This window comes from Miniopterus natalensis, chromosome 11, assembly GCF_054644295.1.
Source record: "Miniopterus natalensis isolate mMinNat1 chromosome 11, mMinNat1.hap1, whole genome shotgun sequence".
Lineage (NCBI taxonomy): Eukaryota > Metazoa > Chordata > Mammalia > Chiroptera > Miniopteridae > Miniopterus > Miniopterus natalensis.
In genome coordinates this window covers 36,264,298-36,336,386 of record NC_142091.1, presented here as the reverse complement: position 1 = coordinate 36,336,386, position 72,089 = coordinate 36,264,298, and the positions used below count along the sequence as shown (strand labels likewise).

At 40.6% G+C, this 72,089-nt stretch overlaps 2 protein-coding genes across 3 annotated transcripts in view; one reads left to right on the top strand and one right to left on the bottom strand.

Annotated features, from left to right (window-relative positions):
- The first annotated feature begins 37,212 nt into the window (after positions 1-37,212).
- Positions 37,213-46,796, top strand: AQP11 (aquaporin 11). Its single transcript, XM_087821642.1, has 3 exons — positions 37,213-37,831; positions 41,726-41,842; positions 45,753-46,796. Exons 1-3 carry the CDS (start codon positions 37,213-37,215, stop codon positions 45,830-45,832), a joined length of 816 nt encoding a protein of 271 aa, XP_087677768.1. The 3' UTR covers positions 45,833-46,796.
- A 7,163-nt stretch (positions 46,797-53,959) lies between these two features.
- The window catches only part of CLNS1A (chloride nucleotide-sensitive channel 1A), a 19,981-nt gene continuing 1,851 nt past the window's right edge, over positions 53,960-72,089 (bottom strand). The window contains exons 2-7 of one of the 2 annotated variants that reach the window (XM_016196352.2): positions 68,188-68,324; positions 62,952-63,053; positions 62,204-62,311; positions 60,911-61,084; positions 57,008-57,098; positions 53,960-54,727 (exon numbers count right to left, since the gene is read on the bottom strand). In XM_016196352.2, the coding sequence (XP_016051838.1) occupies positions 57,031-57,098; positions 60,911-61,084; positions 62,204-62,311; positions 62,952-63,053; positions 68,188-68,324 (589 nt within the window). In that variant the 3' untranslated portion in view covers positions 53,960-54,727; positions 57,008-57,030. Of the gene's footprint in view, positions 54,728-57,007; positions 57,099-60,910; positions 61,085-62,203; positions 62,312-62,951; positions 63,054-68,187; positions 69,034-72,089 lie in introns of both variants that reach the window. The other variant, XM_016196353.2, reaches the window with a different exon arrangement.

Here is a 72,089-nt window from a genome sequence, read left to right as displayed (position 1 = left end):
CTTTCCCTGAAATCCATAAAGATATACTTTAAAAAAAAAACCACAAAGAACAATTACTGTGATAGAAGTAAGTGCAGTTTCTAAGAAAGAGAGGCAGAGTAGGAGCGACCGATCTGGCCTGGGGTGCTGCAGCCAGGAACTGATACCTGAGCAGACTTGATGGACTGGTGGGAGACCGCCAAGAAAAAGATAGGAAGGGAGGAGCCCCAGTACCAAAGCCTGAGGTGTAAGAGGGAGAACCACAGCCAGTCCCACGGGGCTGAGTCAGGTTTGTATAGAACAGGAGCAAGAAGTGAAGCTGGACAGGCCACTGTGTTGACGTTACAGAGCATCTGAGATGGGCTGGGTGCTGTGTGAAGCCCCTTAGGTATTTCAACCTATTTAAATATTACAGCTACCCTATGAGAGAAAACCAGAGCTTCTTGGGTATATACCGAGGGCGAGGTACTGTTCTTAGTACTTTGTGTGCAATAACGAATTTTATCCCCACAACAACGCTATGAAGTCAGGGCTCTATCATTCCCATTTGATAGGAAGGCGTGGAGGGATAAAAAAAACTTGCCCAAGGTCATGCTAGTAAACTGGGATTTTAACCCAGACTTTTCAGTAGCTAGGCTCATCACCTGATAGCCATGGGCATGAAGACATGGTAAATTTAGACTTTCATCTGGCAGGGTCATTGGACAGGTTTAGGCAGAAAGCAACCAGTTTTGATTTGCATTTTATCGCCATTCTAGCTGCTATATGCAGAATGATCAGCAGGAACAAGCCTGGAAGCAGAGACGCCAATTAACAAGCCAGAGGAGAAAGGCTGGGAATGGGGCAGGGCAGTGAAAATACGGACAGGGGAGGGTTTTGAGAGAGATTCGGGTCTCAAAATGGTCCGGCGATGGTGATTTATTAGGGAGCTGTCAGAGATGACTCCCAGGTGCCCGAGAGAATGACAGTGCTATCACAGAGAGGGGGATATGTGGGCAGAATAGGTTTAGGGATGGAGGGGATCAAGGGGGATAGATAATGGGACAATTTGGGACAGACTGAGTCTTAGGTACACTCAGGGAGAGAGATCTAGGCCTGTAAGCTCCATGAAGGCAAAGATCTTTGTTTCATTCACTGATGTGTCACAGTTCCCAAAAAATTACCTGGCGTGCCCTGGCCTGTGTGGCTCAGTTGGTTGACTGTCATCCCATGCACCAAAAGGTCATCAGTTCGATTTCAGGTCAGGGCACATGCCAGGGTCGCACCTCTGTCCCAGGCAGGGGTGCATGCAGGCAGCAGCCAATTGATGTTTCACTCACATTGCTATTTCCTTCTCTCTCTCTCCATCTCCCTTCCTCACTCTCTGAAATCAATAAGACCTTTTTTTTAAGTACCTGGTGAAATAAGACACTCTTTTCAGGCAGCACCAAACCATAGGCCTCTCTGGGGACAATTGGCATAAGCCCTGCAAGACTGGGGACAAGAGAAAGCCCTACCACAAGAAGCAAATATATGAGCTGAGACACCCTGCTACCGATTCCAAGACTGGTCCCTGCACATACACACAACGTGCGTGAGGGGAAGCGGCAACAAATGCTGTGCCTTGAGGCTGGACGCAGGCAACTTCTCCTGGGGCTCAGAGTGTTGAAGGCACAAAACAAGGGTTACCGATGTTGTCTACAATGCATCCAACTGGTACACATTAAGAGCCTAGTAAAGAACTGCATCCTGCCCATTGATAGCACACCATACCCACTGGGCACTGGCCCTGGGCCGCAAGAAGAAGAAAGAGATTTAAACAAAAAGCTATCAAAGAAAGCTCCAAAGAGCCCCGGCTGCGTGGCTCAGCCAGTTGGAGCATCATCCTGTGCACTGAAGTGTCATGGGTTCAATTCCTGGTCAGGGCACATACCCAGGTTGAGGGTTCAATCCCCAGTTGGGCAAGTACAGGAGGCAACCAATCGATGTTTCTCTCTCACATCCATCTCTCTCTCTCTTTCTTTCTCTCTAAAATCAATGAACATATCCTCAGGTGAGGATGAAAAAACTTTAAAAAAGAAATTTCAGAAGACGTGGTGAGAGGAAAAAGAGTGCCACAATCAGCAGTCTTCTAGAGGAGCAGGTCCAGCAGGGCAAGATTCTTGTGTGCATCGCTCCCAGACCAGGCCAAAGTGGCCAAGCAGATGGCTCTGTGCTTCAAGGCAAGGGGCTGGAGTTTTATCTGAGGAAAATCAGGGCCCCGAAAGGCAAATATATTGTCCTCCCTCTTATCTTAACTCATGTAATAACAGTATTTATTGCTCTAAAAAAAGAAGGAAAAAAAATCCTGTAAATAGTTATTAAATGGATGACTACGGGTCTAGAGGGGGAAAGAGCTGTGGTCTGAGGTTAGGAAATCATGATAGGAGCTGGAGCCTCAGAAATGATCAATAGCTTTTAGAGGGAGGACAGTTATAAAAACAGAACTCTGCAGACACTGACACTTAAAAGACAGGCAGAGAGAGACAACTGAACCCTAGAAAGACAGAGGGCTGACCAGAGAGGGGAGAAACTAAGAGAAGGGGGCCTGTCAAAGGCCATGTCAGATTTTTAAGGTAAAGGAGACTTGGCAGCTCTGCCTTCTTTAAGCTTGATGAATAATAAAAGCAACCAAGGTTTAAACAGTGCTTTCCAGCTAACAAAACACATTTTCTCAGATTCTCCTTTTCCCTTTTTTTAAAAAAATATGTCTTTATTGATTTCAGAGAGAGAAAGGGAGAGGAAAAGAGAGAGAGAAATAACAATGATGAGAATCGTTGATCAGCTGCCTCCTGCATGCCTCCTACTGGGGATCAAGCCCACAACCCGGGCATGTGCCCTAGCCAGGGATCAAATCATGACCTCCTGGTCCATAGGTCAATGCTCAACCACTGAGCCACGCTGGTCAGGCTTTTCCCTTTAATTTCAATCCAATATACCTTTTACTACATTTTTTATTAAAGTAAAAAGTACTTTATTTTAAGGTGCATATCGTGTGATGATTTTTTGTATCTGTATGTATCAGTATAACCCCATCCAATCACAATAAAGAAACATTCCAGCAGATGACATGATACTATATAGAGAGAACCCTAAATATTCCACCAAAAGACTACTAGAACTGATAAATGAATTCAGTAAAGTAGCAGGACACAAAATAAATATCCAGAAATCGGTAGCATCTTTACATACCAATAACGAACTATCAGAAAGGGAAACTAAAAAGACAATCCCATTTGCAATTGCATCAAAAAGCAAACAAACAAACAAAAAAACTGGGAATAAATTGAACCAAGGATGTAAAAGTCCTGTACTTGTAAATAATAAGACACTGAAGAAAGAAATTGAAGAAGATACAAGTAAGTGGAAGCAGAGACCATGTTCATGGACAGGAAGAATTAACATTATCAAAATGTCTATACTACCCAAAGCAATCTACAGATTCAATGCAATTCCTATCAAGATAGCAATGATATATTTCACAGAACTAGAACAAATATTCCAATAATTTGTGTGGAACCCAAAGACCCCAAATAGCCACAACAATCTTAAAAAGGAAGAATAAAGTTGGACAAAGCAGGCCACCTGATATGAAAATATACTGCAAGGCTATAGAAATCAAAACAGCATGGTGGTGGCATAAAAACAGACCTGTGGATCAATGGAAGAGAATATAAAGCCCAGAAATAAACCCACGCCTTTATGGTCAATTAATATTTGATAAAGGAGGCAAGAACATACAATGGGGAAAAGACAGTCTATTGAATAAATGGTGCTGGGAAAATGACACAGATAGGTGTGCAAAAAAATGAAACTAGGCCACCTTCTTACACCATACTCAAGAATAAACCCAAAATGGATTAAAGGCTTAACTGTAAGACTCAAAACAATAAAAATCCTAGAAAAAAACATAGGCAGTAAAATCCCTGGCATTTCTCTTATCAATATTTTTTATTTATACATCTCCTCAGGCAAGGGAAACAAGAGGAAAAATAAACAAATGGGACTATATCAGACTAAAGAGTTTTTGCACAGCAAAGGAAACCATCAACAAAATGAAAAGACAGCCCACAGAATGGTAGAACATATTAGCCAAGAATACATCTGATGAGTAGTTAATATGCAAAGAACTTATACAACTCAACACCAAACCCCCCCCCGCAAACAATCCAATAAAAAAATGGGCAAAGGACCTGAATACACACTTTTCCAAAGAGGACATATAGATGTCCAACAGACATATGAAAAGATGCTCAACATCACTAATCATCAGAGAAATGCAAATTAAAACCACAATGAGATATCAACTCACACCTGTCAGAATGGCTGCCATCAATAAATCAGCAAATGACATGTGCTGGCGAGGATGTGGAGAAAAGGGAACCATTGTGGGCTGTTGGTGGGAATGCAGACTGGTGCAGCAACTGTGAAAAGCAGTATGGAGTTACCTAAAAAAAATTGAAATGGAACTGCCTTATGACCCAGCAATTCCATTTCTGAGGCTATATCTGAAGAAGCCTGCATCACTGATTTGAAAGAATATATGTACCCCTATGTTCATTCTGCCATTATTTACAATAGCCAAGATTTTGAAGCAGCCCAAGTGCCCATTAGTAGATGAGTGGATAAAAAAGCTGTGATACAATTTACACAATGGAATACTACTGAGCCATAAAAAAGGAAACCTTACCTTTTGTGACAGCGTGGATGGACCTGGAAAGTATTATGCTAAGTGAAATAAGCCAGTCAGAGAAAGACAAGTAACATGTGAAAATCTAACGAACAAAATAAACTAACAAACAAAATAAAACAGACTCATGATACAGAGAACAGATGGACAGCTCTCAGAGGGGAGGTGGGTTGGAGGACTGAATGAAAATAAAGAGATTAAGCAAAAGAAAAAAAAACCTCATAGACACAAACAACAGTATGGTGATTACGAGCGGGAAAGGGGGGTGGGGAAGGTAGAAGATGGTAAAGGGGGGATAAACGGTGATGGAAGGAGACTTGGCTTTGGGTGGTGAACACACAATACAATATACAGATGATGTATTATAGAATTGTCCACCTGAAACCTATATAATTTTATTAACCAATATCACCCCAATAAATTCAATAAAAATTTTAAAAAATAAATTTAAAAAGTTGATGGCCCTGGCCAGGTGGTTCAGTTGGTTGGAGCATTGTCCTGTGTATCAGAAGTTGTGAGCCTGATACCTGGTCAGGGCACATACTTAGGTTGTGGGTTTGATCCCTGGTCAGGGAACATGCAGTAGGCAACTGATCCATGTTTCTCTCTCACATAGACGTTTCTCTCTCCTCTCTTTCTCTCTCTCCTTTCCTCTCTCTCTCAAATAATTTTTTTTAATTATAAAAATATAAAATAAAATAAAATAAAATAAAATAAAATAAAATAAAATAAAATAAAATAAAATAAAATAAAATAAAATAAAATAAAACAGCTGATGGCCAGGGAAATGCAAACTTTTTATTAATTAACTGCTTAACACACTTCTATAGACTTTTTTCCCTATAAATTTTAGCTGTTTACTTTTTGATAGCATCTTCATGGGAAACTGATTTTGTGATATCATTTTCAATAGAGGGAATAGAAAGATAACTCGTCTCTATGGTTGATCAAAATTTATTCTTTGTAGTTGATAGTTTAGAAAAGTTTCTTTCTGCTTCACCCATCATTATTGGTGATGTCATATAAATTATTAGGATTGTTGCCAATTTTGGGAAAGCCTCTATTCAGCACTCTGGGTTTTTCCTTTTTCATTGCAACCAATTTTAATTTTGTGACTGCACCATCTTCTGTGAGGATACTAATTAGATGATTCTTTTACATTTGTTTATTTAGTTTTTTGGTTTTTTCCCCAGGGTTATCTCTGCTTTCTCCATTATTATCGTTTTTTTCTGTTAGTTTATCTTGTCATTTATATGTTACTTAAATGTCTGGTCTTCTTTTATTGTTTATATGCGCTTGAGAATGAGGGGAGAGGAGCTGCCTGTGACTTCTGGCTAAAAACTTTGTTGTATAATGAACAGGCATAGAACCAGACATTATATTTGGAAATCCTAAAAACCAGACACAGATGATAGTCCTAATTCATTCTGTTGATTTTGAATAAACCACCAACTTTCTTGCAAGGCTGTGGGGAGGTTCTTGGCAGCCAGACCCTCTGCACACAGGGATGGGGGAGGAGGATGGGTGGCCAAGGTTTCGCTCTAATGCTCACTTTTTTCATGAGGGTAGTGGTGGCAAAAATATTCAGAACACCAGCATAAACAACCTCCATAATTATTTGCCTCTAAAATCCATTGCTTTTTAAGGTTACCCTCCGAAGAGATCTATTTTTCCATCTTCCTTTCAGCCCATGAAACTAATCTCAGCAAGAGCTATGCCTCTGGAATTGGTTTGAGGGCTGGTTGATGCCCTCAGTCGCAAGGCCCTTCCTCTTCCACAAGCTCACAGAAAACACTTCTCAAAACTCATCTTACAAGCGTTTGAACAAGGTTCAAAGACGTGACAAGTGACCAATGCCACATTTTTAATTTTTGAAAACTGGGTCAGTCACAGATCTAAATAGCACTGAAACAGCTGCTTTCAAGTGTTTTATTTTTTCCCCCCTGACAACAAGGTCTAATTATAAGCTGCAAGAACAACTAAACCAGACATGTGCATTTGATTACAATATTAGTAATTGTAATTAGTAATGTGCCAGGTGGATTTTGCATTGACTGTATGGTCCCGGTTCAGACTGGGAGTAGTCTCCAGTTTGACTCAGAAACACAGGGCCCTAAATCCGTAGAGTTTGCAATTTGCAATATGTGTAACAAGGTGGGGTGAGACTTTTGTCTCAATGTCAAGGCAAGGTCAAACTGGTTCTGTCCAGTCTCACTTTGACAAGGGGGTAAGGATTTCCTTTCAGGGCACCATTATCCCTCCAGGAGGCCACACCCCTTTACCTTATGTTCTGGAGCTTCTGAGAATCAATGTTGCTAACATGTAAAAAGTCCATGTTTGGACTTGGAAAGAAAGCTTGCCCAGGCCTCCAGGGCAAAAAAAGCTCATTCCAAATTGGATGCTCAGGGGGCAGCCCAATGCCGCAGGCAGTAAATGGTCCGCTCCAGACCGCAGCACGAGGGACAGCTGGTCACCAGGGCAGTTCCCACTTCATGGTTCCTTCTGCCTTCAGACCACCCCTTCCATTTCAGATCTCTCCATGTCTTCCTCTTCTGTGGCCCATGGTGAGCGCCACCCCCACTCTCTCTTCCTTCCACAGCCTGTGGTCATTTATCTGGAATGTGTAGGTGGATGATTCATCTCTATCATAAAGATAGTGAGTGGGGATGGGAGCTGCCTTTAGGGATGAAGTTAACGGGTTTGATGATCTCAGTGGTACTTACAGGGCATCGTGAGGGAGGAATAGTTTGATCTTTTATTTTCTTTCATATTCCCTACTTTAGTCAACTTAATCAAATGACCAACTTCTAGCTCAGATAAAGGGCCTCCTACTCTACTATTAGTAGCTACAATTCATTAAATACCTATGAGTGTCAACAGTGTTTTTGACACTTTTCATTATTTCTATTTTTTCAGCATTCTTTGTTTTTAAAATTAAATATATTGGGGTGACATTGGTTAATAGAGTCATATAGGTTTCAAGGACATTTGAAACCTAGGACATTTCTATGATGCATGGCCTGTATATTGCATTGCGTACCCCCCACCCAAAGTCAAGTCATCCTCCGTCACCATCTATTTGGCTCCTTTTACCCTTTGCTAACCTCCCACCTCCCTTCCCTCTGGTAACCACCATACTGGTGTCTGTCTGTGTCCCTAAGTTTCAGTTTTATATCCCACATATGAGTGAAATCATATGGTTCTGACTGACTTATTTCACTTAGCATATTCTCAAGATCCAGCCATGTTGTCGCAAGTGGCAGTATTTCATCTTTTCTCCCTGCTGAGTAGTATTATATCTTCTTTATCCAGTCCTCTATCGTAGGACACCTTGGTTGTCTCCATGTCTTGGCCACTGCAGATAATGCTGCAATGCACATAGAGGTGCATATATCTTTGTGAATAAATGTTTTTGAGTTTTTCCAGGTAGATATCCTCCTTTCCTCATTCTTGCAAGGTGGACATGTATCAGCATGTTATAAATAGAGAAACTGAGGCTATGGATATTTTCTGGTGGCCGCCTGATCAAGGGTACCTTAACAAAGACCTCGAGTTTCTTCTTTCATCATAGCAGCACACTTGCAAAAAAAATATATATATATGTATATGTGTATATATATATATATATACATATATATATAAAGAAACTGAAGCTCCCAGAAGCTGATTACCTCACTCAAGACAACCCTCCACATTACATAATGAAATAATAATTTGCTCGTTAGTCATTTCTACTGAAAGACTAGGAAGAGACTATGTGCAGGGTCAGGCCAAAGAGCTATCAAGACTAGAGTCTTTGTGATGGTGGCATAAAGGAAGCTTTGAAGGAAGGCCTGCTTGCAAATCCTTAGCTCCTAGGTTAGGTGTGTGCCCACTACATTCCTACTTATTTACATTCACCTATTAGGCAACTAACATGTATTAGGTATTGACTACATATCAAGTACAGTGCTGGACACCTGAAACTTCTCGTCTGCTTCTTATGAAATGAGAATTATTACCCCCACTTTTCTAAAGAGGAAATTGATACTCAGTGTCATTAGGTAACTTTCCTGAAGTCAAATAGCCAGTGAATGGGAGAGCCATGATTTTGAACTCAGTTTGGAGATATCTTCCAGAGTCTGCTCCATGTTGAGGCAGGATAGTAAGAAGCTAGGAAAATTCCTTGGCAAGTGGAATGGGGAAACTGACAGAGATAGCTGAACAAACTGGCCGAGCAATTTGCAACTAGATACAGAAGGACACCAGGACAAAAACCCTGGGTGCATAGCAACAGGCAAAACTGGGCCCAGACATTGCCCCCAGCATGGCCTTTTACCCCCTGCATATCGTTGGTCATGTGTTTTAGGACCCCCTGACCTTTCATATGACTGGTCATTTGGTTTGTACCCCCTGACCTTTCCTCCCTAGAGATAACATCTAGGCCTCAATTGTATTTCAGCTCCAGGCCCAGAAAAGCAACAAAACCAGGCGGGTGATGCCAGGACCAGCTTCAATGACTAATCACCCCTACCCAGGCACTGATCAATCCATGGAGACCGTGACCCTGAAAGGGCACGGCTGGAAAACCTGATGAACATTCTATTGAGATTTCCCCTAAAACCTCCCTAAACTCTCAGCCTTTAAAAACCAGAAAACAAAGGACCCAGCTGGTGCCTTTCCCTTCCCAATCTCCTTCCCCCACAAGCATGTGTCTCCTAAACTCTAAAGGTCTCCACAAGATTTGCAAACAGGCCAGCAATGGGCAGTGGCAGCTCATCCTGGGCTAACCCCCTGAACCTGTCTCCATGGCCCCCCTTTCTCTGACTTCTCAGTGAGCTAAAAGCAGCCCTACCTAGGCTCATTTCTTTCCTATAACATTTTTGGAGAACAAAAGCAGCCCCACCTAGACTCTCATATTTCTTCTACTATCCTAGGCCCTTCCTTGTTTCACTGTCCCCAGCTTTAATAAACTACCCTCACAGTCACCTGGACTCAGATTGTGAAATCTTTCCTGCACAAAGTCAAGAACTCACATGCTACCGGCCAGCCCTAGACAGACCCTCTCAGGGCCAGGTCCCCTTTCCAGTAACAATGTGGCCTCCATGAATCCAGAACCTGTTCCTCTTGAAGCAATTCTTACGGTCTGTTTAGGCCTCAGAACAAATCATTTGTGACTAAGTGTAAGGAAGTTGTGTCTAGAAATGATCTGTGCTGATGTACTCCAGGCCTTCAGGATGAGTTACTCAAATGCTAACTGGGAACTTGGATGACATAAAGGTGTCAGTGCCTAAAAGCATCTGGAAAAGTTTCCATTTACATCTGTGAAACTCTGCTGCAGCTCACTGCACGGCAAGTGCAGCCAGAAGCAGGCAGTCATGGACTCATCTATAGCTCCTTGGGACAGTGACTATTTCTTTCATTGTTGCTGTAGCTCCTAGCTCAGGACCAGGTACACTACCTACCAGGTAATTATTGTCATTAGATAAATACACACTATGGGCCAGATAACCTCACCTGCATCATCTCACTTAATCTCTACAACTATCCCGCAGGGTAGACATGATTTCTATTTCACAGGTGCAGACTCTAAGGTTCAGAGACATTAAGCAACTTTCCACTAAAGAGTAGCAGAACTGGTAAAACTCAGGCTATCAGAGGAGACTTCTCAGAGGAGGTAATCCTGGAGGATGCATTTGAAAGAGCAAAAAGATGAGAAAAGTCCTTCTGCTTGGAAGGAACAGGAACAGTTATAGAAACAGGAGAGAGCATGGTCCTGCTCATCCCTAATTCAACAGGATTTTTTTTTTTTTAAGAAATTCACCTTTCTCAAGTCTCCAAAATATTCAATTTAGTTTTCATAGAAATAATAGCTCCACTTTTTACACTCATACTTCACAGATTTACACTTGAATTAAATTACACTAGGTGTGCCTGGCAAATGTTGGCTTATTAGCAAACATCCTTGACTCCTGTAAGCATCAGATTCAATTGGTGCTGAGTTAACTTCCTCATGCCACATTTTCCTCACTTGTAAAATGGTGTTGTTATAAGGATTTAATGAATCAATCTATATAAAAAGCTTTGTCGGCACTCAATAAATGTTTGGGTGCAGAAGCACACAGGTGTGCCTCAGCTGATACATTTTCCAGAAGGAATGGAGAATATCAGTTAGCCCCCGAGCTGGTTACATGGAGCTACATTAAGAGCTCCTCCTGTATTGGGGATGCTTTTATCAGACAAGTATGCCTGTTATGGATCATAGAAAATCTTCCAACCCAAACACTGCCTCCTATTGCCTGGTTTTCTAATTAAATATGCACTTTGTCCTCAAAATTCCTGACGTACACCTTGTCTAAGAGCCATCTTAGTCACAGGTCTCACCTAAAGGCAGGAAGCAGAGCAAAGCCAGTTTCTCCAACACTTAAACGGCTGCCACAAAGATAAATAAATAAGATCCTTTTTATTTTTCCAAGGGGACACTTACAATGAGTTTCTTCATCTCTCTCCCATTGCTGCGGATACAGTCTCAGGAGTATCAGGTTGCAAGGTATACGCAAACTCCAAGAGCACAGCTGTGAGCGCGCCTGTGAGAGGACTCCCAGTGCTGAGCCAATCCCCAGCCACTGGCCTCCGGTCCTAAGCATCCTAGACATGCCAGCCCTCCAGCGGAAAGATGGAAGGTAAGGTCCTAGAGGGAAACATGACGGGAAGAGCCAAGGCCTTGGAGGTAGGCATGACTGGATCCAGATTCACACTTTGCCACTTGTTACCTGTTGATCTGGGCAAGTCACTTAACCTCTCTGAGCCTCAGTTCCCCCAACTATACACTAAATAAGCTTGCCCTGGACAGGCGTTTCAGTTGATTGGAATATCATCCCATACACCAAAAAGTTGTGGGTTCGATTCCTGGTCAGGGCGCATACCTAGGTTGGAGGTTCGATCCCTGGTAGGGGTGCATAGGGGAGGCAACCAATGGATGTTTCTCACATTGATGTTTCTCTCTCTCTTCCTCTCTCTCTAAAAAATTAATTAAAAACATATCCTTAAGTGAGGATTAAAATAATAAATAAATAAATAAATAAATAAATAAATAAATAAATAAATAAATAAATAAGCTTTGCTGTATTAAATCCTTACAAAGATTTATTGTGTTAAGGCAGAAATGCATCTTTAAATGTGTTAAGGCAGAAATGCACCTAGCACCAGGTCGGGCACATAGTAAGCATTCAATGGTAGCCATTATTATTGATTATTCTCAGGATAACTCCAACATTGACCCTTAGGTATAATAAATTTTTAGAATGTGATGATAACAGCCAGGATACCTGGGTTGGAATCCCAGTCTCCTACTTCTAACTGGGTAAACTTAGGAAATTTCCTTAATCCTTCTGTGCCTCATTTTCCCTACCTCTAAAATGGAAAAAGAAACAGAAACTATCTCAAAGGGTTGCTGTAAGAATTAAATAACTGAGTATGCAAATAGGTTTACAGTTGTTAATATGGAAAAATAATACAATAATTAATAATAATAATAGAATAAACTCTGTGTTTTATGTACTCACAACTGCAAACCTACTTGTGCCCACCCCTGTGTGTAAAATGTTTACAATAGTGCTTGGAACATGTTAAGCACTATATGTGTCATCTATTATATTATTCTTGTATCATAACTCTCTCTTTAACTGCAAACACCTTGGAACAAGGAGTGTCTTTCCTTTCTGTATCTCCAGGGTGTCTAAGTGACTGCAACAGCTTAATAAATGTTAATGGAATGAATGATGCCATCCTAATTAAGACCTTCCCCGGAAATGACACTGACCCAATCCAAACTAAGTAAGGGAGGGGAAAATTGGCAATTTATTGTTGCTCACTTTTAAATTATCCAATCTTGCTTCAGGCACAGTGAGAACCAAAGGCTCAAATAATTTAAGGAGGGCTTAGTTTTCCATGGTCTCCAGCTTTTCTGTTTTGTTGGCTCTCTGCGTGTGAAGGGCACTCACTAGAGCCAACGGTAAGCCAAGCCTCAAAGCCAGCTACTCTATCAACTCAATGGATAAAGAACTTTCCCTCCAAAAGATCTGGCTGAAAGATTCTGGATGGAATTTAATGTGCCAAGGCAGAGCCAATGTGCCCATCTATGTATTAACTTCTGTGGTCAAGGAAATGGGGTAATCTGATTGGCTAGGTCTGCCCACTGAGCAGCCCTCTGCAAACATACAGATTTCCCCAAAGTAAAGAATAGCCTGTCATAAGGAGAGGAAAGGGACACTGGGCAGGCAAAAATGCTAAATGCCCTGACATAGGCCACAGATAGTTAACATCATAATTTCCAGATGATTCCAGACAATAGAAATCTGAGGCTCAGCCTCGTATTTCAATAGGTCTTTTAAGAAAAATATCTTAATCTTTCTAAGTAATTATTCCAGATTTCAACCCCTTCACAAGAGGCCCTTCCTCAAATCCAGTTTAATCTAAACTCACACGGAGCAGCCAGGGAGGAAATGTCGGAAGAGGTGGGATTGTGGCAGAACAGCTGCAATCTATAAAAGCTATAGGAGCTGTCAAGAGGAAGGAAGGCCACTCCACACTGGATTTATGGCTTAAAACTGGCAGAGACCTGCTCATCCAACATGGTGGCTAATTTCACCTAACGGGGTAACCCCTAGTCTCATAATATGCTCATTGTAATACATCAGCATGCTAAATGACACACCCCACGCCACCATGATTGGAAATGAAAGCCCATATAAGGACACAGAATGGCCAGCAAGGCTCTTCTGAGAAATCTCTACTCCTTTCCCTGGGATGATTCTAAATATTCCTGCCCCTTATTGAATACCCTATTCCCACCCCACTCCCCATTAAATAAACTTCAATAAAGGAAGCAAATTCTGCTAAAGGGTGCTGCTTTGTCTGTGGAGTAGCCTATTCTCTGACCCACTTCTTCACTAATAAACTCACTTTCACTTTAAACTCTACACTGGCTCATGTTTGAATTCTTTCCTGTGCAAAGCCAAGAACCCACAGTAGGCCGAAGACCCTTGGGTCCCCAGACCCCCAGAAAACCTGCATCAGGATGAGGAGTAATCTGTACATACCCAACATGCTTTTAAAATCCTTCCAAATTCCATTTAAATCTTGAGATCGACTTACAGGACCAAAAAGTATTCCCCAGTGAATCAGCAAAGGCATTGAGAGTGATTAGCATTTTTTGGATGCAAAAAAACATTGCAAGCTGCTCTGTACCCTGCTTCAATTTGCTGAGGTGCCACTTCAGGTGTTAGCAAAAAAAGAGTAGTGAGAAAGAAGTGTTGCCCCCACCAACAGCCCTTCCTTCCACCCTGATCACATCTTCCCAAGTGTGATTACTGACATCAGATGTGCTTTTACCTCATAGTGGGAGCTGACAACTAACGAACAGGAAGTTAGTCTGTTTTGCAATAACTTTTTTCATTTTTTTATTCCATTGATATACAAGGATCCAGCTGGATTGTCCAGAAGATTTGTATTTTGTTTGTCTCCAATATCTTTTTGATTATGAAACATTTCAAGTAAACAAAATTAGAAAAAGTAGTATAAAAAATACCCATCACTCTGATGCAACAACTCTCAGGATTTTGCCACACTTGCTTCATCTAGCTCTCTCCTTTTTCTGTGGAAGTATTTTATTTTATTTTATTATTTTTAATATGATTTTATTGATTTGAGAGAGGAAGGGAGAGGGAGAGAGTGATAGAAACATCAATGATGAGAGAGTCATTGATCAGCTGCCTCCTGTATGCATCCCACTGGGGACTGAGCCGGCAACCTCCGACATGTGCCCTGACCAGAATCTAACTGTGACCTCTTGGTTCCTAGGTCAAGGCTCAACTACACGGGCCGGGCTCTGTGGAAGTATTTTAAAGCAATTCTCTGACTTCTTATTATTTCTTTCCTAGATACTGCATTTTGCATCTCTAAAATATCTGAATGCAGGCATACCTCGGAGATACTGTAGGTTTGGTTCCAGACCACTGCAATAAAGAGAGTATCATGATAAAGGGAGCCATAATCTTTTTGCTGGTGGAGGGTCTTGGCTTCAGTTTGTAAAAAAAAAAAACAAGCCACAACATTTGTGAAGCACAATAAAGCAAAGTACAATAAAACGAGGTCTGCCTGTATTTTCTTACATAACCACATTGCCAGTAACATACCTAACAAAAGTAACAATTCCCTAATATCTAATTTTTAGAGCATTTTCCTAGCTCCTTGCTATCTAAAGAAATATCTTTTTTATCATTGGTTCATTAGAATCAGAATCTAGACAAGGTCTACACATTGCACTTGATGATCGTTTTTTTGAGTCTTTTAAAATCTACAACAGTCTCTCCTCAACTTGCCCCACCTTTATTTTTACCCCCATGTCATTGACTTGTTCCTTAAACTAGTCCAGTTGTACTATAAAATATCCCATATTCTGGATTATCCATTTATGTCCTTGTGGAATTATTAAACCTGAGCCTCTGCCTCCTATATTTCATGTAAACTAGAGTTTAGTTCTAAAAGCTTTATTAGATTCAGGTTCTTTTTTTTTTTTTTTTCCCATAAGGAGGCATCTCAATAACACATTTGTCTGGACATTTCACTCCTAGTAATGTTAATATTGATCAGCAGATTCAGGTGGTGTCAGCTAGATCTCTCCATTGTCAAGTTCTCCATAAGCCTTTCATCTAATGCTTTCATCCTTCATTTATCTTTGTCTTGATCAATTATATCATTAGGATTGCAAAATGTTGATCTTTCTAATTCTGTCATTCCTTCCCCATTTATCAGCCGGGAATCATCTGTAAAGAACTTTTCCTCATTAATTAGGGCTATCTGGTCACCCTGAAATGTAGATTGAATTGGAAAAGCAGGATAATGCTTATTTAATTCCTTTAACTTGCCAATTTTCAAAGCAAGCATTTTGATCTAGTTACAGACAATGCCATCCAATGAGTTTGTTAATTTATTTTGCAGTTTCTCCTCTCTGCCATGAACTCATTAAACTTTTATACATTCTATGTATTTCAATCAAATTCAATCACTACATTTTTGGAAAATTGAATTATCCTATCTTTGGCCAATTGGAATTACTTCATGTTGGTTCTTGAGTCCTTTCAATACAACCCACAAATCTTTGATAAGTTCATAGTTTTTGGTTCAGCAAGATATCCCAACCAAATCCTGCATATGTACTGCCCCAGACTTTCAATCAACCATTCAAAAAATGCTGGTTCCTTTCAATGGGAAATATCCTTTAAGGACCACAATCTAAGCACTAGAGGTTGCTCATTGCTCATGGTTTTTAATGTTTCTAGGCCTTTCTGAAAAGTAGAGAAATAGGATATATATATATATATTTTTTAATATATCTTTATTGATTTCAGAGAGAAAAGGAGAGGGAGAGAGAGAGAGAAACATCAATAATGAGAGAGTCATTGATCAGCTGCAGCCCACAGCCCAAGCATGTGCCCTGACCGGGAATCAAACCCCGATCTCCTGGATGCTAGGTTGACGTTCAACGCTGAGCCACACCCAGCTGGGCAAAATATTAGGAATTTTAAATTAAATTTAATTTTTTGAGTGTGTAAAATACATTTTTATGATTCCAATGTCAAAAATACACAACAAATGGCCCAGCCAGCATGGCTCAGAGGTTGAGCATCGACCTATGATCCATGAGATGGAGGTTCCATTCCTGGTCCAGGCACATGCCCGGGTTTCAGGCTCAATCCCCCGTGAGGGGCGTGCAGGAGGCAGCCGATCAGTGACTCTTATCATTGATGTTTCTCTCTCTCTCTATCCCTCTCCCTTCCTCTCAAATCAATAAAGATATATATTTTAAAAACACATAACATGTATTCAGAGAAGTCTCTTTTCCATCTTTGTCTCCTCCACCTTATATTACGTTGAATTGCATGAAAATGCTGGTAATTAACCACTTTACCAGCAAAAATGTCAATTTCTATGTTGAATCATAAGTATATCCTCACCCTTTATTACAAAACAGATAGCTACTATATATATATATATATATATATATATACACATATATATATATATACACATATATAATTCTCCGCTGTGCTTTTTTTACTTATATATATTCCAGAGATCATTCCTCCTCCATTTTTCAGGTGCACTGTCTTCCATGCGTGTATTGATGTACCACAATTTTTATTCAACTAAAACTCTATTACTGGACATTTAGATAGTTTCCAATGTTTTGCTATTAAAATAATGCTTCCATGAATAGTCTTGTGGGTATGTCATTCCATGATTTAATCATTAGTTATAATGCCACCCTATCTAAAAGAAACCACCCCCTGCCATACCCCGCCTAAATCATTCATTCTGGTGGACATTTGTCCGGTTTGGGGCACCCAGTGTCTTTTGGAACACCCTTCTGAAGTTAGGAGAGTTTTCCCTTCCTGACTCCCACCTCTCGTCCTCCGTAGCTAGGACACAGGCATGTGACTGGCACTCTCCCAGTCGGATGCGTTTGTGTGAGATTCTGGTGTCCAAGGGCACGGTGAGAAGGAAGGGATGGCACAGTGCACGTCTTCCGCTGGTGAGGGTGGCAGCAAAGCCCTTGGTTTGGGGGACCGGAATGGTCTGGAGGCTCGTTCCCGATGCAGACGAGGCCTTGATGCCTTTGTTAGCAGTGGCTGCAGTCCACCTGAGCTCCTGGCAGCCTGTGGTTGCTGAGTGGTGATGGGGCCGCAGCCTCAGTTTCCCCATTAGGCCAATTATGCTGCATAATTTTGGGTGAGTTTCTCGGAAGCTTAGCCTCAAGATTGTTTCCTCCAGTCTTCCCAGCAATTCTGAGCTACCCAATATTCTTCGAATAAACTCCTTTGCTACTTAGTCTGTCAGCATCAGCTTCTGTCACTTGCAGCCAGGACATAAGTTACTCCTGGGAGCCAGAGTGGGTATAGTGTTAGGCACCAGGGCCTGATCCTCCTCTGACTTGCCCTGTCATTCACCTCCCTTCGTCCTAGGAGTGCTCCTGAGTTCTCAGACGGAAGGGACTGTGATATACTGAAAAGAACTGGGTGGTTAGGGGCCCAGCAGCTCTTCTGCGGGAACCCCCCTGGAATACAGGCAGACAGAAGAGGTAGAGGGTATTTTCTGATGGTTAGAGGGGAGACGAGGGCCAGATGGCAGTGGTGGGGATGACAGCTGCAGTGGCCCAGCAGAGCGGAAGGATGGTGAGACCAACAGACGGAATGAAGGGCCAAGTGTAAAAATCTCACCCTCATCCCTAAGGCTTCTCAAGTGAATAACTGGAGCAGGAGGTTTTGAAAAAACCCCACACTTCCAGATAATCAAGAAGATGGGAGAACCTTGTGAGTGGACCCATGTGGACCTAGTGGCAGGTTGGACCACTCAAGTGAACAAGGTGCCCCTCAACTACACTCTCCAAAAGGGGGACATCAGGGGAGCAAAGGGGACACGTCTTATTTCTCCCATTGGACTCTGAGGGCAGAGGGAAAATCCTGTTTAGGCACAGTGATTGGCTTAAGGCCTGAGTCCTATTAGAAGATAACTATATCCTAGTTGAATAAATGAGTAAATGAATGAACGAAGTTTCCCCGCTAGCGTATAAACCCACAAGGGTGAGGCTCTTTGTTGTTTTGTTCTGCTTTATCTTTAGCACCTAGAACAGTACTTGGCACATTAACTATATGTTGAAATCATTAAAGTTACCTGTCAAAGCAAAATCAAGATGTCACCCATGTTAAGACATATACAAACTGACTGTTTGCTGTGGTCAGCCTATCTGTGGATTGGCAGAAGACTTTGATCCGGGGCTAAAAAACTGAAAGACAAATAGTGTTTTAGATAGAGGTCAAAAACCATGAAATGTTTTCCATATTTTATTTAGCTAGTAACCTGCATTTAATTAAAACCTACCCCTAAGTCCAAGAGAGACCAGGACATTTATTTACTGTTTGTACATGCATTGTTTCAGAAATCACTAAACAAAATGTTGATCTTACTTCACCTAAAAAAAAGTCAAGATTTTCAGAACTTCAGTAGATTCTCATTTGACCCAGGTCCTTTTCTATGTGCCGTCCTGCCCATGGCTCTAAAGAAATATAGGGTGTCCCCAAAAATGTACACACACACTTTGAATAATTACAAAGGCGGTGTTTATTAAAACACATTTCATTTTCAAAACTGAGCTATCAGCTGCTAAAGTGCGTGCACATTTTTCTGGAACACCCTGTATATGCAGCAATGGGGCAGCAACTGATTTCCTAGATCCGGAACAGCCAGAACCCAAGGAAAGCCACACAGCGTGAATGATATCACCCTCATTGATCTAACTTCTAAAAGACAATGGAATAATTTCTTCTTGCCCCAAACTACTACAGTGGCTTGGACCAGCAGCAACTCCATTGCAGGACCATTGTCCCGTTGGAGGGCCGCGCGGACAAAGGGCAATTGTTGACCTCCCCCCAGCAGGACCAGGGTTTACAAAGTGACCTTTCTTAGGAGTTCTGCCTGGGACTATTGTACACCCATGACAGGTGCTCTTACATAAGTAAGGACGAACTGGGTTCCATTCGGATTTCTGTTTTTGAAACCATCCTCCTCTGGAACTGTCCTCGCTAAAAGTCACTAGACCAGCAGGAGGGGAAAGCTGAGATCTTGAACTCCCCCGGGGCCTGAGGCTGAATTTCCTTTCCCTTTTCTCACCCATCCACCTTTTCACAGCAGCCATCCGCTGGGACCGCCTTTGAGAGGAGGCTTTATTCCCCCGCTTTCTTTCAGGATCCCGCCTCACATAATCTTCTCTGGCTTTTCTCAAAGAAAACTAGGGCTCCCATTTATTTTATCCAACCCACCGCCACATCAGCCTTGAAAACAGCATGCCGTGCTCTGTCCTTTAACAGGAACAAATAGCAGGATGGAGCCTGACAGTTTTCCATGACGCTGATTTTTTGCTAATCAAAAACATTTATTCTCTGAAACACTTTCAGTGCCTGTTGAGAAATAAGTGGGACCGGAAAAGACAGTCTCTCAGCATGCGACTTAGAAATGTATAGAAAATAGATAATATTGAGTTCTGAATGTGAAAATAACTCAATAACGTGCGGAGGGGCAGTAGAATCATTTTATAGCTCTATCAAGATATATACACGACATATACCCTTTGATCTAACATTTCTGCTGCAGGATTTGAGCTCGAAGAAAGGCTCACACCTGGGAGCGAAGGCAGATGAGTGGCATTACCTACTGAATCACAAGTACAGAGCCACGTAACTCACAAAAAGAAAAACGCTATGTATTGTAAAGTAGAAAAAGTAAATTGCAGAACAATATGCAATATATGATCCAATTTTTGTAAAAACAAACAGACACACCATATGTATGTGGAAGCATATACCTGTATATATTCATAGATATAAAGAAAAAAGGCTGGAAAGGTAGTGACACTGCAATCCAGGGACAGCCGGAACTGCTCAGCACAAGGTGAGTCACAAGGAGCTGGGACAAGAAAAGTAACTTTATTTGGAAAGCCAGCAAGCCCAAGAGATCTCGGACTAGCATCCTAAAGGATCATCTTGAGAAACTACAGAATTCAGGCTTCCCTTCTGCCAGGGGAAGGGAGGGCCAGGGAGGGGTTTGAGGTCAGGAGGTGATTGATGGCCTCTGACATCTGGATGGTGAAACTTCTTTGGTTTGGGTCAACAAACTCCAATTGCCTTGGTCTCAGTCATGAAGTTCCTAAAAATCTTTTGATAAACATACCTTCCTTATCTCCTTGGGAGGTAGTTTCAAGCCAGGAGGCGGTTTCAGTAATTCCTAAGCTACAGGCTAGACTCCTTTAATGATCAGCCTGTCCACGTGCAGGACCAAGGAAAATTTGCTAACCGCATGTGTGGGAGCTGGGCAGGCTGGCATGAGACGGAGTCAGAAAGACGTTATTTTGTTCTGTGACAACACCAAACTGTCAACAGTGGTGCCTTCCTCTGGAGCATGACATCAGGGGAATTTCATTTTTTTCTCCATAAACATTGGTATTATTTAAATTTATTTTTAAAAATAAAGGAAATAACTGGGTAAGAATAAGGTACATTCATATTTATTCTTTGCTGGGCACGTGATGGACATTTTGTACATTTATCTCACTTGTCCCTTCAACCTTCTGAAGAAAGTAAATATTATTCCTGTTTCTGGATGAGAGAACAGATTCTGAAAATGAGCAACTTGCCTGAAGGAACAGGGTTACTAAGTAGCAGGGCTGGGATTCAAACCCAGGCCTTTCTGACTCCAAGGCCCAAGGTCTTCATTGGTCCAGCAATGCCGTCTCCTATGACACAGTCCTGGCTTATAGATGGACTTAGTAACACTGGCACATGGCTGCTGAATGTTAAGTTTATTCTTTAAACTTTTTATTATGGAAATTTTCAAACATACACAAAAGGGGAAGGAGTCCATGTGTCCACTATTATCCAGAGTCAACTGTTATTAATATTCTGTGCCATTGTTTCATTTACCTCCAACACACACTTTCTTTTTTAAATATTTTTATTGATTTTTAGAGAGAAAAGAAGGGAGAGGGACAGAGGGAGAGAAACATCAATGTGGCAGTGAAACCAACATCTATCGGCTGCGTCCTGCAGGCCCCCTACCGGGGGTTGGAGGTTGAGCCAGAAACCTGGGCATGTGCCCTGACCGGGAATTAAACTAGTACGACGCCCGACCAACTGAGCCACACCAGCTAAGGCCACACATGGCCAGGGCCACGCAATTTTTAAAAAGCATTTTAATGCAAATTCAAGACATCGTATCATTTCATCATAAATATTCCAATCTCTAAAAATAAGGACTTTTAAAAACATAATGGTGTGAAAAGTACCATTATCACACATAAAAAAGTAAACATAACTCCTCAATATTATTAATATCCAATCCATGTAAATTTTCCCAGATTGTCTCAAAAATATCTTTTTATGTTTATCCAAATTTGTATCCTTAAATCTTTGTCTCCCTCAATCTGTAATTTCCACCTCCCTTTTTCTTCATAAGACTTATTTATTAAAGGAATGAGTCATTTGTCTTGTAGAATTTTTCCACCTTCTTGACTCAATTTCTTTTATCCTTATGGTGTTGTTTAACGGGCTTCTCTGTCCTTTATATTTCTAACAATCTGGTGGTTAGGGTCTTGTTAAATTCAGGTTCAATTGTTTTGTCAAGACTGTTTCTTAAATGGTGATGTGTACTTCCTGCTACATTTTATCGGGGGGCAATTAATAATATCTGGCTGTCCCCCCTTTTTCTTTTCTCACCTAAAGAAATGATTTATTAATTTTAGAGAGAGAGGAAGGGAGAGGGAGAGAGAGAGAGAGAGAGGGAGAGAGACATCCATGGGTCACCTCCTGTACTCGGCCGAATGAAGGATTGAACCCACAACCTGGGTATGTGCCCCGACCGAGAATCCAACTAAGACCCTTCAATGCACACGACGAGGCTCCAACCGACCGACTGAGCCACACTGGCCAGGGCTGGCTGTCCCACTTTTAATAATGTTGAGGTTGAACAGTGGGTTCAGGGGTTCCTCGTCAACCTTTCACCTAATAGCTTTGGCAGCCATTGATGATTTTTGCATAGATTCATTATTTCATTAGGGACTCAGATTCATTTAAAATCCTGTGAAACAGGTATTTTTCAACACCATCCTAAGACAGAATACTGTATCTTAGCTTTGGGACAAGGTACCAAAAAACAATCTTATTTATTACCTATCATGGTTTTTTGTGTCTTTTTTTGCAAGAGTAATTGATGCTTTTTGCCTTATTTTGCTAAGGTCATCAGTATTCTGCAACCCTCTAAGCCCCATGTGAGACTATTTTGCTACTTAGATTGACATCTTTATCAGTCTGCTATTTGGAATTTTTATTTTTGTTTTGATTCCTAAATAATTCATAAAAGTACGAAGAAAAAAGACTGCCCATTCCTCCATGATAAATGCCACAGTAAGCCAGGTAAACATCTCTGAATCATTTTCAGTTTCATGCCCTGAGTATTTTACATTAGAAAAGATTGTTACTTTCAGTGTTTCTAAGTCTGCTCTTACTCATTTCACATTCATTATGGCTTCTGTCTGGGACCAGGTTCTGAGGCTAAAGAGAGGGAAGGCCCAGGCCCTGTCCTCTGAGGGTTCCCAATCACCTATGCCGATAAAATAGAGAAATGCCCAGAAGGTTCTTGGGGTACAGGAAAGGGGTACTTTCAGACAATGGAATCAGGAAAACCTGTTCAAAGGAGGAGATGTTGAGCTGAGCTTTGAAGGATGAGTGGAAAGTAACTAAGGGAAGGGCATTCCAGGGAAAGAAAACCCATACAAAGGCCTGAAGGCAGGAAAGAATAGGCCCTTTCAGAGCGCTGCTCGTGGCTTTGTATGGCTGGGCCTAAGGTTTACAGGGAGGGGCGGCTGTGGTGGAGCAGCAGCAGGGCCGGGACATGAAGAGCCTTGTCTGCCAGGCTAAAAAGTTAGGCTGTCCCTGAAGGATTTTAAGCAGAAGAGGGACAGACTCTAATTTATGTTGTATATTTTTTCCTCTGTAGATTTTTTTTTATTTCTCTATTGAGGTGAAATTCACATAACATGAAATAATTCACTTTTTAAAAATATGTTTTTATTGATTTTAGAGAGAGAGAAAGAGGGAGAGGGAGAAAGAGAAAGATGGATGAGAAAGAAACATCTATTGGTGTGCGCCCCCTACTGGGGATCGAGCTTGCAACAGGGGCCTGTGCCCTGACCAGAAATTGAACCAAGATCTCCTGGATCATAGGCTGATGCTCAACCACTGAGACACACCGGCCAGGCAAATTTTTTTTAATTCTCACCTGAGGGTACCCCTTCCATTGCCTTTCAGAAAGAATGGAAGGAGGGGGGAGAGGGAAAGAGGGAGAGAGGAATATCAATGCCAGAGAGAGAGAGACCATATCGATTGGTTGCCTCTTGCACCTGCTCCAAGGGGGGTCAGGGATGGAGCCTGCAACTGAGGTACACACCCCTGGCCAGAATCAAACCCTGGACCCTTCAGTCTGCGAGTTGACGCTCTAACCACTGAACCAAACCAGCTAAGACTGAACTTTTCTTATATGTATGGAGTAAACCTTATTTGGTCATGGTTATTTGCCTTTTAAAATTATAACTGCAGGTTTAGTTTGGAAAAATGGATTGAGAGGAGGCAAGGGCAACAGAACATTTAGGAAGCAATTACAATTCTGAAATAAAACAATGGTCATGGAAGCAGAGAAGAGGTCTGGATCTAAGAGATATTTAGGAGGAAAGATTAATAGTGACTCGTTGGATATGAAATCTGAAGGAACGAAAGAACTGGCAGGTTCTTGATCTGGTGACATTTACCAAGATAGAGCTACAGGAAGAAAAGCAGGTTGGATGAGGGTTGGGAAAGAGGCTGACAATAAGCTCATTTTTAGGACTGTTAAGTTTGACCACCTGAGCTGGACACCCAGGTGGAGGCAGGTGAGCCACCATCTCCAAGGATCTGGAGCAGAGAGATTTGGGCTGCAGATATTCCTCTGCTAGTTACCAGTGCATAGAAGTCAGCTAAGTGTGGAGAGTGAGGATATAAGAAGGCTGAAAGAGGGCCCACAAGGAATATCTAATTTTAGGAGCTGGGAGAAGGAAGAAGTCCCTAAGAAGACACAGCCAGGGCAGGAGGAACGGAACCGACTCTGTTAATCAGGAAAACGAGGAGGGCAGAGGTCCAAGGGGAGAGTGATCCGTAGTGTCCAACGCAGCAAAGCTGTCAGCACGGTAAAGACTAGGAGGCAGCCTCTGCATCTGTCAGGCTCTCACTGAGGACCTTCCCCAAGCACCTGCAGCAGGAGGACGGGCGTGAGACCCGACTGCTGAGCGCGGAGCACAGCCTCCCACTGCTGCCTTTTTCCTGAAGGCACCACCCACCTCTGGGGGGCGGCTGCTTCTGCTGAGCTCCCTGGTGTCAGAACTGAAACCCCAGACCAGCATGACCTGCACTCCCTCCCACCCGCACAGCCTCCCACCTGCACTGCCTCCCACCCGCACAGCCTCCCACCCGCACAGCCTCCCACCCGCACAGCCTCCCACCGGCACTGCCTCCCACCCGAACAGCCTCCCACCTGCACTCCCTCCCACCCGCACAGCCTCCCACCCGCACAGCCTCCCACCCGCACTGCCTCCCACCTGCACAGCCTCCCACCTGCACAGCCTCCCACCTGCACTGCCTCTCACCTGCACTGCCTCCCACCTGCACTCCTGCCTCCCACCTGCACTGCCTCCCACCTGCACTGCCTCTCACCTGCACTGCCTCCCACCTGCACTCCTGCCTCCCACCCGCACTGCCTCCCACCCGCACAGCCTCCCACCCGCACAGCCTCCCACCTGCACTCCCTCCCACCCGCACAGCCTCCCACCGGCACTGCCTCCCACCTGCACAGCCTCCCACCTGCACAGCCTCCCACCCGCACAGCCTCCCACCTGCACTCCTGCCTCCCACCTGCACAGCCTCCCACCGGCACTGCCTCCCACCGGCACTGCCTCCCACCTGCACAGCCTCCCACCTGCACTGCCTCCCACCCGCACAGCCTCCCACCCGCACAGCCTCCCACCTGCACAGCCTCCCACCTGCACAGCCTCCCACCGGCACTGCCTCCCACCTGCACTGTCTCCCACCTGCACTGCCTCCCACCTGCACTGTCTCCCACCTGCACTGCCTCCCACCTGCACTCCCTCCCACCTGCACAGCCTCCCACCCGCACAGCCTCCCACCTGCACTGCCTCCCACCTGCACTGTCTCCCACCTGCACAGCCTCCCACCTGCACAGCCTCCCACCTGCACTGTCTCCCACCTGCACTCCTGCCTCCCACCCGCACAGCCTCCCACCCGCACAGCCTCCCACCTGCACAGCCTCCCACCTGCACTGCCTCCCACCTGCACTGCCTCCCACCTGCACAGCCTCCCACCTGCACTGCTTTGCCCCTCCACTCTCAGATAGGAAGAAAGGGCAGAGCACAGGACATAAAATCTTCCAGAGCTGGTGTCAATGGACCGAACGATACACCACAGGAGTTGCACAGAAATATGGGGGAGTTACCTTCTTGTGGCACAAACCTTGACAAAGGGGAAACGGGAGACAGAACTGAAGTAAACAGATGCATTTTTCTCATTTTCCCCTTCCACGGACTATCTCAAGATTGTGATTCCTCCCGCAGCCATGACAGAGACCCTGTGGCGCAGGGACTCTACCTGCTAAATGGCTTGCGGTGTCCCAGGGCCTGCTGGAACCCGGCGGCTGCCGTGGTGGGTAAGGCTTCAAAGCCTCGCTTAACTTGCCTCTGTCTTCACTGCTACCTTCCCAAACCGCCTCCCCCACAGAAAGGAATCAGCACTTTAACTTGACCCCCGGCCCTACAGTCTAGAGAATTTGGGCTAAGACATGGTTACTAAATTGGTAAACTGAACAGGAGAAAGGCTGTTTAATCTCCACATGGACTATCTAAGCTAACAGGGCCTTTGAGCATGTTCCATTTTTCTGAGATTTCAACACAACGTGATGGGACAGGACTAAAAAGGAGGGCACTGAAGTAGCATGAACAGAGAGTGGATTTGAGAAAGGCAGAGTTGGACCAGGTAGAAACCGTCAAGTTAGAAGATGAAAAGGGATATTACCCGTTAATATTAGAGTAGCTGTTGAGCTGACATATTTCCCCAGGTCCGATTATCCAAAGAACATAGCAATCTGGTTTTATTTATAGGTGACCATCAAAAGTACTGGTAACACCCAGCAAAAGCTATCATCTATAAGACATCTGTTTGGTTTACTACAACAGAACCCACTATATTGTATATTTTCCCCAATTCAACTCAACAAATATCGATTGGCCCCTGTCACACGGACGGCGTTGTCCCGGGCTTTGTGGAAGGAGGGCCGTTGCGGGGCGGTAGGATTCTCAGATCAATAAGACCCAGATGTACCCTGAAGATGACACCATTTCAGAGGAGAGTACACAGTACTCATATACAGTAAAGTACACAGATCATTATTATACAAAGTCATATAAAATTTTAAAAGTACAAACTTTATTTGTACCCAGAAAAGGTACAAATAAAATTCTAAGGAGGTCAAAGCAAGGAGAGACTATGTTAGTGGAAACTAATCAGGAAAAATGATTAAGAGAAGCAATACATTCGGTAAACATAATTTTAATAGTTGGCTATGGGGGAATGATAGGCAGATTATAAGAGTAAATCAAAGACACAGTGGCAGGAAATAAGTGAATATAACTGTAGAATGATAAACCTTGACAGTTTTGAGGGACATATCCAAAAACTTTGAGAACTCCCCAACAGTCATATGCCACTATATTGTATATTTTCCCCATAAAATGCGTACATAATGCTGATGTATAGCTACCAAGCCATCGCGTGATGATGGACCATCAGCTGGGCTTACATACCAACTAAGTGACTTGTTTTTCCATCTCATTTACTAGAGCCCAGGGTTCAAGTTTAGGTCTCAGCAAAATGATACATGACTGCCTTTTACTCAGGAATGGTCAAAACCTTGCATGCTGAATCCATAAATATCAATAGCCTGCTGAAGTTCCATTTGGCTGAAGTGTTTGGCATGTATCAGCCCCGGTTAGAATCCTGCTTGTTTTAAGTATAAAAGGAGCCCTGGCTGGTGGGCTCAGTTGGTTGGGCATTGATCCCGTGCACCGAAAGGTTGCTGGTGCGATTCCCAATCACAGCACATGCCCAGGTTCAGGTTCGATCCCAGGCAGGGGCATGCAGGAGGCAGCCAATCAATGTTTCTCTCTCCCTTTCCCTTCCTCTCTCTCTAAAAGATCAATTTAAAAAAATTTAAAAACAAAACAAAACATTTTTTGTCAGTAATTCCTGAACTTTCTCTCTAAAGGCCTTAAAACAATGAAAATTGATAGATTATCAGGCAGCTGTTAAAAGTGATCATTAGGAAAAATAGGAAAAATACATAGAAACATGGGTAAATGATCCTTAAATAATGTTGAGTGAAAAAATTAAAATTTAAAACATTCAGAATTATGATAATAGCCTACATTTATTAAGAATTTACAATAGAAAAATATATACATATGAATTAGAAAGGAAATAGTTGTTTTAGGATATGAGATTGGGGCAATCTTTATTTTCTTGAAATTTTTCTTTATCACAGCAATTTATCAATTAAAATAAATATAATCTAAGAACTAATTCTACAGGAAAAACACACTGATAAATACCCAAATTACTGCTATTGATTTTCATATGCCTTGTCACGTGTTCAAGTTTATAATGGAAAAGCATTGGCAGGAAATCTGACTTCTATAGGAAACAACAACAAAGCCATCACTCTGAACTTAAATTTAAAAAGAGGGTGAGAGAAAATGAGGGTTTAGGTTTGAAAGCTTGAGAAGAAAACTTAAGTAGTATTCACTTCAGACACTTGACATGAAGGGACCATGCTGTCCCTTCAGCTCTTCAAAGGATTCCCACGTGAGGCCCACACTGTGCTGGTTTGTACTGGGGAAGCTCTGTATCCCGACTCCAGCTCCACCACTTACTAGCGGCACGTCCTTGGTCAAGTTATGTAACGTCTCAAAGCCTCAGCTGCCTCCTTTTTAAAATAGAGACATAGATAACCCACCTCCTAAGATGGTGGTGAGACTTAAACAATAGTGGGCTCCCAGTAAAGACATGTTTAATGGGTGGATGGATGGATGGGTGGGTGGGTGGATGGATGGATGGATGGATGGATGGATGGATGGATGGATGGGTGGATGGATGGGTGGATGGATGGCTTAACCTCTGTCTTCAGGTCCCTAGCAGAAGAGACACTGGGAAGAGTCACTCTCTGGATCCCTGGGTCTGCGAGGACAGCACTCTGCCAAAGGTGTGTCGCTCACTCTTTCCTTCCCTGATGCTCTGAGGGTGGACAACGCTTAGGTCAGGGGGGGACAGCCCAGAGCACTGGGGCCCCCGCCTGTGTCAGCAGCTCCCTAGAGTAATCAATTGTGTGGAAGACTTGACTCAGAAGTACAGGCCTCTCATGTGCCTAGGCCCAGATGCAGATCATGGGCTGTTTCCACTTTATTTCCTTGTAGAATAAGTAGAAGCTACAAGGAGGCCAAGTTTCACGCAAAATTAAGGGCAGCATTCTAATAAAGCTGCGCAAACGTGGAAGATCCCTCCTCGGAAGCTGTGGGCTCCGCATCGCGGGCCTCTGGGCTGGGAGGAACGTTGCTATGGTGGTTGTTATGTTGGAGAGGTTATTCTAGATGTAGGTTGACGGCTAAAATGAGAAAAGCTCCTTCCAGCCTGAGATTCTGACTTCATTTGAGACTCTCACACTCTCAAAAATAGGCTCCCTACTGACACCTACAGGCTTACTTGGAAATATTACATCTCAGTCTGAAGACAGCTCTGTTCCTACCCAGCTCAAATTTTCAGCTTTACTTAGGCTGATAGGTTTTCCCTTCTCCAGATATTCCCAGGGAAGGAGTCTCACAAAAGACTAAGTATTATGCCCGGCCAGCATTGCTCAGTGGTTGAGCATTCACCTACGATCCAGAAGATCACGGTTGGATTCCTGGTCAGGGCCTATGCCAGGGTTGTGGACTTGATCCCCAGCAGGGGGCAGCGGATCAATGACTCTCTCTCATTGATGTTTCTATCTCTCTCTCCCTTTCCCTTTCTCTCTCCAAAACCAATAAAAATCTATTTAAAAAAAGGACTAAGTATTATGATCTTGCAATATCACCATGTCTTGACACTAAAGGATCAGGACAGAAACACAGTTAGAGGAAGGTCCCCCTCCTTCCCAGATTCACGGAGAAGGAAACAGGTCACATACATGACAAAATTAATTACCACGGGAGGTAGACCCTGCCAAACAGCTAACGTGGGTGACTAGTGCCAGGAATGTTGAGTAAATAAAAAGGTCCCTGTGGTGTGGGGTGGAAGGGCTTTTGGGGAGCGAGTGAAACTGGAGCTGGTCCTTGATGAAGAAATAACCCCCAAAGGTAAGGCGGGGTAGGGGCAGATGGCAGTAAGCTAGAGGAAGAACCTGGGCTTCAGAGTCCAACAGACCTGTGTCAAACGCTGGCGTCTCCTGGCTGGCTGTGACTTCAGCCAGTCTCCTGAAGTCTCTGAACATCAGCTTCCCCGTCTTGCAGTGGGAATACTCACGCCTCCCTTGGAAGCTTGCAGGGATCAGAGAGAACACGGTAAAGCTGCTCAGTGGTTGGCGCATGATAAGCGCTCCAAGGGCAGCTTGCATTGCTGTAGACCTGACCCGGTTTTTTTAAATTCTGCTTATTTGGAGGCCAATGTCAAGCTCCTAATGCCTGTGAATAGGTGTATTTCTGTGAACTTAGGGGCTTTGACTCTACTTCCTGACAAGGATTTCTGGTTAAAATGGGTCAGTTTCTAAATATGGACTATAACAAGCACATCGCTTTTTATTCAATATTTTTGCAGACAACAGTTGGCCACGGAGTTGCCCCCGTCCCCGCGCCCGCCAACAAGTGAGATGCTGCCACCTCGTGGCGCTTTTGGGTAAGGCCAGGCGGGTGATCCAACCGGGCGGAGAGCCCAGTGTTCAAAAGTCCTTAGCAGCCTGCCGCTTGGTCAGCCTTCTGTTCCCTTCATAGCTGCAACCTCACTTTGTTCCTCCACACGTAGTATTATGAATAAATCAGTACAGCAACATAAGAAAATGAGTAGGAAGTGAAGACAAAAATAACGAAGCTGCCCTCTCCTACTAGTTATTAGCGGTGTCTCGCCTTCGAGTTTTCTTATTTGTAAAATGGGGACGATAGCACACACCTCTTTGTATTACTTTAAAACCAAATTTAAAAATATATGTAAACAACTGGGCAAAGAGTGGCCGTTTGGCAAACAGTTCCTCCTCCCCCTTTCCTGGGCCTTCGCCCTGTCTAGGCCCTGCCCATTCACTCTCCTCCGTATTTTCCCCTTTGTTCTTTCAGTTTCGGGCTCGACCCTATCCTCGCCCCCTCCACACCCACAGAGGGGTTTCCGGGGTTGCCACATGAACCCCCACCTTGGCAAGGGCAGGCTCCGTAAGCCTCTCCACGTTACCCAGCTGCGGCTAACCACCCTCCGCTGCAGGTCTTGTGCAGTCCTGGGGCTCACAATGCACACACCTCCCCTGGGCTCCCCTGAGCGGCTCCCCATTACTAACAGCATTCTCTGGGCCTGTCAGGGGCTGGGGCCCTCGAACCCTGCTTATCCTTTACCCCTGACCCTGGGAGACCTCGCACACAGGCCTCAACTCCGTCTTCGGCCCTCAGTCCCCATCCACCTCGCTCACTCCCCTCTGCCCGTGGGCCTCCACCCTTTTGTTGCTCCCTCGGCCTGAAATGCTCTCCCAAGTGCCCCCGTGGTTTGCTCCCCTACTTCTATAGGATTCTGTTCAAATATCACCTTATCAGAGAAGACTTCCTGATGTCCTATACAACTATATAAAATGGCCCAAACACAAAACCCCGGTAACTTTCCCGGGCTTAGTTTTAATTTACAGCCCCTCTCACCACACATCTCACTGGTACCGCACTAGAGCAAAGGTGAGTGAGTTGGTAGCTTCTTAGGGTTCTCCTGGGGGAGAGCAAAGTTCACCTGCTGGGGCACTGGGTGCTCAGTAGTGGATTATTCCTGGAAACATTAATTATTATGCATGGTAGCTGGTGATAACACATGTAAGATAAAGCTATAGAAACTTATTTTTCATTCCTGCTGCTGCTGAGGAGTCAGCACTTAGTCTACCTTCCCCTCCACATATTTTAGAATTTCTGCGTCTTCAGGTTGCACCTGACTTTGGTGTTCACCATTTAGGGTAGGGATTCTAAACCCAGAGCTCATGGAAGCGCTTGAAATCATTGGCAAGTTTTCGGGGCTATGTTTGTTTTCTGAGGCAAGGGTCCATGCCCCAGAAAGATTAGAAACCATAGTTTTAGGGATGGCAGCACAATATTCCCCTATTTTAATAAGTATAATATATAATCATCGCTTAATATTATCCTGTCTTTCTCAATAGCTTACACACCAAGAGCAAATGGACAGCATTTATTCTTTGCTGTGTTACAGTGCACACTGGCTGGCACCTACGTGATTTTCAGCAAATACTTGAATGAATGAATACTCCATGGTGATAAGAGCCTATTAATTAGTCATTCTGTCCACGATCTTCATTGAACAAGCCTTGTTCTAAGGTTAGGGTGTGTCTTGACGTTAGATTCTGTTCACTGTGTAGAGATAAGGCAATAATTAATCCTACTAAAAAACACACAGATACCACTTTTAACGTAGAAGAGCCAGTCACACACTGTAAGAGAAGCTGAGCAAAGATGAAATAGCTAGTTGAGCATCAGAAAGGGAACAGCCCGGCCGGGTGTGGCTCAGTGGTTGAGCATCGACCTAGGATCTAGGATCAGGGTTCGATTCCCGGTCCGGGCACATGCCCGGGTTGCGGGCTCGATCAATGGCTCTCTCATCATTGATGTTTCTATCTCTCTCTCTCCCTCTCCTTTCCTCTCTCTGAAATCAATAAAGATATATTAAAAAAAAAAAAAAAAAAGGGAACAGTGAATAGGAAGTCAGGTGGAGTGAAATTCAGAAGAAGGTGGCTCCCGTAACTAGAACTCAAAGAGCTGATAATCTTGGCAAGAATCAGGATTGTCCAGTTAAGTTCAAAGCTAGACATTTAGCTTTGAACCACCAGTCCCATCATTAGAGACAAAAGGAAGTCGAAAAACCAGTTGGTTGAGGTTAGTATTTCTAATAGATTAGGTACAGTGAAAGGGATTTCTGCATCTATACTTTGTTTTAACCTTTACTTTTAAAAATACTCTTTCACTCAGGTCATTAAATTGCTTTTGGGGGGGGTGTATTTTATAGATTTTTATATTTTAAGTTTTATATTTATCAGATTTTAAAGAGATTTATAGATATCTTAGCAATAAGATGTCCCCTTATTTGGTAGATCCCATTTTTCAGGCGACAGTATTCTTCACAGGAAATAAAGGGCTGCAACAATAGTTACAAAACAGTAATTCATTGGCTCTGCTTGCATTTATTCTGCAGGAAAGCCAAACTTCCTTATTTTCTCCCAGATTTTGTGACGCCCCAACTGCACCTGCGGAGCAGTTGTCTTCATAGCTATTTCCTTCCAGTCAGCTCTATCTCTGGCTCTCAGGAGAGATCTGTTTCTGTTGAGGCTTCCAGGGCAGATAGGCCTCAGGTACCTGCCCAAAGCACTCTGCGGTTGCTGGTGTCCACAGGTGCCTGCCCCAAAGCTACTGAGGACCTGTGCTGAGGCCTTTTCTTCCTAGATGGTGCTGTGGTCTTCAGCATCTCTCGTCATTGCCAAAATCGCCAGTGCCAACTCAAGTTCTGCTGAAACTACGTGGTGTCCCAAATTCTACTAAAACAAGAGCAACTTTTAGTTTGTGTGGTATTATTTTATTATTTTAATAAACTGTTTTATTTAAAACATTTATATATTAAAAAAAAAAAGTTCTAGGTTTACAGAAAAATTGCAAATATAGTAGAGAGAGTTCCTAGCTATCCCATATCCTAGTTTTCCCTTATTTTTAGTTTCCTTATGTTATTAACATCTTAAATTAGTATGGAACACTTGTTATAATTAATGAATCAATGTTAATATTATTAACTGAAGTCCATATTTTATTCAGATTTCCTTAATTTTTACCTAGTGTCCTTTAGTTGTCCCAGGATCCCATCCAAGATACATTACATTTAGTTATATCTCCTTACACTCCGCTTGACTATGCCAGTTTCTCAGACTTCCCTTATTTTTTTAAACATGTTTTTATTGATTTTAGAGAGAAAGGGAGAGGGAGAGGGAGTTAGAAACATCAATGAGAGAGAAACATCAACATCCATCGACTGCCTCCTGCATGCCCCCTGCTGGGGATAGAGCTCGAAACCCAGGCATGTGCCCTGACCGGGAATCGAACCAGTGATCTCTCGGTGTGTGGGTCGACACTCAGCCACTAAGCCACACTGACTGGGCAGACTTCCCTTATTTTTTATGACCTTGACAATTTTGAGGGGAATGCTGGTTAGGTATTTTATAGAAGGTCCCTCAGTTGGGATTTGTCTGATGTTTTTCTCATAATTAGACTGGGGTTATGTGCTTAGGGAAGGATGACCACAGAGGTAAAGTGCCATTTTCATTACATCATATCACGGGTAAATACTACCAACATGATATCACTGGTTTGTGTGTGTGCGTGTTTTTAAATATATCTTTATTGATTTCAGAGAAAAGAAGGGAGAGGGAGAGAGAGAGAGAAACATCAATGATGAGAGTCATTGATCGGCTGCCTCCTGCTTGCCCCCGACTGAGGATCAGATCAAGCCCGCAACCCAGGCATGTGCCGGGAATCGAACCGTGATCTCCTGGATCCTAGGTCAACGCTCAACCGCTGAGCCACACCCGGCCGGGCATGATATCACTGTTGATGTTGACCTTCACCACCTGGGTAAGGTAATGCTTGTCAGGTTTCCCCACTGCAAACTTCCCTTTTCCATACTGTTCTCTTTGGAAGGAGTCAATATGCACAAACCACCCTTAACAAGTGAGGAGTTATGTTCAGCCTCCTTGAAAACACAGTATCTATGTAAATTATTTAAAATTATTCTGCACAGATTTTTATATTCTATTATTTATGTGTATCATGGATTTTTAATTTATACTTTGAGTTATAAGGCAATACTATTTTTTGTTTCTCAAATTGTCTAGCTTTGGCCAGCTCTTTCAGTTGGCTCCTGTGTCCCTTTGACACACCTACATATTTTAGATTTTCCTTTTTATGACTTTCTAGCACTATAAGATGCTCCAGGCTTACCGTGTATATTTCCTGTCCCTGTCGTTAAATCAGCCATTTCTCCAAGAAGCCCTGGCTCCTTTTATTGGAGAATGGTATTACAAACCAAGATCTGGGCACTAGGTGTGCTACCTCCTAAGCCCTCTCAGGTGGCAGAGTAAGGAAATACTATATGTGTGTATAGAGGGTTCTCCTAAATGATTTTTTAAATTTGCCTACATTAATGTTCTATGGGTTTGGAAAAATGCATAGTGTCAAATATCCACCCTTACAATATTATGCAAAATAGTTTTACCATCAGAGAGTATCCTCTGTGCCTAATCTATTCAACACTTCTCTCTCCTTGACTCCCTAGTCTTCTATTTTCTGCCTGTATAGTTCCCTTTTCCAGAATGTACTATAAATAGAATCATATAGTTTGTAGTCTTTTAGACTTGATTCTTTCACTTAGCAATATACATTTAAGATTTATCCGTGTCTTTGCTCAGCTTGACAGCTCATTCCTTTAAAAAAAATTGTAGTAAAATACACATAACATAAAAGTTAGCAGCTTAACCATTTTTAAGTGTACAGTTTAGTGGTATTAAGTACACTTGCAACAAAGTAAAATGCTCTCTCTCAGTCTTAATTCTAGCCTGTTTTTCTCTCATGGCCTCCATAGCTCCTGCCTCAAATATGCTAATTAACTAGAGCAATTCTGCTTGAGGTTTTTTTTTTACTCCAGCAGCCCTTTCCGGAAGAGGTGGGGAAATATGCATAAAATAATGACTGTTTATCAAAGATTTACTGGAGGGTGCAGAACCCGGACTCAGATCCAAGGGGGGTCAACCACAGACCAGGAACAAAGGGATTTAGAAACGTCGAGCTCCTCCTTGGCCTCCTTTTCAGCTCCTAGCTGTCTTGGGGTGGAAGAGGGCCAGGGAGGAAACCCACCTCTTGCCTCGGCCCTCCTCCCTTCCCTTGACAGATCAGACAGCCTGAATTTGGGGCTCTCTTAATGAAACTGGACAATGTATCTGGGCTGCCTGTCACCATCTGAGCCAATTAAGCAGAGACAGAGATGAATCTTATATGACCGTTTATTCCAATATTGCCGGCAATATGGGAGAGCAGTAAGGGTCACCCAGACAAAATCTGCTCTGTTGACCCCCATAAGCCAGCTGCTTATATTCGGTAGAAGGACAAAGATTACATGGCAAAGTAGGAATTACAGGCATGGGGAAGTAGGCAAGGTGGGCTGGGGGGGGTGGTTTCGCAAAGGGTGGGCACCTGAGGGACCAGATTCCAGGCAACGTGGGCTGGGGGTTGCAAAGGGCAGGTGCCTCCGGGGATCCCGCTGTTAATCTTTCTGTGGTGTTAGGCAGTTCTTGGAAAAGGAGAATGGACCATATTCCAAGGGTAATCCCTACGTCCTGGGGCGTAAAACTCCCAGGCAGGTTAGAAAGTGCTTTTTCTAACTAGAACAGAACCACAGTTAACATGATTAATATTTCTTATAACTATAGCTAATAATCACCGTGAAAAGAGCATGCTCAGCACCTCTGCCCCAACATTAAGGAGGACTTGAGGATTATTTCCCCCACCCTCTCGGTGGAGCCTCCTCAATCAATAACCTTTCCTTACTCTACACTCTGACGGTTGGAACACTGGCCTTTCTTTGGAAGCACCCGCGCAGGAGCCTTGCGTCTGTAACAGTTGCATTACTGCGCAACCATCACTCCTTGCACCTCCAGAACTCGATCTTGCAAAACTGAAACTAGCCTTGGGCACCATCAGACCTGCTCTTTCGTCTTTAGGCTCTAACTTTACGGACGCTGCCTGGGCGCCGGGCTCCGTGCGGCAAACAAACCCACGGGGTGGGCCCTGTGACCCCCAACCCCGTAGGCAGGTGAAGAAAACGAACTTGATAATCAGGAGACCCTTGCACGCCCTTCACAGGTCAAACCCTGGTTCGCTGTTCTCCAGAGTCTACTCCACCGCACCCCGCGCGGCACCTCCACCTCCCACCTCCCCGTCTTCTCAGTCGCCCCATTAATAAAACACGAGGTGAGCTTGGCCTAGACGATCTTTAGGCGTCTTTCCAGCTTGACGGCTTTCCAGTCCCAGGAGCGGGGAGGAAAACCCTGTTTCCTCGCTTCAAAGCCGCCGTAGGAGCGCGGCGGTCGCTCCGGTTCCCACGCCCGCCGGGCCAGCCGCCCGCGCCCGGCCCCCGCCCCGAGCTCCCGGACCCCGCGCGGCGGGGGCGCGGGGCCGCAGGCGCATGCGCGATGGCCCTCCCCGCCCCCTGGCGCGAGCTCCGGGAGCCCGAGAGAGGGGCCGAGGGCATGTGCGTGTGGAGGCCGGGCTGACCGTTGACCCCTCCGTCAGAGCCCTAACCGAGCTTCCGCCCCTCCCCTCCCCTCCCCCCGGCTCCAGATGAGACGCCCTAGCCTGGAGCCGGGCGCGGGGGAGGAGCCCTCCAGCGCGAAGCCGGGGCCCCAGCCCGCGTAGAGTCCGCCCGCCCCGAGGGCCTGGGGAGGGGGCGGGGCCGCGCACTTCGGACTCCAGCCCGCAGAGCGCCGGCGGCCGAGCGCACCCCGCCGCCTGGTCTCGAGGGGAGCGAGCCATGACGGCGCTGCGCGGGCAGTGGCCCGAGGTGCGGGACACCTGCACCTCGCTGGGCTTGATGCTGGCGATCGTGCTGTCCGTGGCGCTGGCCCGCGTGGTCCTCCAGCGGCCGAGGCACAGGCCCACGGCGCACACCTTCGCCTTGGAGTTTTTGGCCACCTTCCAGCTCTGCTTCTGCACCCACGAGCTGCAACTGCTGAGCGAGCAGGAACCCGCGCACCCCACCTGGCCGCTGACGCTCATCTACTTCTTCTCCTTGGTGCACGGCCTGACCCTGGTGGGCACCTCCTGCAACCCGTGCGGCGTGATGATGCAGATGCTGCTGGGGGGCATGTCCCCCGAGATCGGGGCGGTGAGGCTGTTGGCGCAGCTGGTCGCTGCCCTGTGCAGCAGGTACTGTGTGGGCGCCCTGTGGGGCCTGGGACTGACCAGGTATCACGTCAGCGAGAGGAGCTTCGCCTGCAGGAACCCCATCCACGTCGACCTGCCCAAGGCCGTGGTCACCGAGGCCGTGTGCTCCTTTATCTTCCACAGCGCTTTGCTGCACTTCCAGGAGGTCCGGACCAAGCTCCGCATCCACCTGCTGGCGGCGCTCATCACCTTTTTGGTCTATGCAGGTTTGTTACTCCCACAAACACTTGGCCCGTCCGGAGCTTCTCTGACCCGAGGCTCTAGGTGCTTTACCAAGGTATATCGGGAACCCCGCAACCTCTGGGGCGTCAATACTAGGATCCCCGTTACCCTAACCGTTGTGCGTCCCGTTCTTTACAGACAGGGCCGAAACAGACCCTCCATTCAGGGCCTTTTTTTGAACCCTCAGAAAAAGGAGCCACTTCTGTGCTGAAACTGAGAACCTGAGAGAGATGGCCAAGGGTTCAGATAGCCCACGGAGGGGTGTTTGAATGGTAGAGAGGAAGATAACTTACCAGCTACCTCTTTCCTCAAGCCACCCTGGTGCAGATCCTGACGCTCACTGAAAAGTGATCCTGGGCTTTAAAAGGTCCTTCCAATTTAAAGCGACATGATTGGTTAGTAGGGTAAGAGTGGCGAGTAGAAATTATGTAGCTCTATTTCCTACTTCTTTTCCTGAAAAATTACTTGGTCATTTATTTGCTTAATAATTCATCTTGAGTAATAAATGAACTTTGAAGTGACCGGTCAAGAAAGATGTTTTAAAATTAAAACTTGCTTGAAATTAAAGGTGCTTTTTAAAAACAACTCTTGAGAAATCTGATTTCTTGTAAACCATCTGTTTACCTTGACAGATCTCGGATGGGAAAACAAAAGTTTAATGATGGAATATGTCGTTTTAAAAGATTACAACAAAATATCTTCATTGGGGCTGTATCTGAATTATAAAGTCTTGGAGGCAAGGGAATTTGTAGTTAAGAGTTTACCTTCTGCCCATTAAAAGTGAAACTATGAGAAGCAGCAAACCTTGAGATGGGGACTCCTACACGTATCCTGCCCTCCTGGGGTAAAAATGACTTTCCCATGTTTTCCTTTCTTCAGATCTAGTACCGTTCTTTTTGTAGACATAGATGGAAATACAAGGTATAGGCAAAAGGGCGGCACATACGCTTATTTGAGGGGTTGGTGAATAGTTGCTTATTAAAGTTTTAGGTTTTGGCTAAAGCAGAAACATCCCCCATGTATGAACAGGATCATCCCTTGAAAAATGTTTTTCCACAGTTGAGGACGCTCAGAAGTCACCAAAATGGGGCACATCAAAATAATTATGTATTTTAAGACAGAACGTAACTGTCCAGCCGTGTAGCCACAGGCTCCTTGGAGAGCCAGTGACCAAGTGTCTGACTGTGTATTGACTTAGCAGCCTGCCCTTCGATGTGCAGACGGAGGCCACTGATGTCACTACCACTTCTGTACTTACTGGCTTCCCAAATAAAGTGGGGGGGGGAAGCTGTGTGATTTATTAACATGTTAGAGGTATAAAGTTACTAACGCAGACTTAAAGCAAATCTTCTTGAACTTAGGTATGGGAAATTTTAGCTCAATGAACAGTTAGCTCTTGCTGTGTAACAAACCACCCCCAATCTTAAAATGACAATTTTATATTATTTTTCATGATTCTGTAGGTTACATGGAAAATTCATCTGAGATCAGCTAGCTTGTCAGCTGGTGGGGCTGAAGAGTCAAGGTAGCCTCACTCAAGTGTCTGGCAGTTGGTGCCAAAGTGCCTGTTCTCCTTCCTGTGGCCTCTCATCCAGCAGTCAGACCAGCTTACTTGTATGGTCAGGGCAATGTTCTAAAAGCAAAAAGTGGAAGCTGATGGGTTCACTGGGACCTGAACCTAGAACTCACACAGCGTCTCTCATATTCGGAATTCACGTAGCATCACTTCTGCTGCATTCTCTGTCTACACAAGTCACAAGCCGGTCTACATTCAAGAGAGGAGAAACAGACGCTACCTCTTGGTAGGAGGGGAAGCTTCCATCAAGTCACACTGAGCAGAACTGGTGATGTGAGGATTCAAAGATAAAGGGAGTTTTAAGTTTTAGGATGGTACAAGACAGTGTTCATAGACATACTGAAAGTCTTTGCCTTTGGAATACCAAAGTAAACTATGAGGGCAATGGTTGTCTATTTTTATTGATAAATGCAAAAAAAAAAAACACCACAGGTCACTTACTATATTATCACAGCACATATTACATTATATTGTAAAGATCGGTGGGAGTCCCTGTCTTTCTGCCCATGGTGTCTAGTACACAGGGACACAATAACTTTTTGTGGAGCTCAACTGAAATGATTACCTGCCAACCAAACAATTCTATTAGCCCTTGGCAGCTGCAGATTTAACATTCCAGGATTTGGCTGTTTGCCAATGATTCCGAAGGCCCGAGATATGATTTAATTTATAACTGCTGAGGCATGACTACAAATCATGCTATGAGGCCAGCATGCTACAAGAAAACTTAAGTGAACTTGGTTCATTGCTCAACATCTTCAATGTTTTCAGCCTATCAAGTGTGAAATCTGGGTAAAATTGGAAATTTCCAATTTTACTTTGCTGCATTTTATGAAGACAGTTAACATGCTATACTGATGTGTGTCAGTATAAAATCTGTGAAGATCTTGGGCTCTCTCTGTGTGGCTGAGTCAGGGGCAGATGTGTGTGCCCAAGCTTCCACATGGAAGAACCACCAGAAATGTCTCTCTCAGGGATAACCTTAGGGCCACAGCCCTGCTGAGTACTGTTGGGCACGCAGTCATCATCCTCTTTCTTTTCTTGCTGTGTAGCCAGAGCTATTAACTCCTAGGCCCCATGTCAGAGATACCCCAGATGTAGAGCTAGACCATGAATCCTGAAAAGTAGTCAACAGAATTTGTGCTTACCGTTCATGACTACTCAGTCACTTCTTGGTAAAAAAAATTTTGTAACCACTTTACTGAGGTATAATTTACATACCATTCAGTTACTTCTTCAGGGCTCTCTTGACAAGTAAAAATGGAGTCAGTGATAATGCTTTGATTCATTTTACTTTTTGTTTTCAACACAAAGGTATGCTAATACCCGAGAGGAACCTCGGGTATTGTATCTATTTTTAAATGTATTTTCATTTTATTTTTATTATTCATTCATTTAAACAGGTCAGGGTTAAGGGCAGCCAAATCTCCTGTTTTATAAAACCTTACAGGAACAATATAGCAGATTCACTCTGAATGTATATTTTACAATAATAGAAAAAACAATGGATTAACTCTCTTAATGTCCTTTTTTTTTTTTTAATGTTTTTATTGATTTCAGGGAGGGGGAGGGAGAGGGAAAGATAGAAATATCAATGACCAGGCATGTGCTCTGACCAGGAATCAAACGTGCAACTCAACCAGCAACCTCCTGGTGCATGGGACGCCGCCTAACTGAGCCACACCGGCCAGGCTTAAAGTCCTGTCCTTTTTTCTGCACCTGGCATATTATAATCTATTTTTATACTCTATAATATGACCAGTGATTCTGCAAAGAAAGATCAGAAAATAAGAATACAGTTGGCTCCGGTATTTGGAACCCCACAGGTTCCGAATCCATGAATTCTGAATCCAGGGACTCAACCAACCATGGATCAAAAATATTCTTAAAAAAAGTTACGTTGTTGCTGAGATTACTATGTAGACAGGCCTATGATAACTGTGTCTGTACTATGTACACACTTTTTCTTGGCATTGTTCCCTAAACAATAAACTATTTACACAGCACTTACGTTGTATTGGGTATTATAAGCAATCTTGAGGTGACTTAAAGTATACAGGAGGATGTATATATATATATGTATGTTATATACAACTACTATGCCATTTTATATAAAGACTAGAACAATTATGGATTTTGGTATCTGCAGGGGGTTCTGGAACCAATGCCCCATGGATACCAAGGGATGACTGTATTTGATTACATAAAACAAAATAGTCACATTTAGTAATCCCCTTATTTTCAGTTACAAGAAAATGTAAGATAAATGGTTTGGTATCACTCTGCTTTAAATGTGTTACAGGAGGAAGTCTAACAGGAGCTATATTTAATCCAGCTTTGGCACTTTCACTGCATTTCAAGTGTTTTGATGAAGCATTCCTTCAATTTTTTATAGTATATTGGCTGGCTCCTTCTTTAGGTAAGCATATTTTTATTTAATATGATTGAAAGATTAGATTATCTTAAAATATGATATGGAATGTCACTGTAACATGTCAATTTCCAAAGCCAGAGTAGGCACAAAAAGGAAATGGAAAAGGTAGTTAATATGCCTAAAATAACACTTTATGTTGTGCAGTATTCTTTAAACTGTTTTTATCTTCAAAGAAACAACATTGTGTAAAGGTAGTCAGTTTCAAGTATGATACTACTTTTAAAAACCCTCCAATATGAGGGCAAAAAGTGAGGAGTGATTTATTTCAGTAAAAAATAGTATTTTGTATTTTTATTTTTTTGCTAAAGGAATTAGTTTTTTTCAAATTTGTGAGCTCCAGGTAAAATACTATTTAGTTCATTTGACTCATTTTACAGAAAAGCATCTCATGAAACAATGTGTACCTGTAATGAGCATAGTTATATAAGTTATCAGCATTTCTTGACTGTATAGTCATTTGTTTAAGCCTGATTATAATTCCTAACTATAAATGAATATGAGGATGCCTGGCTTTCTGTTAGTTCATCCTTATTTTTATCCACAGTTAGCATTTTGTCGATTGTTGCTCATTTCCTTTTTAATTTTTTTAAAGGGTACATATAGAAGGGACAGCAGCACAACTCTGAATAGCCCTCACAATTAACTCCTACCATTTACCTTCTACGCCTTTATTTAGTATCTGTCATGCTCAGTAATAATATATATAGGTCTAAACATAAAGAATATCAGAGAAAACCTGCATTTTAAAATGCCAATAATGGTGCCTTACTTTAGTTCAAGAGATTGCTAGTATTTTCTAATAATAAATGCTTTAAAGATATATTTTCTCAATTTTTTATTTTTAAGAAGTTAAAAATGTCACTGAAGTTAATGAAGCTAAAAAGGTCACTAATTGGACAGGTCTAGTGATAGTTTTCATGTGGAAAAATCTCTGCTATGTATTACTTGAAATCAATATATATTATATGCATATTTGTTAATGTGTTCCAACTATGATTTTAACAACAGGCCCATGATATTAAGGAATTATTTCACCCATTACTTGAAATAACACTAAAAAGTTGGCCTTTCCAGAAGAATTTTTTAAGAAATCAGAAGTAATGACATTCTCTGTAAAAGGACCTGACATTTTACTTTAAACACGTTTTCAAGGCGAAATCACTCAGTAACTTCTTCCTGAAGAAAGTACTGGGAAAAAGTCGAATGACAGATAAAAATGAAACAATCATCTCAGCCCTTTTAGAAAGTATACAGACTAGAGAGTACCAGGGAGGGAAAACAGGCTACATTCTTTCTTTTCATGTTCATGTGGTCTAAACAAGAAGGTAATATCATGTATGGCCATTACCAAAACATTTTAAAGAACCACTTATCCAAAAACCCAAATGAAAAAAAAAAAAATACACTTTTATCCATTTCTTTGCTTCCTATTTAAGGAATCTTTTTTTTTTTTTAAATCCTTACCCAAGGATATTTTTTCCATTGCTTTTCAGAGAGTGGAAGGGGAGGGAGGGAGAGAAAGAAACATCAAAGTGAGAGAGACACATGGATTGGCTGCCTCTCACACATACCCCGACTGGGGCCAGGGACCGAGCCTGCAACCTAAGTGCGTGCCCTTGGCCAGAATTGAACCTGGGACCCTTCAGTCCTCTGACCGAGGCTCTATCCACTGAGCCAAACTTAGCTTGTTGAAAATAAGCATTCAGAGATTCTTAGTTGGCCTAAACACCTCCTCCTAGCTTTTTTCTAAATAGACCCAACATAAAATTCCTGTTGTACTTTTTGGTTTAAAGAGGCATGTTCCTATACTTCTTTAAGAGATTTATGAATGAGAAACAATACAGTAATCCTTCGATATATATGGAAAAAGACGTGAATAAAGGGCAGTTTTTAGAATACCAAATTCCAGCTTACAATGAAATTTTGTCAGGGGAAAGGCCTCAAATGAAGTAAGGTCACAATTAAACTCTAAGCAGGATGGGAAATATAATGAATTATATTTTTACAAGAATCATTCAAAGAGCTAAGTAAGAGATGAGGAGTCAAAACCAACCCCGTGAAAGCTTCATTCGGCAGCGCCGAGGAGTGAGATGGACAGTAACCCCCTCATAGCTACCTTCTTTCCTTTTTGACCAAGCAGGGAGCAAACTATTGTTGGAAACCAGACCTTGTTCTTTTTGTTTCTCTTCATAGCAGATATTATAAGTCCTTTAATGCCCAGTGCCATCTCCCCAAAATTAATTTAAAATGTTATGTGATTATAAGACTGTATATAATATTAATTCTCTAATTTACACATTTCATAGAATGAAAATTAGCAAATTACATTTGCTTATATGAAATGGGAATTCCACTTTAGAAAAAAGGTTTTAAATGTAATGTCTTATATTCTAGCTCTGACTTTATCAAGAAAATGTCAAATTTGGTGGATCAGTTAACATAGGGATTGTTATGACATTTTTTTCATTTCAAGCCTTTGGTTGCAAAACAGACTCATCTTTAAAAAATATGTTAAGCTATCCAAATGCTAATTAAACCTTAAGGTTCCTGTTGTTACCAAACAAGAGTAATATAATATCAAATCTGCATGTGACAAAACTCTTTTTTTTTTTTTTTTCCCAAAAATTCTCTTAATCCTAGTTAAAACTGACTTAGAGCTTTCAACCCCAGTACGTTAAGATAAACGCATTAACTATTGGACACTTCCCTTTCAAGATACTGATTTGAGCTGTGTGGCTCCCTCTACTCCATCTGTTTCCCATTAAAATCCAACCAGTACCTACATGTTAGATTTGTCTGGTGTGACCTCAAAATAAAGATTTACTAATATGTGATTTTTTTTTTTTACATATTTAAAATTTCAGCATTAACCAAAGTTTTGTTTGTAGATATTTTGCTTGATACAGCTTTAAATGCTATTAAGGGCTAAGATTGATGGAAAAAATGAGAAGAGATAAGGTAATCTGGCATATTGTTGTTTTATGCATTTCAAGTGGAAACTCCAGGGTGCTTTCAGCTGTTTTATTCTCTCAGTACATCCTTAGGGCAGCGATTTTCTTTCTTTTTTCTAATCCTCACCCAAGGACATGACCCCATTGATTTTGAGAGAGAGAGAGAGAAACATCAATGTGAGACAAACACTGAGCTGCTGCCTCCCACATGCACCCCTAAGGGGATGGAACCCGTAACCTAGGTATGTGTCCTGACCAGGAATTGAACCCTCAACCTTGGTGTACTAGACAATGTCCCAACTGATGTGAGCCACCCAGCCAGGGCTTTCGATTTTCAACAGGGTGCCAAAAGAATGTGTAAAACATGCAATACCTGACTATTTAGTAATCTAACCTTTTCCCTCAGATTGTCAAACAAAAATTAAAAAAAAAAAAAAGCCAAAAGAACTATAGCCATCCAGTGTGAATGAATCAAAATTATACCTTTTCTTTGGTCAGACAGGCAAAAATATATTTTTTAGTAATCAGCTTATGTGTGCGATAAAAAGGTTGAAAATCGGTGCCCTAGGGGATAGGGGACAGGTTGTTGCCATTTTAAAGAGCAAATGGAGACCCAAGTCTAGAGTTTCTCACTCAGCAAGTCAGTAATAGAGCCAGAACTAGAACTCCAAATATTTCCATTTTGTTTATCCTTTAAATTCATGTTTAGACCTTACTAGTTTTACCAAGTGCATACTGTTTTTAAGGATTCCTGGTTGAAGAAAAATAATGCGAGAATATTAGATTTAGAAAAGATCTACATTTCATGTAGAATCGATGTAGCTAATTATTTTAAATATTGCTTCCCAAAAATCTAGGTATATAATTGTACATAATCTTAAATTATACCCGCTTGGTGATTATCAACTTCCTTAGAAACTGTAACACTGTACTTTATCTTTCAGGTATATTGTCGATGATTCTGACATTCAGCTTGTTCCTTCCATGGCTGTATAACAACCATACAACTAATAAAAAGGAGTAGCTATTCCAAGAGACTCAGACTAAGTCACAGGACAGTCCAGCTGGATGTGATAAAGATTTTATCACCTCAGATTCAACACATTGGCTGCACTGGATTCATCAGTCACTTCGAGGAAGCTGCCTTAGTTTCTATCACTGGGACTTGAAAAAATTAGGCATCCTGTATTTCTCAGTTAAGACTTGTTCTTTTGAGTGTGTATTAAATGCTGCTAGAAAAGACTCACTACATTAAATATAAATTGAGTGATAACTGTTAATTTTTATGAGAAAAAAAGTGAGTACAGGAAGAGAAGGGAAAGGAAGGTGATGGCAGGCCCAAAGAGTGTATCAAGTGTCTCCTGAATGAACAGGATTTTTAACCAAAGTACTAGTCATGCTTACAAAGCTGGAGAGACGATACTTTTCAGCCAGTACCTCACACAGTGATACCCAGTGTCATCTTTCAATAGGAAAGTTGCTTTTGGAAGTAGATTATATATCCACTCATACTCCCGGGGGGGGGGGGTCCCCTAAATTTTAAATATATTCTAATGTAAAATATTTTCTCTAAATAGACTGACTCACTAGCTTTAGGCAAGGTGTTATTCTTTAATGGGATATAATAAAACAAAGCACCCATACAAAGTCAAGATGTAACCTTTTCACACTTTCACTTGATCCTAATCAAAGTAGGTAGGGCATGTATTTTTAATGTTTTACAGATAAGGAAACTAAGTCTAGGGGCGTTTGCTGTCCTGCCCAAGGTCAAATACAGCCAAACACCATCTTTAGGAATTCTACTTCAATATAAAAAATCTCAGTCATCAATATAACTAAAGGAAAATTGAAGATTTTGAAGAAACAGTAAATATTTTATAATATTAAAATTTGTTTAGGAATTAACTAGTTTTTTTGTTTGTTTTGGTTAAGGCTTAAAGAGCCTTCAAATTTTCCTCTATCAGAAGCTTTCCTTTATTGTATGAGGTCTACTGCATTGAAAGTTCAGGCCACAAAAGGTTAATGGTGTTCCTCTTCAAAGGCAATTCCATTATCAGGGTTAGAAATGAAGTAAAAAAATATGGGGCGAAACAAAATCTATTTGAGCACTAATCAGTTAAAGGAAGTGCTAAACTGCCAGGCACTTCAAGTGCTGCTTGGTGGTCAACTTGTAGATAGCCCCTCTCTTCACACCTGCAGACTGAATTGCAAGGCTGCAGACCACCCAGGAAGGCAGCCAGCCAGTCTGACGACCATGGACCCGAAAATACATGCTGCAGTAGTTCCTATTTTAAAAGCAGAGTTCATAAAATTGGAACAACTAAACACAGTCTCTGACATATTTTATTTAGCCTGCACAGTATGTATAAAAAGCTAGTATTTTAAGTCTTTTTCACATAAAAATCCAGTTTTCTCTTGCAAAATATCAAAAGATCTGGCACTACTAGGCCTGAATTCTGCCATGGAAACAAAACAAAATGGTTGTTCCCTTTAAAATGGTCCCTTTGCCACTCTCTGTCTTCCAAACATGAAGCTGAGTTTCACTTGTATCATGGCTGTTTTTCTTAGACTTTTTTTATTCATGTCTCTTATCACGAGGACTCTGTGGTTTAAGAAAAATTAGTATTAATTTTTGAAAACATCCAGCCCTCTAAACTTCACTTGTCAGAATTTGTGTGACTTCTGATAACACTGCTTCTCCTGAATCCCTCTCAAGTGGTAGCTTTCTCTACCAAACCTCTCTGATACCACTGGGCATGGAGGTGGCACAGGTTCCTTTCTCCTCGCTGCCGCTTCCCGTCTATTCTCTTCTGCTGCCTATTAAAAACATGTCATCAGCCTTGGTTGGTTTGGCTCAGTGGTTAGAGTGTCAACCCTCGGACCAAAGAGTCACAGGTTCGACTCCCAGCCCCGGTTGGGGGGTCGATGTGATTCTCTCGTTGATGTTTCTCTCTCTCCCTCCCTCCCTCTCAAAAAAAGTCAATGGAAAAAATATCCTCAGGTGAGGATTAAAAAATAAAAACATGTCACCACACATGGCATCTGCTACCTGGGTACTTCTCATTGCAGTTATCTACCGTATAGTCCCCTCAATTCCCCCTTGTTCCTTTAAGAACTTAGTTGCTGTCTTTCTCTCTCTACAATACTACTCCAGTTGCATTTCTTGATTCCAATGCCCATACATATGATGCTTCCAGTGTCTTGGCCTCTCCGTATGCTGGCTGAACTGAAAGGCTCTTCAATAATTTCTTCATTCTGTCTCAGCTACAACTTTGATCATAACCTTGAACTTGTCATTAACAGTAACTCAGACTCTTCTATGATCTCAACACCCCACTCTCCAACACTAACTCTTCTTTGCAGCTCAAGGACCCTATTTCCAATGGTTCCTTGACCCCCATGGGGAACTTTTGTCCACTGATACCAGCCCCTTTTCACATCTCTCACTTCTTTTCCAAGTATTCTCTTCTCCTTAAGCAGCTTACATTACACACTTGCATACAATCTTAACTTCCTTGTTCCTCTATCTCTTCATACTCACATGGCTTAACCACATCGAGATTAAATCCAACTGTCTGCTATTCCATGCTTACGCCTGAATATGAAATATTAGAAAAATGAGAGATGGCCGTGGGACAGTTCTCTAAAAGAGTTTTGCTGTAAAGGGAAAAAAATGTGGGCAGTAGCTGAAGGAGACAGTTGGGTCAAGAAAGAATTTTTTTTTTTTTTAATGGGAAAGATATCAGCATGTTTATATGCTGACAGGAATGCTGCAGTAAAGAAAGTAACTGATAAGGAGACGGAGGGGAGATTTCCCGAGTCCATATTTTTAATAGGTTAGTGAAGACAGAACGGAGTGCACAGCTGAAGGGGCCGGCCTTACCTACTGAGGGAAGGTGACACGTTGGCACAAGAAGTTAGGTAAGCAGATGTGTTGGTGGGAGTTTGAAGCCTTCAATTTTCCTCTTCCTAGGTTCTCTAGAAGCATTCTAATCAAGTCCAACATCCCACTGAAATTCCGGCCAAGGATTTCCATGTTGTTAAAGCAAGCCCTCATCTTTCCTACCTATCAGCACCTGATATAACTGATTGCTGTCTCCTGAAAACACGTTTCCAGAAAATCATATTCTCAAGTTTCATTCATTAGTTCTCCTTTCCCCAAACTACATGATAGTTCCCCAGGGCTCAGTTCTCTGAACTCTTTTCTATTTATACTCACTCTCTTGGTAATTTTATCCAGTCCTGTGGCTTTATAGCAGCAACTATATCCTAATGACTGCCAAATTTATATCTCTAGCGTATACAACTGTTCTGAACTTGACACATACTCATCTGTGTATCTGACAGTTCTCCTTGGCTGTCTAATAACTCAAGTTGATACATGCAGCTCTTCTTAATTCAAACTGCATAGTTTATCCAATCTATCGATGGGTATTCCAGTTATTCACTTAACAATTTTTTTTAATTGATTTGAGAGACAGTGAGAGAAACAGCGATGTGTTGCTCCACTCTTCCATGCACTCACTGGTTGTTGCTTATATGTGCCCTGACCCGGGACTGAACTCACAACCTTGACGTATCAGGATGACACTCTAACCAACTGAGCCACCCTGCCGGGCACAGGATAACTACACTTTAAACCATCCTACATAATGAATAATTGTCCTTGCTTCTAAAAGCATACAAGATTCCACAACTTCTTGTGGAAATATTTTTCAGCTTAAGCACTTATTTAGATCATTTTTCTTTAGCTTTACAAATCCCGGACTCTAGGCTTCTATTTGCTATACCAGCTTCTTAACTAGCATCTTTGCCTTTAGTCTTCCTCCGTGACATGCTACATACCCAAGCTGTCCAGACTTGAAAGTCTAAGATATATAGCCCAGTTTCCTATTCCTCAGGTTAAAAAACAACAACTATTGGGGGATATATTAGTTTTCTAATGCAGCTATAACAAAGTAGCACAGACTGCATGGTTTAGAACAAAAGAAATTAATATTGTCTCACAGTTCTAAAGGCCAGAGGTCCAAAACCAAGGTGTCAGCAGGCCCATGCTCCCTCTAACGGTACTAGATCTGTTCTAGGCCCCTCTTAGCTTCTGGTAGCCCCAGGAATTCCTTGAATTGTAGATCCAGTACTACATTCTCCCATCTTCACATGCCTTCCTTTTATTCATATCTGCCTGTTTCCAAATTTTCCCTTCTTATAAAGACACCAGCCATACTGGATTAGGGCCCATCCTACTGATTTAATTTTAAATTGACTACCTCTGTAAAGACCCTATTTCCAAATAAGGTCACATTCTGAGGTGCTGGGGTTAGGACTTAAACGTATGTTCTTGGGGGGGACACAGTTCAGCCCACAAACAGGAGGAAAAAACTTGTTCCCCTCCTTTCCATCTCCTACTTCTCCCAGAAACAACTATAACCACTTTCTTATGTTCTTCCAGAAATATTTTATGTATTTACAAGCATGATACAAATAACTGCCACTGTAACATCCAGTCCCATGTGTTCTATATAAAATATCTTTTGCATCTTGATCTTTTCCATTCAATGTATCGTGTAGCTGATTCAGTATCAGTACATGAGTACTACCAAATTCTTTTTAAGGCATAGTTTTCCGTCCCTTAAACTGTGCTGTAAATTGACCCAGGCCTAATTATAAACATTGAAGTTGTTTTTAGTCTCTTGCTTTTATAAATAAAATTGCAATTAATATGCTTACATACATAACTTTTCCTAATGTGCAAATTTATCTATAGGATGAATTCCTTTAAATGGACTTTCTAGGTCAAAGAACATGTACATTTTTAAATTTGACAAATAGTGTGTCCCTGTTTATAAAAACCTTTCTTAACTTTTACTATATACAATCCCAATTTATTAAACTTCTTCCCAGCATCCAAGCATCCTTCTATTTGGGGTAATCCTCCACTGTGAGAATCTGGGCAGGGGCAATGCCCTCCAACTACAGAAGCTGACAGGGCCAGACACTTGTCTTCTGTCCCTGGCAACAAACACAATGCCAACCAGGACTTTGTGGTCACTCAAAGACATGGGGGCAATAAAGAAATCGGTCTAACAGCAACAGAGGAATCATAACATCCTATGTAAACCACTCCTAGTTGCTAATCTTTTTATTAGCCTGGTTTATTACAGCTTTCTGGTCTATTTGCATAGGCTCCTAATAATTTTTCTGTTTAAATTAGCCACATTTGGATTTATTTACAACCAGATCTTGGGCTGATCATTTTGGTCATACTTTTATGAACATAAATTGCTGCACTATCCTCAAATTTGCACCATACACTATAAAGGCTTAGACTGCTGTATTTTTGGGTAATACACATTTGTTGTTGTCATAATTTAATCGGCTATTTACTGCTACTATTGATATGCTAGACACAATTCCTTTTTCCTTTTCTAACCTGTTGCATGCCTAGAAACTAGACGCTCGGGTACACCAGACCTGTTTGTAAAGAAGTAGAGACATGCAATGAAGGCCTGAAGGTCCTATGAAAAAAATGCAGATTTCACCACAACTATTTTAACTGCTCAGTGGATTTTTAAATTTCAGGCTCCTCAGATATGTTCCATGAGGTGAGTTAATGTTGTATTTGTAGCTTCTCCTTTCCCCTATAAAAAGAAGTAATCACTACTATTGGTAATAATTAACAATTTACTGTGCCAGTTCCTAGGCCCTGTTGTTCTGAGTATATTAGTGATTCATATAATCTTCAAAATAATTTTTAAAAACCCTAAGAATTAGTTAGCTTGCATACACTTTTATTTAGCCTTCTTATCCCCAGGTTACATGTTTTATCTTCTTAAAATTATGTTAAAACAAACCCCCCCCCCCCAAAATTGTTAAAAATCAGTGAACAATACTAGCTTCACTGCTCTCCCAAAAGGTTTTCTGACTTCTCAGCTAAAATTATGAACTCCTCCATGTTACATAGTGGTTTTATTTATGTATCTATGAACAGACAGGGAGAGATGCTAGCAACAATGTTTCTGTTTCAGCTTCTTTAGCAAGAGATGGTAGTAATTCTTAGAATTCTCATAAGAAATTTGCCTAGAATTCAATTACTATATATTAGCCACAGAAGATGGTAGCAGATGTAGATTCACCCATTCTAGAAATACTTTTAAAATGGGATTTGCTTGAGAGTTAGCTTATACTGGTAGTGCTACTATGTGAAATCCTGCAGATAAACCAAATGCTATCTAAGTATCTATCTCTCTGAACAATAAGTAATCACACTTGTCTTTTTCTAAAAGTAAAGGACTATAAATTATGGTCATCTGTGCATAATCTCTCTTTAAGAATACTGGCAAAGATCCTAACATATCTCAAAATGCATAATCTACAAAGATTTAAACAAGCTTATTTGAAAAGTAATATCTGACAAACTGATCTGAGGGAGGAGGAAACCCACTGGGATCCTATCTTAATGAACACATATTAAAAACGACAGAATCTAGCAGATGACCACTAACTCTAGTCTTTAGGGATATTTTAAAAAATGGCTCACATATGGGCGGAAAATGTCTATGCCTTTCTTTAAATTTTCTCTACATCAAGAAATAAAACAATTCTAGTAACCCTACAATTAAACTCAAATAGAATTAAGAAATGTTGGCTTGCTGAACATTATGAATTTCACTTTTTAAAAGTCTAACATAATCTCTTTTTCTCACCTTCTATTTTCTCAGAGCTATACTGACTGGTATTACAGAATGTGACAGCTGACTCTTGGAAAGCCGTTTAGTCTAATCCCCTTCGTTTTACATATGAGGAAATAGGTCCAGAGAGGTTAAGCATCTTGTCTGCCCCATCAGGAGATGCTTGGCCTCCTGCATCTTATTTGAGTACATCATCCATAATACCAGGCTGACCACAGCGGTGCCTACAGGAAAACACAAAGCACAGAATCTTCTCCACATTTTGTTGGTATGTTATCAGAGCACTTGGTTTCATGAAAGTTAAGATTACAAGTCTGCAAGCATAACTTTAAAAGGAGTTCAAGGGCGGCTCCCTCTTTGAAGCATGCCTTTCCCTCCCCCCTCCCCCCAGCTGACTTTTCCTTGCCTCCGTCTTTCTCCTGTGCTTGTCCAAGGGCCCTTCTTTTGCCTCTGTAACTTGTTTCCCGAGCCCATTTCTTCTCCCGCTCACTTTTTCTACCTCTGTGACTTTCTAAATAAACTTTCTCTTATAAAATAAATAAATAAAGAAAAAGGGAACTCAAGTATAATTTCTAAGATCAGCCCATGCATGAGAATACCCTGACTGCTTACTGGAATAGATAAATGTCTAGAATAGAATGAGTGCTGCTGAGATTTGCAGCAGAGAAATTTGGGAACTTCCTGTGCTATCCATTGAAATTTTAACATTGAAAACCCCATAGTAAAAAGAACTTGCTTCTTTCCAGCTGCTGGTAGATGGCAAGGCTTAAAAATCACAGCTCACTATCTCAATGACACTAAGCATTACTTTACCTTTCAGTGAAACTATTTCCTTCTCTCTAAAGTAGGATAATAAAAACCCCTACACCTCATATGCAGTCATGAATATTATGTACATAACATATGTAGAGAACCCAGGGCAGTAGCTGGTACAAAGGTCTCAGTACATTTCAGTGTCCATTCCAAGTGAACCTTTTACTTGCATACTATAACAAATTCAGTATTTCTGAGAGGGTCCAAAAAAGAAAAATTACTTTTTCAGTCTACCATGAAGGATGAAGGGGAAACCAAGTGAAAGTGTTGAAAAGAACACTGGGCTTAGTGGTGACAAAGTTTAGTAACTAATTAGCATAGCTTTTCTCACCTTGTTTTTAAAGTCATATAATGGTACTGAAGTTCAAGTATAAATCTGTAAATACAAATTGAAAACTGAGAGTTGATAAGTATGCTATAAGAAATTACTCCTAATCCAAGCAGAGGCAGCAGAAATTCCTTAAAATGTGCTGAGTCCTTGCCCTACTAAATATTTGCCAGAAGCTCTAACAATGTACTTTCTTACTCTTTTTATGTTCATGTTCTCAGTGTAAGTCAAACAATAATAAGACCAACAAGATTCTCATTTGTTGCCATTACTTTAAAAAAACAGTTCTCATTAATGGTTTTAGTCAAGAATGAGAATACAATAACATAGAAAACCTAGATTTATTTGTTAAGCTATTACAAAGACAAAACAGTATCATGTGAAGTACTTTGAGGGCTTCATCCCAATTTCATGTGTTCTGTTACAGAAACTGAACTAAGGCTAGAAATTAAAAGCTATAACATAACCTAAAAGGCTATAACAGAGCAGACTGGTGAAACATGGTGAAAGGAGCAAAAGCTAGTCAGATGAAGCACTTGTGTTAGTATATGTGGCTGGGATGTTTCCAAAGAGGTTCCCTAGAGATGCCTGAATGAATTAATTCGGGTACCAATTAGTAAAAAGATCTTTACCCCTGTGGAGAATGAGCAGAGGCCAGGATTCATCTGAGATCTTTGTCTTTCCCGGGTAAGGGTATCCTTAGGCTCTAAAGGGGTATATCTTAGATTCAGCCTCTCCCCCATCCAGTCTACCAACACCTAAGTGCCTGTGCATTTTCACCACATAGCCCTGCTAGCTTATAGAAGATGCATACACTGAAGGCAGGAATTATAGGCCTACTCAGAGGGTTCCTAGACACAGAAAGTTCGGGGATAAATGATAAACTACAAACACCCTCTTGGTTAAGTTAATTCACCTTTGTTAATCAAGTTCATAGTTTCTTCTGCTGGTGAGAACTTGTTGTCTCAGTACAGTCTGTCTCAGGAAAGAACTGGTTCAGGTAAGTTTTGGAGAAGGAAAAATACTTTCATCAACACCCACTGCACAGTGGAAAAGGCACCAAGTTCTCTCCTACAGTTATGCGCAGAATCTGAAAAACAAAAGGTGTACAATGTTTGTAATAATAATAATAGCTGTTATTTATTAAATGCCTAATCGAGTGCCACCAGACTTAGATATTATTACATCTCAGTCTTTGCAACAATGCTGCCATCAAACCCTTCTTTCAGATGAGGAAACGGAGGATTAGAGAAGTTCTATGCCTTGTCCAAAGATTCAGAGCCAAGTACATGGTTGAGCTGTGATTCCACCATTCCGGTGCCCCTCCTTCCCCTCATCTCATGCCTTGAGAGGTCCTACGTTCGGTTACTTTGAAATTTTAATTGTTACATAAACACTCTAATTAATCCTGTTCATTCCTTAAAGGCAAATACAATTTTAAATTATTAAAATTTACAGATATTGTTTGGAATTTAGGTCAATTATCCAGATGAAGAACTTGCATAAACTTCTATGAATAAATGCCTCTCTGCTCCAACTGTAGCATAAAATGAACAGAAAACAAATCACCTCATTAGAAAGTCTGTGGCTATTTTATGGTTATTTCACCATAAAACTACATTACAGAGAATCCTAAGAATTCTCGCCAGGGAACTGCAGTGATGCCCCATTTGTGCAACTATCAGTGACAGACCAAATGAGTTTCTCATAATCCTTATTAATAGAGTGGTTAGTGTTCTCCGAATAGTCTGTTTTTCAAGAAAATATGTGAAAGCCAGATGATCAAAAAAATCTGTTTCCCAGTTTCAATAAAAGATACAAAATAAGTATTACTGAGCTGAAAAACCAACATGCTATAAAGAACAAGACATAAGAGAAGACTTAAATTTGTACCCAGAGTTCCCATGAAATAAAATACTGAAGTACTGACATCTGAAACTACAAGGTCTGAACATTAAAGTTAACAGAGCTCCAGCGGTATGAATACAATTCTTTAGCTAACTGCAGAGAAGACACTGCCAGTTTTAGACTGTATGGCTACCAATGACAGAAATAAAGGTTGTAGAAATAAAAATCAAGTATTTAAAGAAAAAGAAGAACTCTAAGAAAACATTTTCTGATAGTTCAACTGGCAGCACCTGAGATGAAAGCAGAGATCCATTATTACAATTCATGTTTAGTATCAGAAGCAAATTTATATTCATAATGGCAATAATTTGAAAGGTAAATGGAACTTGGAATAACGGATCTCACAACCTAATGAGATGCCTGACAATGGTAGAAGAGTCAAGCCAAAACACATAAATCTTGCCATGCTATTACTACCTGCTTGAATAAAATGAAGGACCTGGATATAAGTAGCACCTCAAAGGCTGGAAGAAAGCTAGTATTCGAGAAAATGTTATCAGGTAAGCAGTAGGAGGACACTACAGAGGAGAAAGAGGGATAGTAATCTAACAATGTGAAAATCTTACAGCTTATATAGAAGGGTTGCTAGGATTATTAGTCTTAGCTCTGAATGATATGAACTAGTTACATGACCCTTAGTTATTATCTAACATACAGCTGAGACATTCAAGCTGGCACAGTATAACAGATTTCTCAGAGTAACATGCAGCAAACAGGCAGGGACAAACTGAAGGTGAAGCTCATGAGAAGATCAGATGAGAGAAAATTGGCAGTGAGCTCTTGAATCAGTCAGGAAAACCAGGTATGAAGCAACTGGGAAAATGATAGCTTTTGGACAACTATACATGGACTCGTTATGGTTTGGCAAATCAGCCTGGAACAGTAAGGTGCCCAGGACTTTGGCTTGCCATTATTTTCAGAAGTAAAGAAATCAATGCAAGGTTATGATTAAAGGCTTAAACTAAGTTTGGAATTACTTCTACTTCCTTTCTGATTTGAATAGCAGTGAGTTGCAGCAAATCTCTGCTTTGTTTTTTCTGATGAACAGGTTAAGGTTTCAAACATCACAAACAGGAAAAGGTGACTCAAGAACAGACCAGGACATGATCTCAGGCTTTGCAGCTCCCACCTGAGCCAACCAGGGAGAGCTCCATTTCTGAATAAAGGACTAATGCCATTCTCCTCAGGTCACTGAAGATGGGTGTGTCTTATTCTTCCATGAACTCTCAGTGCCTGGCATGTGTTAAATGCTCAGTAAATGTTAATCAACCTGAATATCACCATGTTTGCAGACATTGATTTCTTAGAGAAAAACACACACATAATTTTCAATAATGTCAGAAATGGGTAACATTTTTACAAACTGCTCATTTTATAAAATCCACTTGAATTATGAAAATAAAAATTAAATTATTAGGCAAGATTTTCATGTTCAGTGACAAGGGAAAAATAAACTACTTACCCCAAAGCAGCATAAAATCATATTCAGTGATCAACATCTGCATCTTCAAATTGTCCAGCAACTGTGGGTGTAGTATCTACCTCCATCCCATCTGAAGAAAAAAATTAACCACTGAGCAATAGTCTACAGAGCCCTTTAGATAGGTAAAGGTTCAGCTTATATTTTGACCAGAAGGAAGCTAGTGCCCTCTGTTGGTAAGAGTTGCCATTTCTTTCTATACTGAAAATTCAAGGAACAAATTGAGAAAGAAAAATGCCACCTGTGGATTTAGGCCAAGGTAAAATGAGTTTAAACACTTAACATTTATTTTGTAAATTCTCAATCTCAACACTAACCTAATACTACCATAGGAACTTGCAAAAGCAGTTAGCATCAACTGTTCACTCTTCACAGAACTGTGCTAGGGACTTCTGTGTGACTTTTTTTTAAGTATAAAGTCCTATCCTCACAGAGCTTATGACATAATTTAGAAGAAAAGACAAAGTAGAGCAAGATTCTTGTGTTTCCTGTATATCTCACTTCATTTTTTCAAAAGGGGAGGAGGTTAGGACAAGAAAAGAAAAGCCCTCTGGAAAGAGCTGTCTACACCTCCTTTCACCACCTCCTCAGCTCCCATGTACCCCTCAGCTCCCATGTACCCCTCAGCTCTTCAGCCTACAACAGACTGGCTTCTGCCTGCTGCCCTTGGGCACTGCACCACCTGGACATCCAGCAGGGCACAAAAATGTAACATATATCTAAAATCAACTCATGGAAAATGCTTCTCTTTCCTGTCTTGCTAAAGGATACCTCTTACCTGCCCAGAAACCCTTACCACATCTCTAACATCTGTTGCTTCTATCCCAAATCTGTTAAATTTTTTGACATTCAGTGTCATTACCTAATTTGGGCCACTACCTCTCATGTAATTTAAAACTAAAATTACTTAACAGGGTTCCTCTTCTTTCCTCTAGTATGTCCCGCTGCAATTAATTTTCCATAGCATAGCCAGAGAAACACTAATCAAACTAAAAATTTTCCATGGCTTCCCACTGACCTAAGCGTAAAGTTGAAATTCTTTTATTTTTTAAGTATATTTTTATTGATTTCAGAGAGAGGAAGGGAGAGAGAAATAGAAACATCAATGATGAAAGAGTCAATGATTGGCTGCTTCCTACACCCCCCCCACTGGGGATCGAGCTCGCAACATGGCATGTGCTCTGACCAGGAATTGAACTGCAATCTTCTGGTTCATGGGTCAACTATCAACTACTGAAGCACACTGGCTGGGAAAATTGAAATTCTTTAACACAGCTTTAAGTTCCTTTAAGATACAGCCGAGTTCACTATCTACTTTATCTGTTGCTATACTTACTCTCAAGAATTCCAGACATAAAACTCCTTTCAGTTCTCAAAGCTGAATGGTCTGTTGTACCTTAGCACATGGATGACCCCTTTACCTGCCTTCTCCCCAATCTGTATGCAATCCCTCTTCACCAGGGTCACTTTTATCCATCTTTCAGATTGTGGCTTAGATGTTAGTTATTCCATGAATCTTGATTCTCTCCCAGACTATCCAGGCTGGGTAAAGGGTCCAGTCTCTGAATCCAGTTACTTAAGCTTCCCTTGTATCTCAGTGCTGTACTACAATGTACTGTAACTGCCCAATAAGCTAACTTATTTTTCTCTTTTCTAAAACTGATACCAAGATAATCTCTCTTGGGCACTGCCATAGTCTCTACCTGGCACAGTAGCGCAATAAACACCTTTTAATATAAATAAGAACATGAAGCACTGAAATGCAACTAGTAGATATATGTGTGGTTAAATGGCAAAAAGACTGAAATTACTAAAACAGACCTCAGGTGTTCTCACCACACACATACACACCAAAAGGTAACTATGTATGGAGATGGAATTTAGCTTGACTACAGTAGTCATTTCACTATGTATGTATATCAAAACATCATATTACACATCTTAAATATATACAATTTTTAAGTTTCAAAAACAGAAATCAATTTTTTCAAAAAGAAAAGGTCAAACTAACTAAATTAATGGCAAAAGAGTGCTATGAGTACTCAGGAGTTTAGAAGATGTGGAATGGTATAGGTTGAAGATGTTTTATATACAGGTAATCTTCAATAAGCTAATAAGGCTTAGGAATAAAAGTTAAAAAAAAAATCTCACTTTAGCAAAGTGTTTGAGACCATAAAATCATTTGCTACAAAGCATTAAATAAGGAATTTTACAATTAAAAAACAAAAAAGCTTTCAATGATGAAAGGCTTTTCGATGGTCAAGGGCACTCTCCAGTCAATCACTGTAATAAAAAAGGTAACAGCTTGCATTCTTTCAGCTAAGAGTTTGGCAGAGCACCAGAAATCATCTGAGCCATCTCACCCTAAAGCCTACATTAGAGGCTCACCAGCCAATGCATAAAATGGAGAGGAGACATAAGGAATAACACTGTGACCCAAAGCCTAAATTTTCCAAATTAAAATATCCCGGAACTTCAGGATCAATGTGCTGTGTGTATGGAGATATTGACCAAAGCACTATGAAACTTAAATGTACCAATAAAAAAAAAAGATGGTAACTCTCTTTAAGAATATTTTGCATCACTAAAAATGAAAAGCATTAAAATTCTGTAGCAACATAAATTATTAACATATATTAAATACATGTAAGATGCAAGAAGTGCTTATAACAGTGCCTGGTATATTATTTTTTGTATATTAGCTCATTTAATCCTCTCACCACTTATTAGCTTTGACATGAAACAAGTTATGTGACCTTTCTGTGCCTGAGTTTCTTCATCTGTAAAATGGGGATCATAATAGCATCTGCCAGAGGGTTCTTGGAAGGATTAAATGAGTAAATATTTGTCATGTGCTTAAATTAGGGGCTGGCACATAAGAGCACTATCTAAATGTTTTATTGAGGGTAACAGGAACAAGACTGGAGACATCTGGGGCAAAGACAGAGCTGTTTCCTCAGAGTCAGAGTGACAAGTTTGAACTTTATATGGTGAGTATCAGGCAACCACTTGAGCAGGTATCTTTATATAGGGGTGACATAGAGGGTTCTCAGAAGATTAATATGGCACAGTGAGCTGGAGGAAGGGATAATGGAAGCAAAAAATTTACTACTGTAAATCCAGTATGAGAAGAAAAGGGCCTAGGTTTGGAAGACAGCAAGGGTAATAGCAAGGAGATCTAAAAGTCACTTAAAAGAAAAATCCATGGAACTCAGTACTGGATTGAATAAGAGAATAAATGGTAAAGGTTGAATCAAAAAATAATACTTCAGGAATCTAACTGAGTTAGGATACTTAGAAAAGGGAACCAGTTTAATAAGGAAAACATTTACAAAGAAGCTTACAAATATGAAACAATTAAAACATAAACATTTAAAACCACTTGTATAAGGTCCAGATGTTGGTCACAAAAAAGAACCAAAGTTTCCTGAATGCTGCCTAGCCCTTTAAATCAGTTGACTATCCTAGTTTTGCATATAATCATGTAGGAATTCATTTTAAAAATAAAAATGGCAGCATAATATGTGCACACACACACACATACATACCCATAAGCAAACAACCAAAAAGACTGGAAAGAGATGCAACAGAAAATTAACAGATGTCTTCAATTAGAATTATACTTGATTTTTTACTTCTTCTTTTCCTGTGCCCACTTTTTAAATAACTGACTGTGCACATAGACTATTTTTGTATTAGGGGAAAAAAAGTTTAAAAAATTTACACGAGAATTCCCATTCTATATAATTCTACATTTGCTTCCTACACTATAAGGAGTTAATTCTGAGATTTCTCTTAGTTTCCAAAAGAACCTATACATGTCTCCCCACAGATTACCTTTTTGCCTAAGTGAGTATCTAACTGATGAGAATGAAGGATACTTACCTTCATAGTCTCTTATTGAATCTTCTGTCCGGACTCCAGCCATGTTATACTGGCTGCTCACAGACTGAGAAAGCATTCCTTCTAATCTCTCCAGTGTGGCCTGGCCTTCAGCTGTTAAATGGGATAATCCTTCTTCATAGGTGTAAAATGTAGGGATGTCTCCCTGCCCTTGTTCTAAACAAATCAAAAACTTTTAAGCTATTACAACACAATGGGGGGAAAAATGAATACTCAATAACACATTTACTGAAGATAAGGTACAGTGAAAAAAGGCTTCCAGGAAAATACTTTTCAACATTCATTTAACACACACATATAGGTTATTTGTTGAAGACAGAGATAAAGAAAAATGTCCCTACCCTCTAGGATAAGAAGGGATTCCAAGATAGTTAGTAAAAAGCAATTCCCAAAGAATCAAATGTCCAGAGACTAGAAGGAAAGGGGGGTAATTCCTGAGGCTACAGAGCCTTGTATTATTCCAAGGTGGAAAATTTACTGATGAGTGCAAATTAATTTGCTAGTAATTGGTACTGGAGGTTTTTTCCTTATTAAAATACACGTTCATTTTTAAAAGATCAGAAATTCTGGAAAATACAAAAAGGATTTTTTTAAAAAAGAGAATCTCCAAAAATCTCAGCTAAGATGAAAATGTGTTTAGATATATAAAGGAAAATGCCAGAAATGAGTCTGTCTCAGGCCAAGAAGTGGATACTTATGGAGGAAAGTGTTTTAGAGAGCAGGACTGGTGCACAGGAGACCATGGGGAAAACAAAAGAGAACAGCAGGCACCTCAAGTTACAAGACTCCACCAACCTACTGACTGCATTCTGGTCTTAGGAAGGAAGGGGAAATACCCTTAAATAAACACAGTCTGGTTCTGGGAAAAAGAAATAACTTTGGAAGTGAGCTGTCTAAAAGAATATGTTAAATAACAATGAAGATAAATCAGGTTTTAAGTGATAAAGGAAGAAGGCTTGTTCCCTGGTAGCAACTGCATTAACTCTCCTGATTACCCACTTTCCTATCTACCATTTTCTTTCCTTCCATTTATCTCTATCCATTTTTTCTCCACACCACCCCAATAATCTCTACTTTTTACCATCAAGCTTGGAAAGCCCAGAAATTTTTCCAATTTGGCTTACACACAAGTTGTGCTAGTCACTTTCATTATAATATATTATATAGGTACTTAATAGAGATATAAAGATCTATAATTTTATCCCCTTAGTATAAATAATTGCTTAAAATGAAACACTTACACATAAACACTTTTAAAAAATTCAATTCACTAACCATGTGCTTCCACATCATATTCTTCTCCATCATAATCATCTGAATCTTCATCCTCAGGATCTGGATGCAAAGCTTGGCATTCACACATTGCAGTGAACATTGCCTCCACTGAAGGAAATTGAATTATAATTAATATTTCTTTTTGGCCAAGGTGCAACAAAAATTTAATTAAATAACCATCAGTGCAAATAAATTTAATGAGTAAACGAGAGGTATACTAGGGTCACAATATTCACAAAAACTGCCAAATTCCAAGGAGAATCAATCTTGAAAAGTGCTTCATGGCAATGAACAAGTCACAAAACAATAAGAGTTCATTTCAAGATACTGAGATCTCTTCATGTGTGGTTGGATTTTCTGAGATAAAAAGTCAGAGAATCCTGGTCAGACTGCCAGTATCAAAGTGAAGCCCCTCATAGCTAAAAGGGCTCTTCAGTTATCCCGACATCGTCCACTTTGGAACCGCCAAGACTCCTCTGCCCTCCATCTGGTGAGATTCAGTCATAAAATATGTTTCACCATTGTAAAAATAACCAGATTCCTCCATTCACAAAACACACAAAAGAACATGGTATCTACTATACATGCACAATCACTGATATTGATAGGTATCTGGTTCTCAATATTACAGATGCTAAAATGAAGAAAAAGCAGAAGAACGGAGGCAAAGAGGGTACAAGTAAAAGTGTGTGTCAGTGGGGAAGACCTGGTACACAAGGGAAAAGAATCAGTTCTATAGGACACTCACATGCTGACTTATCACTAGGCACAAATCTAAATTCAGCGATAGGTTCAACATCATCATCACTGTCTTCCTCTTCTTCATCAGCAACAGATTCTTTTGATTCTTCTAGAAAGGGGATAAAAATAACTTTTTAATTATGTTGTTTTGAAAAAAAGCCTAAAAGACTTTCTTAAAGGATGCTTATTGATGTATCTAAATGCTGAATTCAATTTTTACTTCGTATTACAGAAGGTTATTTTAGAACTAAAAAAACTCTGGATAGCCTCTCTGGTCTAGTCACCCTGTACTTTACTAAGCCCAAGGGGTTCTAAACCCCCTCAGGGTCATGGTGGGAGTGAGGAAACTCAGTGAGGCTTCTAATAAATAGTTCCAATGCCACTTCCTCCTTTTAGCTTTCACTCTGTAACAAAGGATAGAACAGCAGTTTATAAAGCACTGATGTATTCATCATCAACAACTTACAGATGAGAAACCAAGGCCATACAAATTAATTGACCCAAAAGATAAATTAACAAAGTCTGTAAGCAAGAAAAAATACAAATGTTCAATAAACAGAATATGCACATGCTGCTGGTGGATGTGGAAATTGCTACCATCACTCTGGAGATGCTATTACCCAGCAATTCCTGGTCTAAGTACATATTGTGCAAACAAGGAGACTGTATGTAAATGTTTATTAAAGTTCTGTATGTACTAGTGAATATATAAAAAATACATGATCAAAAAAGGAAATAGATATTATAACCTGATCATATTATGTTTGCAGATAGCAGTTAAAAATGAACAAATGTGATTTATATCTATCAAAATATATACACCTGAAAGTAATACAAAATAATGTTGAATGTAAACTGTAATTGAAAAATAAAATTAAAAAAATAATTTAAAAAGCCCTGGCCAGTATGGCTCAGTTGGAATATCGTCCTGTACACCAAAGGTGGTGGGTTCAATTCCTGCTCAGGGCACATATGGAGGACAACTGATTGATGTTTCTCTCTCACATTGATGTTTCTCTCTCTTGCTTTCTCCCTTCCTTTCTCTAAAAATCAATAAAAAGCATATCCTCCAATGAGGAAAGAAATAATAAAAAAATATATGTAACTGAGTGAAAAAGGTAGTTGCAGAATATATATAACACCACTTACATTAAAACTTTAAACAAAAAACCAAATCATTATACTGCTTACAGGTCTATATTTAGTAAAAATCTAAAAGCATAGACAGGAAGAATACATGCCATCTTTAGGATAACATATAATTCCAGAGACAGAGAGTAGGGAATGAAATGGGAAAGGACACAAAAAGGATTCCAACAGTATTGATGTACTTTTATTTATTTGAAAGACCAGAGTAATTATGGAAAATGTTATAATTTATGCTAGATATTGAATAATGAAAATTTTTTATTACTCTGTGCACTTTTCAATGTTTTAATTACTTCATAAGAAAAAAAAGTCAACAAAATACTTAAATAGACTCCCAAAACATTAAAACATGTTTAAAACTAATAATCTTCTCCATACAGATGAAGATAGTAGTGGCTGCTATTTACTACTATCCAAAGTGTAAATTGATATACATTCTGGAAAGCAATTTGACAATATATGTTAAGAGCTTTAAAAATGCTTATTACCTTTAATTCAACAATTCTACTCATAGGAATCAATTATAGGGAGATATCCACTAAATCTTTTTTTTATAGTTTTTTTTTTTATAAGTCATACAAGCTCACTGTAGAATGAAAAAAATAGGTAAGTAAAAAGGAAAAAAATTTTAAATGGCCACTATTAGCAGTTTTAAATAACCGATTTTAAAGGACTTTATCTGTCCTGTTTCTGTTATTATATTGTTAAATATAATACACATGTCCTCCATAAACAAGTTAAAACAATACAAAATATTGGAGAACTTTAAGTAATTCTAAATAGTTGAATATACTATAGTACTACCAAACATTTCAATGCATTTTAAAAAACAAAATGAGCCCTGGCCGGTGTGGCTCGGTTCGTTGGAGCGTCGTCCAGTACACAGAACGGTGGTGGATTCCATTGACGGTTGGGACACATACCGGGGCTGCGGGTTCAATCCCCGGTCAGGGCGCGTGCAGGAGGCTGCCGATCGATGTTTCTTCTCACATCGATGTTTCTCTCTCTCTTTCTCTCTCTCCCTCCTCTCTCTAAAATAAATAAAAAGCATATCCTCAAGTGAGGAAAAAAACTGGTACCATACTGTAATTATTATTCTATAACTGAATGAACATCATTTTTTAACTTACATAAACAATACATGCTGTTAAAAAAAATAATTGAAAGAGTCTATCTAAAAGGACTCAAAGGAAAAAGTCCCTACAACCCTAGTTCTCTCCCTAGAAATAACCACTATTAAGTTTCTTTTATACAGGGGTGGGCAAAAGTAGGTTTACAGTTATAATACAAATATATACAATAAAAAATTAATAAATAGCTATACAAGAATAAACTCCATATTTCGCATACTCACAACTGTAAACCTACTTTTGCCCACCCCTGTATCCTTAGGAATCTACCTTAGGGCAATAAATAGAAGTGTAATGTAGTATTTTTACAAAAAATGACCATGACCAACACTCATCATCTCATGCTAGAACACAGTAGTGGCTGCCACACTTTCAGTCTTTTTTCAACAATGGGAATGAATTTTTAGTTATTTTAAAAATAATCTAATGTCCTCAACATAAGCTGATGGTCCATTTTAAAGAGGTTTATGGAGGCTATGGTCTGCTAGCTCAGTTGGTTAGAGCACCAACCCAATAAGCCAAGGTTGTGGGTTTGATCCCCAGACAGAGCACATATAAGAATCAACCAATGAATGCATAAATAAGTGGAACAACAAATTGATGTTTCTCTCTCTCACTAAAATCCATCAATAAAGAAAAAATTTTAATTGACTACTTTAAAAAAATTTAAAAATAAAGAGGTTTATGGAGGTAAGCCAAAGAGAAAAAAAGTCTGGAGCTTAGAGAATCAGGACAAAAGGAATAAAATTTGGGAAAATAGGATCAAGCATGTGTAACTTATGAGAAGAATGGAGTTCCAGAAAAAAAAGAACTGGAGAATCATTGAAATAAATGTAATCCAAGTAAGATAGAAAAGTCCTAATCCCATCAATTTCAAGAAAATACAGAGCAAATGTTTAAAATGTCTACACCAAGCCTACTGAATCCTTACTTCCTAGTTTGGGACTCCCAACATTTGCATTTTTAACAAGAGCCCCAGGTTTCTAATGTGCAGCCAGATTTAAGAACTAAAGACTATTACAGTCCCCTAATTTTTCTGGATGAAACTGGGGTGCAGAGAGATGAAAATGACCTGCCTACCAAGTTAATGAGCCTTCTTATTCAGTGTGCTTTTCTCTTTACCTAGTTTTATTCAAGCTAGATTTATTTGAACCCTACCTCTCTAACCTTATTTTTTTACCTTTGACCAATGACAATGCTCTACACTATTTATGGGCATTTCACATCGGCATTTGGAATTGACTGACAAGGATACCTCTAAGGTTTTCCATTTCTACAAATGAATAAATGAATGCCTTAAACTAAACATGATACATAATTCTCTTGGTTATGAAATCAAATTTGCATTTACTTAGATAGAAAGTAAACTTTGTGCCCAATACCTCACTTGGAAGCCTTACTACAACCTAAGGTCAAAGGCTTTTCCTTTTCCTTACCCTTTCAAACTTGACCAGATTTTTATCTATCTTTGCACCCTCCCTTTCCAATGACAATGAAATCTTACAACAAAAATATTTTCAGATAGCTGAATCAGTCATTACCACTCAATGAGGCAGACATGCCAAAAGCCCTAAAAATTACTAAAAAATTGGTGTCACAATGAATATAAATGGTCATCTTATATCTAAAATTATATTAAAACCCCAAATTGAAGGAGCAATAGCTCAATAGGCAAACTAATGGGATTGTCTCTTATACATTATTTCAAAGAACAGCCCATTATTTAAAAGCAAAAGTTTACTAAAGGTGTAACAAATGTCCTTCAATTCCAAAGTTCTGTACTTCCATAAAAAATGAACATATTAAACTAACACAATATACTGTATCAACTTCTCAGTTTTTATCTTGTGCCTAACTTGTTTCTCATTGAGAATTCTATTTTTTTAAATTGATTTTTTTTTAAGAAAGAGTGAGAAAGGGGGGGGAGAGACAGAAACACGTCAATTTGTTGTTCCACTTATTTATGCATTCATTGGGTGCTTCTTGTATGTGCACTGACGAGAGATTAAACCAGCAACCTTGGCATATCGGGAAGACATGCTAGTCAACTGAGCTACCTGGGCTCATTCGGAATTCGTACAACCCATAGTTTACAACCTAAAAATTTGATTTTTTAATCTTTCTTACTCCATCTTTCATCAACCTCACTAGATTTTTATGAATCTTGATAGTTATCTCCAACAGCAAAATTTGGGAATCTTGTATCCCATAGTCTCTCAACCTTGACACTATTGACATTTGAACAGGATAATTCTTTGTTGTGGTAGGCTGTCCTGTGCGTTGTAGGATGTTTAGCAGCATCCCTGGCCTCTAACTACTAGATGCCAGTAGCACTCCTCCCCACTCCAGTCATGATAATCAAAATATCACTGCTAAGTATAGGGGGAGGGCAACATCATCCCCCATTGATAACAGGGCAACACAAAATAAATCAGGTTCTATCTTAAACTCTTGGAAGCACAAAGTATACTGATCCAAGCTTGTAAGGGTGGCAAATATAAATGCCTTTACAAAGAGAAAGAAAATAAACAGTTAAACTCAAGATGAAAAATTAGAACTATAAATCCTTAATAATTGAACAATTCTAAGTACAAACACACAGAAAACAAAAGGCAGTGTCCAAATTATTTTACTGTGCTAAAATTTTGCTTAAGGAACTATTATCCATAATAGGCCAACAGCTTGAACATTACATTGATTATGATCACAGACTGCTTTTAAAAATACAATACGCTACCAAAGGTAGCTCAAGATTAAATTACGTAAGCCCTGGCCGGGTAGCTCAGCTGGTTAGAGCATTGTCCTGATACACCTAGGTTGCAGGTTTGATCCCCGGTCAAGGCATATACAAGGAGCAACCAATGAATGCATAAATAAGTAAAACAACAAATAGATATTTCTCTCTCCTCCCCCCCAAATCAATAAATAAAAATTAAAAATATAAGATTAAATTACCATACATACCTTCAAATTTGGCATTCACCATAACATATAAATGCTCTCGTGGATAGGCATTTAGATCTCTGGACACTGCATGCAAACTAATGGTAGGGTATTCCAGAGAGAATCCCAATCCAGAGCCATCTAACCAAGACAGGCGGCTGAAAAACATGTTTTAAGTAGATTATTTCAAGCAATTAAATCCTAACTTAACCTCCTGAAGTTTATAAAGGTTCGGCTTGGATACTTTTATGCATAATTATGAATAATTTCAAGCTTACTGTTTAGAAATATTCCTAAAATAAGAAAATTCAGCAGCAGAAATTGAATTTCTTTAAGACCAATTCTGTTACGGTCTTTTTTTCTCCAGCTAAAAATTCAGGTAAATAGGAAATGCAATTTTTCTTAATTCACATGTGTGTTCTGTGCCCCTTATGCTTGCTCTTATTTGGAAGGTCTTTAGGCGCCTTCTTTGCTTTTGCAAATCCTCTTGTCCGGTTAAGTCCCAGCTCTTCCTTGAGACTTCCCTCTAATTACTCGAGTCCATAATGATTTCTTCTTTCTCTAAATTGCACTTATGCCTAGTAATCTACCACTTAGCATTTAACTTTATGATAATGAATCTGATACGTGCCCTGACCAAATGTAACCTACATGACAGGAGAACTTATCATATTCTTTATTTAACATTCTTCAAAACCTCTAGGAGAGTGCTCAGCATGTAAGTATGCAATAAATACTTGGAAATCACTCATTTCTCCACTAATCCTACATTAAATTATATACACATGGAATGGCTATAATCATACTTACCACAAGTTATTCACACCGAAAGACAGACTTTATGAAGACTTTTCATTTATTCTGCAGCTTTAAGAGAAAGCCACAGGTAAGTAAAGTCTAGTTTTAAGCAAGCTTGCAAGTGGTCAGCAAGTGGTCAAATGTGAATACTTTATTGGTGTAGAAAGGAAACATATCACCAAAATGAGTTCTGAGTTAGGGCGGGCTAATTTTCTGGTAATACTTCACCCATCTGGAACTGCACCGCTTAGCAGGAAAAAGAGTAGCAAAAATGTCAAGACACAACAAAAGTTAATGCAATCCAGTGGTTACAAAGGGCTGGAGGGAAATAGAGAGTGACTGCTAATAAGTGCTGATTTCTTTTTTTTCAATATATCTTTATTGATTTCAGAGAGAGGAAAGGAGAGGGAGAGAGACAGAAACATCAATGATGAGAGAGTCATCGATCAAGCCCACAACCCGGGCATGTGCCCTGACCGGGAATGGAACCCCCGATCGCCTGGATCCCAGGTGGAAGCTCAACCGCTGAGCCACGCCCGGCCGGGCTAGCTGCTGATTTCTTTAGGGGGAAATGAAAATACTCTAAAACTGATTGTGGTGATGTTTACCCAACTCTGTATATAGACTAAAATCCACTAAATTGTACACTTTAAACGTACAATGAAGAATTGTATGTTACATGAATTACAATATCTCAATAAAGCTGTTGTTTTAAAAAGAAGTTAATACAATATAGCCCCTGTATCACTTTATTTTCCACATAATTTTAACAAGTCTGGTTGTCTAATCTGTAACCAAGCAAAAACAGATACAGTAAAAGAAGTTAGGACTCCCTTGGGCAGGAACAATGACAGAGCAGCAGTCAGCTCATTCATATTCAATGTAAGGGGAGGCTGAACTCACACTTCAATCCCCCTAAAGGAAATCAATGTCTAACAGCATAATACAAGTATATAACACATGATGACCCTTACTTATCAAAAACTAAGGCAGAATTAGATTGGGGTGAAAACTGTACAACTCTGTAAGTATACTAAAATGTAATGAATTGTACACTTAAAAAACAAAAGCAAAAAAGGAAAATAGATACTATCATTTGGAAAGATTTTCATTGAACATGCTTATTTAAAAAAGAAAACCTGGGAGGCTTAAATTGATCAGACTTAAGGAGCTTAAAGTGGGAAAAGCTCTAGAAATGATCTTTCAGAATAACTCATCCCATTAGTCCCAAGGAAATAGATTTTATTATTCTAATTATATTGTGCATGCTTTATGTGCCTTTCCTATCCACTGCTTTCGTCTCAATGTGGACATGAAATAGTGGTCATGTGTCACAGAAGTTATAGCCAGTCCCTTACTAAAGGAATTATTATCTTAAGCAAATAAACTCCTTTTTCCCACCTCAAAACTACCCTGACATTATCACAAGCCAAAGAGGAGTATTCCAAATTTGGGTGTCCAAAATTTCAACTAACCAGAGCCACAAAATTTTCTTTAATGACTCATTTAGGAGATGGAAAAATTGAAATACTATAAACAGACTCAGTAGCTACCAAATTATAGCCTTTACTTTTAAAAGCATGTCATAATTGCTCTGTAGTTCCCTACTGCTGGCAAGACACAAATGCTGCCCCAACAAAGCATTTCCTACAGAACTCTCATAATCTTATATATGGATATAGATTATATACTCTACAGAAGACAAGCAAGTTCCACTTAAAAGCAACATTTACTCTGTCATTAAGCTCTGATTTTTATTCATACTCTTTTTATATATTCTAGAAGAAATGTCCTCCAAAACCAAGAAATCAAACTAACTATACCCAGTCCCAAAGAAACCATGAGTCACAAAAAAGAAAACCAAGAACTGAAAGCCAATAAGCATGCAGAGGAATGTTTTGCTAGTTTCCAGTGCTTTTTGGACAGCATGATCAGTGTCCTTTATTACTGGAATGGGGTGAAAAAGCAGGACAGGAAGGTAAGAGAGGTCTTGAATTTGGGTTGGTTTAATTATTTGGTTTCACATTAACTTTGGATTAAGACATAAAATGTAATACTTCTAAGTTTAAATTACCTTCTGATTTTTTAAAATCCTCACCTGAGGATATGCTTATTGATTTTAAAGAGAGGAAGGGGGAGAGAGAGAAATATTGATGTGAGAGAGGAACATCAATTGGCTACCTTCTGTATATGCCCCAACTGGGGATTGAGCCTGCAACCTAGGTATGTGCCCTCACCTGCAACCTTTTGGTGTACAGGACCAACTGAGCCACCCAGCCAGGGCAAAATTAACAATTTTTAATTTCATTACCTATTTTTTTTTACCTGTTTCAAATTACCTATTTTAAGTAACTCAAGCCTCTGTTCCCTTATTTGGATAAAAAGTCAACTTCCTATGAAAACTAAGCTTTGAAAATAAGCCTAAGAATTCTAAATCTCTCAATATACATCTGAGAAAATATTTTTACCTAAAACCAAATCAGACCCTGTCCCTCTTTGCCTAAAATCCTAAAACAGTTTCTGCAAAACCTAAGGGCCATGGCTCATGAACATGGCTACACACACACACACACAAATAAAATACACATACATACATACAAACATACATAGATCCTGGCACAATACTGTTTTCTCACCCTTGCCCCTCAGCATCCTATTTCTTCTAATTAGAACATTTCCCCTTATCACCAATCTCATCCCCCTGCCTGTTAATACTCATTTGTCACATCCTCTAGGAAGCTTCCCAGTTTGATGAGAGCATGACTCTCTCAAGACTTGGAAATGCTAGGTAGGAAAGAACAAAAAGGGAAAAGAGACTAACGATGAGTAAAGAGGGATGAAAAGATGTCCAAGGTACTGGCAATGTTCTATTCTTAACCTGCACGGTGGATATACAGGTGTTAGTTTAATTATAATTCTTTAAACCATAGGTATATAGCTTACATTCTTTTTTGTATGTATATTTTACAAAAATATTTTCTTAAAGAGAGGTAAAAGATTTGTTAATAAAAAGTTGAAATAAAAAAATTTTTTAAACAGATAAGAATTTAGAAGGAGTTTGTACTTTCTGAGTGTGGTAACTGTATTGTGGTTACACCGGAGAATGTTCTTGTTCTTGGGAGGAA

Excerpts from the sequence above, each read along its gene's own strand:
- AQP11 (XM_087821642.1), top strand. The coding sequence starts at position 37,213 with ATGACGGCGCTGCGCGGGCAGTGGCCCGAGGTGCGGGACACCTGCACC. Across the intron at positions 37,832-41,725 it reads CACCTTTTTGGTCTATGCAG|GAGGAAGTCTAACAGGAGCT; the intron begins GTTTGTTACTCC and ends AATGTGTTACAG. Across the intron at positions 41,843-45,752 it reads TTGGCTGGCTCCTTCTTTAG|GTATATTGTCGATGATTCTG; the intron begins GTAAGCATATTT and ends TTTATCTTTCAG.